Source organism: Eufriesea mexicana, unplaced genomic scaffold (genome assembly GCF_001483705.2).
Source record: "Eufriesea mexicana isolate 0111107269 unplaced genomic scaffold, ASM148370v2 scaffold474474897, whole genome shotgun sequence".
NCBI lineage: Eukaryota > Metazoa > Arthropoda > Insecta > Hymenoptera > Apidae > Eufriesea > Eufriesea mexicana.
In genome coordinates this window covers 1-70,067 of record NW_016907931.1, presented here as the reverse complement: position 1 = coordinate 70,067, position 70,067 = coordinate 1, and the positions used below count along the sequence as shown (strand labels likewise).

The following is a 70,067-nucleotide window of genomic DNA, read 5'->3' as shown; positions in this document are numbered from 1 at the left end:
AGTATTAAGAATTAAATTGTGTACTTCAAAATTTGATCTCCAATTCGCAACATCGCGTGTTGTATTTTATTATTTGCTAAGTTACGATCTTTAGTCTAATTATTCGAGTTAGAATCTTTTTAAATTAAATTTCGACTCGATTTAAATAATTTAAGAAATAAATCTTAACGTAATCCCAAGATGTAATTACTCGAGCTTTCGAATTAATCACGTTTCAGGTACACGATGTCGGTGCAGTGGGACCATGTGGTACCGGGATTTCCATACATATCGGAAACAGGCACCCTGTCTCCGGAATCCTGTATATTTGCCCAATTCCTTAATATAGCCGCGTTGCTCCGTAAATTTCGATCAGCATTACGTTGAAAAGTACCCGTTTATTCGTCGAATCCCGTTTAACGTCAGCGTACGTGTGTATTTTAGTCGCCTGTTGCGTGTACATCAGACATCGACAAGTTTCCCAATGGCAATTGGAAAGGGGTAACGATCTCGTTAGCAAGAAAGTCGTTGTTATGACGGCATGGTGCGGCGCCTTAGCCTGTTTCGGACTAGACATTTTGGCGAATTTTCAAGAAGCCCGGGTAGTCGCGGCTCACATGATCGGGGCAATGACGTGCTTCACAGCTGGAACCATTTACTTTTGCCTTCAGGTGCGGTATATATTTAATACCCGTTTATCCTTAGAATTACCAAATCAGTCGAGGTGGTTCTGACTGGTTACAGACTCTCGTTTCTCTAATTACCAATCACGCGTAATTGCTTTCGGTCGAGACTTCTGACTATTAAATATATTAACTCCTGCTATTAATTAAAAAGCAAAATACGTTTTAAAAAATTAGTTACGCCACTGAAGATAAGGAAACAGCTATTCGCATATATTATAATTAATATTCAACATTTTCAGACGTATCTGAGTCAGAAAATGGTGCCAGCAGTGAACGGAAGGATAGTGGTATACATTCGCGCAATTCTCTCGGTTCTGACGTTAATTCTAACCATCACCACGATCTTGCCCGGCTACATTTCAATGTTAGAGTTCCAAGGTAATGTTCCGACGTGGAATAAAAATTTCGAGACAGGAGTAAAAGGACGATGGAATAACGAGGCTCGCATGAGTTACAGGCAACGATTACAAGAAATGGCTGCCAACGGACGGTGGCTGGGGCTGGCACGTCGCTAGCGCCATTTCCGAATGGGTCCTCGCGATTGTTTATTGCATTTTCCTCCTCACCTTCGTGCCGGAGTTCCGATTAATCAACTTCGAGGATCCTGTGGTTACGGTACTTCTTCCTCGTTACATTAATTTTGCAATGAGTACAGGTATTTCGTCACGTCGTAGGTACGAGCAATTAACAGCGTATCCCGATTCATACTTTACAATGTCACGCCTCTCCTACGTGTTTACAGCCTCAAAGTGGCTACCCGATAATCGACGCGCGATTAATCTTATCGCGACGGAGTTGAATTAAAATACGAAGAAATTTACTTCTTAATAATCCCCGGTCTTCTGTTTTCAGCTGATATACCTAGACAAGAATCAAGATTTGAAATTGCCGCACAAGCTGAGCCCGCAGGTTCAAGATACTTAAAAATTCCACGAATGTTTACGCTGCTATTGAGTATTAAATTATGTTTCCTCTTTAATGTGCGCGATGCAAAATAATTTTAATTAATGCTACTTTCTATGTGCATCTTCCTTTTGCCTTTACCTCCCACGATTATCCCGACTGCTTAGCGCGTTACCCTGATTCGCAACCCTATTTGCCAACAGATGCCGACGTTTCGTTGTTCTGGTGGTCGATAAAGTCCGTCGCTTGAAGTAGCAAATCGCCTGATCGATCCAACAGACGAAGAATCTCGAATTTTTTGAAAAAAAAAAAGGATAGAATATCATACGAGATCGATCTCGAAAATTACAACGACAAATAATTGTCAACGTCTAATATTAAACCGAAATTTCTCTCGACTCTTCGTACATTCTCGTGAAAAGTGCGCTTCGTCGACGAACGTGATTTATCTCTCTTCCTATTCACTCGATCGAACCTGCTTCTGGTGATGCAGAAATTTTCCAGAAATCTTAACCTCGAGTGCTACCCGGGATCGAAGTACAGGAATGCTGTCCGCAGAAACATTTCCTACGCTTTAACCGAATTTAGAAGTCCTTGAGAATTAAGAGATTATTAAAGCAAGAAATATGTAAAAGGGATATATCGAAAATCCGTCACCCGGAAATTCCACGAAATACCCACGGGTCACCTAACCAAATCGACTTTCATCGAGAAACGAAGCCTGCAGCTGACAGACCAGGCTAGAGTTCAAGAAGTCCCGACTCGATAGTTTGGATTTTCCACGAATATCCGCGACTACAGAGAACCCGGGGTACATCTAAGTTGGTGGAAAAAGTAGAGACCCGGCAGAGACGTAAATTCGTTAGGAGAAATTCATTTGAGCAACGGTCGTAAAGCGAAACAGCGATTATCCGAGTAGGGTGCGCCGGCATCGATAAGCGGCACACGTATATACATTATCGAGACACGATCGCGGGTAGAACCAGGATAAACGTTTGTTGGAGAACGTCTGCCAGTAACGACGTCGGCGTCAGTCTCGTGGCGCAGCTGCTGAGAGCGCCGTACTCGCTGGCACAACATCGATCGCGCACAGTCGGCCATAACCTCTGCGATTCTGCTCGCTCTTCACCCTGGCCTCTCAAACAAAGGCTCGAGACTCGCGTGGGTGCAAGGAATCGGAAGAGAAAGAAGAACCGAGTGGGATTTCGCGTATATCTCTTCGTACACTATCAACGTGACAGTGAGGAGAGTGTCGGGTGCTGTTAGGTGCCGTCGAGTGCTATTGGGTGCTGTTGGGTGCGCTGAGAAGACCTTCAGCCGTGTGCAGCCCCTATCGAAAGAGTTTCCAGTTTCGGTGCAACGCGACGAATCGTGGACAGCTCGTGTCGAGGGGAAGAGGAAGACGGTGTGGAAGGTAGAGACGACGTTTTCGCGTCCACGTCGGTCAGAAGAGTCGACTGTTTTCGAGTGTCGTTGCTACGCGGTAAGGCTTCCCCTGGCATTTCGCAGCGAGGGTCCCCATCCCTGTGTGTCCCTAGACAACGCCCGCGTGAGAATATTTGCAACGAGCTGTCTCGTGCACGCGTTTCGAGGCGTGTCGTTCTTCAGTTGTCGACAAACTGTCGCGGTGATGTGTGCTACGGCCACTTGCTGCAACTTTCCTGCTTTGATATCACGCACGATATTTCTGGCGCGCAGTTCGTCGACTAGAGTCAATAGCGCACATGTGTCATTTGCATCGTTCTAATAGTCTCGCGTTCACACGAGTTATCGTATCGAGTTATCAAAAATAATTATTCCGGAGTTGTCCTGAATTCTCAAATATCCCCTGAGTGTATATACGTATACATAGGTGTATATGCCACGATAGAATCGAGATATTTATAATACCAAGTGTGAATCGAGCTATACTTACAGCTGGTTACTGGAGAAACAACGACGTCGAAAACAGAACGAGTTTATTTCCCACCGTGTAGGCTACCACGTGACACTTTGTTGCTTTTTTTTTTTTTTTAGTCAAGGGTACATAGATCGTGGGAGGAGGTGGATGGCAGTGGAACTGCAGTGCGGTGGCTCCATGCATCGTAGCGGCTGATTCCTACGGGGAAGCAAGTGGTATAAGAGGTCCAGCCTCTTGGAACAGACGAGCATGAGTGCTCGTGGCTCGTGGACGCGTGCAACGACGCGTGTGTCTCCTCGATAGCGACGTCGTTCGCTGACGTCGTCGCCTGACGTCATTGGTTCCGGCGGGAAAATCGACGATAACCGCAAACGCCCACTGGAAACATGGACAGAGAGGACTTCTTGGTCAACCTCCACTACCTGCCGATCATCCTGTTCATTTCGTTGCCTTCCGTTTTCATTTTGACGTAAGAGAATTATCACGAGTTACCACCATGATTCGTGTTACTCGACTATCATGCTGGCAATTCCTTTCATGCTTTCCTTTCTAATTGGCTCGGAGATATTTCTTTCCGGCAAAAATTCACCTACGCACATGCAGTAGCTGCTTGCGTTGATCAAGTCGGCTACCGAGTCCGAGCGCTTTCTTCTTTTAGTTTCGACAAAGAAACGAAACTTTGGGCGTCTGATTGTATGCAAAGTGCAACGGGAAGCATTCCTCGATTGAAAATTTGGATTGCAAATTGCACGAACCTCCATGACCAACCGCGAATGCTAGCTTGCGCGATTATTTTTCTTGGTAATGTTATGAGAAACGTATCGATATGGACGAAAGAAAATAGCCATTGCAAGGACAATAAAATTATACGTCTGATAACCCGAAGAAATATTAGATGGACCATATCTGATTCATACAACGTAAGCAGATAAAACGTCGAATTAGCATCTGCTGACGCATAATTCTCGCTAACGTGCATTACTTTGCATCCATTGAATATGCATATCACTTTCTAAAACTCCCGATTAACGCTTTGCTATATCTTCCTGCTAAAGAAAAGCGCACCGTCTATGGCTCATCTTCATTTTTCACCGTGCCATCGACGAAAAGTTTGTTGAAGCTTTACGAAGATTTATGACTCGATCAAAGACACCGGTTTATTTGGATTTTGCAGTTACGTAATAGCAGTGCTGTTGGGCCACGTGGAGGCGACTTTTCCTTACATCTCGGATACGGCTGCCTACGCACCGGAAAGCTGCATATTCGCCCAGTTTATCAACATGATCGCTATGTTCAGTGAGTGCACCGAGTCGACGACGAGTAGATTTGAAATTTTCGATACAGTCGGGGCAAGGAAATCGATTGACACCTCGCACATGGTACAGTGACCTCGATTCTCGTTCGCTAGGGAACAAGCGAGAGTTTCGTAGAACAGAAATAGCATTTGATTTCGAGGACGAACGTCGTCAAACTTGTTTCCATAAATTTCAAAAAATGGAAAAAGAGAGGTACACCGAAACTGGTGCGAATACCGGGTATGTGTCGACCGATGAAAATTTGTCATGCATTTTATCGATAAGAGACGATAAAAGGATCGTTGATATGATTTTGAATTATAATCGCGTTATGTAATTAAGGTGATATATTAATACCAGATAGTAGTAATTCCTGTTTCGTTTAATTATTGCAGTGTCATTCGTGATCTACATACGGTATTCCATAGTGAAGGAATGCTCTGATACCTACAATCTGCAAGCTTCTCTACCAAAATGGAATTACTGGGCTTTAATATTTGGCCTAACGTCAACCTTCGGCCTCACCGTGGTCGCGAATTTTCAAGAGACTTCCATGCTCGTAGTGCACTTTGTCGGTGCTCTTCTCTGCTTCGGTGGTGGCACCCTATACTTTTGGTCACAGGTACGTACCCTCTGTGGTAAGACTTATTTACGCAAAATTCTAAATCGACTTCTATTTACGCGAAAGCCGACATTCCGACGAGACCAACATAAAATCGACAATTCCTCTCTATAATTATCCCTCAGCTCCTGAGCTTCTTTCGTTGCTCAGCTTAATAACTACAAGCTTCCGCTCTGCTCGAGTAAAAATTCAATAATGCACATCCTTGGAAATTTTCCATTTCCCTTTAACAAAGAGTCGAACGCAGCTTCCACCTGTCTCGATGAAACAACGATAATTGAAACTTGTTAAAAGACCGTGGATGAACCGCTTAATGTCTCGTAATTGGATCTCGCTAAATGAAGTCTGATACGTGACTTGCGTAATTTGCTGGAAAGCTGATTTATCCACGGTCGCCATTGTCTTCGGTTAGCCAGTTCTTTCATGGCTCTCATTCTTCGCGCGTTTTGTTTCCAGGCTGTGTGTTCGTTCTACATGCATCCACTTGGATGTTCGTTGAGACTGGCGCATCTACGGACGGCATTGTCCACCTTTTGCACCGTTTGTTACACCGTGACCATCGTCACCGCAATACTGTCAAACTTTGCCTATGAGGGTTGGTTCGTTGCGTTTCCCTCGCCGATCTTCGCGCTCCTCTCTCGCGTATTAACACCCACGACCTTTGTTTTCAGGTAAGAACCCTCGAAAATGGCACAAGGAAGACGGTGGTTGGGAACTGCACGTGGCTAGTACGATCGCGGAGTGGATGTGCGCGACGGCATTCTGCGTGTACATTTTGACGTTCAGCAACGAATTTCGAAACATCAAACTGAGCCATCCGAAGGTAGATAAGGATAAATATTACGATAATTAGTCAAAGAGGATGAGAATTCCACGTGAACGTTCGCATCGAGTCAATGTACCCTGGAATGTTAGGGATGCGAGTTTTAGGATAGGGTGCGAGAGAAGGGTGAAGCCCCAGGTTTTGGATGGACTTTGAATGTCAGGGTAGACTGAACGTATTTAATGGAAGTACACTGTGTGCAAGATGCGTGCATGAGTCATTCAATGGAGGAGTGGCCATATAGAACAGACAAAGAGTGAGAGTCTCGCGTTATGAGTTTTAGTGCTGTGGCAGACAGTATAATTGAACCACTTACAAGCCAAATTGCACCTTATGAATCAATTAAAATTTAGTGCCATATCTTAGTGCGAATAAATTTCTACTCTTCCGTGCTTTCTAGCGCAATTTACACTTTGATTCGTAACTATTTTAATATAATTATTTATATTCTCACTCGGTTATAGATAGTAGCTGACGGATAACATTTCCTAGATATAATTAAGTTATTTTAGAAATTGTTCTATTTCTCTGATAGCAAGTTTAACGTATTCTTTTCGCACCCAGGTGATATACACCCTGAATCGAACAAGCCTGAGCACCGAGGCAATAAGTGAGAGCCAGGACTCCGTTGTAGGTCACAGTCGAGACCCAACAACGATTACTTGATCGCTCATAGGCAGAGGCGCCGGTGGTTACGTCAATCTCCTCTCTCACTCTCCAGTGAACACCCCGTGTCCCGGTTACAGGTACCGTGAATCTCGAGAAGCCCTTTTGGACGAAGTCGCGCCGCTTGTACCGACGACACCACCCGCGACCTGTGAGATCGAGGGGAGAACCGACGTCCTCTGCCCGGTGCAAATACACGTGCATGACCCGATGATACGCGAGCGCCGACGACAAACAAGCGAACAGGACGACGTGGAACAGACGCAGAAACGGGGTGAGGATCGTTCGAAGAATTGGATCGACCTGGATGAGAACGTCTTAGACGGCTACATACTGATAGACGATTCCTGTCTCGAATCCGGTATCGTACCCGACGAATCGCAGGAACTACCTTACCCAGAAGGGGCCATAGACATAGACGACGAGAACGACGACGCTAACAGCCACGGTAAAGACGAGTCTTCGATTTACAGCAGAGCGAGACGAGAAGGGTCGAGGATACTCAGAGAAGAATTCGATCAAAGCTCCACCTATCCACTGGCGAACAGCCACGAGAACGCTTACAAGGAATCCAGCAGTCACACCAGGTACACCGAGCTATACTCGGAATTGGCTATCAGGAATTATCTGGAGGCTAATCGCGACGAAGTCGGTAATTATTCCGTGGCCAACAGTCATGGCGATCACAGCATGTCATCGGAGAACAGAGAACGAAGCCTCAGGGAGAACGTAGAGACTGATCAGCTAGCCTGGGACACTAGACAAAATACCAACTACGAGGTAGCTAATAGTCACAGCAATTACAGGGTGTTTTACGATAGCCAAACGCAGCAGAGGGAGCTGTTGCAGGCGGTCGGTTGGCCGATAGAGTCCTGGAGAGAACATCTGATCGCTAATAACTACGTATTGGAAGACCAAAAGCAGCAGTCGGAGAATCCCGAGCACGTGGCTACCGACGAGTCCACGAAAACCAGGGTGCCGGAAGCGAGAAGTAATCCTAGCTCTGAACCAGCCTGCGATATCGAACAGTGTCTCGTCCAGATAGAGGAGAGTCTCTTGAACATCGAGCAGAATTTGCTACACGTGCAGGACCTCGATATACCGGAATTGAGGAATCTTTTGTACAAAAGTCCAAGCATCGAGAAAAGTCTTTACGACGTTCAGGACCTTCTCTATTCCGACGGTATCGTTCCTGTAATAAACAAGAGGAGGTCCTCGAACCACGCGTCTGACGACAAAGACGAGAACGAGGAAGAGGAGGAAGAGGAAGAGGAGGAAGAAGAAGTTTGGGAAGCTCGCAAGATAACCGTGAAAGACAACGACAACGAGGACGACGACGCTGGTGCTGGCGTTTTCGACGCCTCGAACGAAGAATCGTCAGACACGGCCAACATAGACGACAACAATCAATCGGGATCGATGGAAGATCGCTCGAACAACGACTGCGTGGACAACTCGACGATTTTTCGAGAAGAGGTCGCTGAAGATCCGAATTGCAACGAGAAGGCCATGAATTTCATTCCGAACAGCCTAAACAAAACTCTGCCTAGGAGAATCGTCCTCGACGAGACCAAGGAGAACATCAGGCTCTGTTCCTCGGGACCCGAGGAAACGACGTTGATCGACTACAACCTGAACACCACGTGCGCCGAGAAGAAGCTGTTCTGTCTCGACAAGTGTCACAGTAGGACGAACTCTTTGGACGAGAATTCGACGTTCTCGAATTTGGATTCCACTGACAAACGCGAGCCCGGGAAGAGCTCTCTGCAGAACTTGCTGTTCGAGTCGACGAACGGCAACTTCTTGGACTTTCCCGGGAAAGCGAGGTCGGAAGAAATGCTGCAGGCATCTCAGAACAGATATCCGAAAATGAACAAGAGGTCAGACGACAACCGTCGATCGATCTTGCAGACGAAACCGGAGGATTTTCGTAGGAAACTCGAGTCCATTGGTTCCAATCGACGATTCACCGAGCAGAAAAGCGTGAACGAGCAGAAGAGAGGAAAGATTGCGAAAGAATCGAGCGTAAACCTGCCGAATGCAAGCGAAAAGTCACCCAACAGAACCAGGCGTAGCACGGTCTCCGGCGACAAGGTTCAGGACAAGGACAGAGACTCGAATGGCGGTAAAAGTTCCGACAAGAGAAAGAGAAAGAAGATATCGAGCAGAAGTCAAAGTTCCTCGGAGAACGCGTTAGTGCCTAGCAAACTGATCTCTCTTTCGCTATCTCTTCTCCTCGCGGCTCTATTGCAAGCAGTCAGGTGTCTGACGGACCTCGTGGAGGACGCGTTCAGGTCCGTCAGCTGCGACAGAAGCGGCCTATTGCAATAACGCTATTCGCGAACGGTTGTCGTCCGGCACGAGAACCATTCATAGCATTAGTGGCATCCGCGAGATATCGCGTAAGAATGGTAACGTTAGATGGCACTAACTACCTTTATTTTTCGTCGCACTTCCACACGGATACTTCCTATCGAATACTTCCCGTCCAAGACCAGGTTTCTGTCAAGGTGACCGTCGTCCTGTTCTACCAGTAAGACCGACAGTAAGAATGTTCTTTCATCGGTGTTTAGGAATTTTTAGACTTTTCGCTCAGCCTTCTGAATGTGATTAGCGTTGCAGTGTCGAGTAAACCCGATGTGTATAAAACTACCGACCCGTTCGAACTCCGAAACGTACGTAGACATTAGCGATAGCCGAGAAGCATAGCAGACGTTCTACTTTATCGAACAACATTCACGAGATACGCGGAAATACCGTCAATAACGAAAAGCTGGATATTAATCGTAATCCGTGTCACCTATAATACTCACCTCGAACTTGCGACGTTTGCCATAGGTGTTTCCCTCGCAGAGTTCCATTGTAATTACCGATGACAACCAAAGCAACCGTCGCACGCGATCAATTCCGATTCCGTACAATTGATACAGACGACACGATTTTTCGAACGAATCGGACGCATGGTCCGTGCAATGTCATATCGTTATTAGAAATCCAACCATCACTCATGTCGGTATCACGCACGTGTGAACGTCGCTCTTCGGTTCTACCATCGATTCCACGAAATCACCGAACGGATCAAAGAATCGTATCGTCTGAACTAGCATCTAGCCAGGTCACCTTAGCAGACTACCCAGTGAAACTGGTCTTGGATCTCGCGGAGGGAGAAGGTCATCCTAATCCAGTGACTTCCGACCACGATGAACCTATGATTTGCAACCATAAACGTCCAGAAGCTGCAGCTGATGTCTGTGATAAACGCTATGCTTACGACCCACGATTATGTTTTTACACGATACGCTTGCAATACGAGAAAAATTTTAATCGTAGGTAAAGATACGACTCGTTCGTTGATATACACGCTCGTTCAATAAGAATCCGCAGCCTTCAGGCGGAGAAGGAAGACAGACATTTTCCCTATTTTTTCTTCGTTTTAACCTGTTCTTATCTTCTTTCCTTTATTCGTATCATCGAGAATCCGATGGAATGGTGCTATCGCGTGCAACCGCCGAGACGCGAAAAGTTCGCGCAGAAACGAAAGCGAGGATAGCGTCCCATTGGGACGCGATCAGAACTTTCTACGAGCTTCCAGAGAAGGTGTTTACGGATCGCTAGACGGGTATGTGCCAGAAACGATGACACGGCGTGAAACGATAGTGCACGATAATAGAAAGAAGAATGCCGCAGATAAGTCTTATCGATGGAGCAAAGTACGGGCTAAGCATGTTACGGTATTTAGCACCGCGTACGTAACGTTCTAAAGTGCCTAAAACTCGTCGCGTATCGCGGGTACGCGAGGTGCAGTACATATTTGTCTAATTGATTAAACTTTAATCTAACGATTTAACGCTACTTATGTCTACCTATCGTAAGCCTCTTTTTTCAAGGTGTAACACGTTGCTGAGAGGACGAGGAAAAAAGTAATATATATGATAAGAAAAGGAGAGAAAAAAAAAACAGAAAATAAAGAAAAGCGGAGCAAGCTTGCGAGAACGCTTACAAACGCGTTTGTAATCGCTTCTGTGTGTGAATCACTTTCATCCCATCCCCGAGTACTCGTCCTTCCCTGTCGTTCCGCGCGGCCATAAGCACAAAGGTCGAAGTTTAGACCCCAGAGATGGGCAAATTAATTTCACCGTGCCAGAGATGATCGGGTTCCAATAAGAAACTTTCCGACCAAACTCGCGAATCCATTTTGGCAAAGTTCATCCACGCTTATGATATTCGCGAACCTCCAACATCGTCGGGGCATACCTATTCTTGAAAGTGAAAAATCTCCCGACTCGGTTTCGTTTGTTTATATGCACTCGGGTAAAGAGATCATCCTTCTTTCAGGTAAACTGATGTAAGAGGATTAAAGTCAGTTTCGTTCCACACAGGTACACGCAACATAGAGATTTAACATCTGACTCTCCAAGCTGGGTCTTTCGAATTTTATTTTCATAAATCTCCTTTCTTCCTTACAACTCTTCCCTTTTATTCGTGCATCCTATTCATTCACCCCTTCACTCGTTTTCTTTATTCCACACACTCTACAGTTTCAAATAGTTAGCCTTAGAAGTCTCAAATCTCAAGTCTCTCTAAATAAAATTTCCCGACAAATTCATTTTTATCTCCAAGGAATACAGTCGCTCCTACGATTGTTCGATGAATTAAGAAAAATCGCCAAAGATCGATGAATCTGTAAAAGATAGCATCCCCGAGCTGCAATTACATCGCGCGACAGTTGCTCTTGACGGAGAATCGCGTTAGCCCCGCGACTTTTTTCATCCCGACAGCATCCCCTCGGATCACCGAGCTTCACCATGAGATCACGAGGAAAACTCGCGTTACTGCACAGTTCACAATTCGCATCCACGAAGAGACGCACGGGGCGAGAGCAGTGTCGATCGATACCCGCTCATCGCGTATGACAACGGAGGTCGAGGCTATAGGAGCAGAACTCTAACTTCCGAACGTTTCCACGGTCCATACACGACCTCGTGCACCGGGACACGCGTGCAGCCTGATTAACGCGAGATTCCCCCATGTTCTCGACCCTTATCCACTAGATCGTTAATTTCAATTAACACCTGACCATCGGTGACCGGCTGCAACGATCACCGATACCGAGAACCAACTCTCGAACAGCGGCTACCCTAAATATAACGAGAGAACGATCGATCGTAGTTGCCTTTGCTACTTCGCCACTCCCGCCCCTCGTTCTTTGATTTAATTGACACGACAGATTAACTCGATTCCCACGTTGACTCATTCAACGGCTGACAATCACTCGCGACGTACTATCAGCGATTTCAGTCGCTGGACAAAATAAAATCTGCCATTGATTCCCGCGTTTGACAGAACTCGGAACAGCTGCGGTGGAATTGCTCCATCGGGACGTGATCGGCCATTCCCGAACAAGGCCGCCGTGCCGAAAGGGTTGATCAATCCCATGGACCCTCGTTAGAAGTCTGCGAAACTTTCAGCACGAAAGAGTTCGATGCGATCAGGCTGACAATCCGATCACGTTTGATTCGTCCGGCAAAGACGCCGCTTCATATTCATGCGGACCTGTCTCCGCTAGAATTTTCAATTAAGATCCACGGATCCAGTCCGCGAACGCGGAACACACTCGGAATACATTAAAACGCTGCGACAACGGGGCCAACGAGCGGCAGCTTTCGTACAGAGCTTTACGGCCGTTCTCGAACGGTTTACGAAGTTCTCGAGCCCCGTCTCATCCTACCGTGAGCGGATATTGGCCACGGCAAGGGCCGTCCATAACCGCGGCGATATTGCCATTTCGTCGGATATTTACTGCCCGCCGCTATATCAGGACAAATAATATTCTTAGGGCTCGTCTCCCCGCGGAATATCAATCGTTTAGAAAGCCATCGCGATCCTACTCGCTCTTGCGCACCCGTGATAGCGACGTAAAGAGCGCATTTATAGGAGACCAGTCTCCAGATGTTCCTCGCCTAATGCTGAAATATACCACCGGTGACAATAAAATCGAACTTCTCGTTGGATAAATCACTGCCGGAATCGGTGGAATCGCCGGAAGGCCTCCGACGCAGCGACCGAACGCCTGGCTCACAGCTATCCGTGAGAGATCCATGAGGGATCCATAAGGGAACCGTGGAGGCTGCGCGAGTACCATTCTACGGTTCTCGATTTTCAGCGATACGTTGGGATTACGGCGAATCGTGGAGCAAGATGGCGGCAAAAACGGGTATCCCGTGGCAGAAGGGCAGAGCTATAACGAAATTCGGTGGATGGTGGGAGCGTGTGATCGTGTGCTGATGCAGTCGCAGCTTGAGGTCGTCATTTGCATGACTCTGTGTTGCACGAACTGAGATATCGTTCTTAAATTGCCGTCGTTACCATTTGACTTGGAACTGATTGCGCCAATTCAGCGACCGTCTCGGTAATAGAGCCGCTGCAAGTTTGTATCTAGATTTTGGCTATCGCGAAAATGGAGTCGGGAGACGTTGCCTAAGCGTTTATGCACCATGCGTCCTCGAGTTTGCAGCTGGTTGCGCTTCCTATGAAAAGCGTTTTCTAATTTCCTACATGCACGTGTTATCTCGCATTTTTCTTCTCTTTTTCTGCCACGAAAATAAGCGTTATTAATTATAGCAGATAAGCGATTTTAAGCTGAAGTTCCGAGCTTATCGCACGAACATTTAGAATGACATGCACGATCTCGTAAGTATATCTCGATGGCAATTAGAGCTCGATTTAAGCACTTACCGTCGAAACGATGACGTCAAATGTAATTTGAAATATTATTTCGCAATTTATTAAATCATCGAAATTGAACGGAAAGGTATAATTCTCGTGTAATTACTTCTTTCTAAATAATTTTTCGCATTTTCTCTTATTATCGATCCTCCGTGTATATTCAAACGAGTCGTTGGTAATAAATCATCGCACGCGTCTAATTTTTCAGAAATTAATCCGACAACTGGTCGTAATACCAAACTTACAGTCTACTTTTTATTCAAATCGACTTATCAAGTTCCCTCTAACCCCGCATTATAATCCGTACCGTCGCGAGATTAGTTGACGCTGGATTTCGCTGCGTAATGCAAAATTCTGTCGTGGTTTCGCCGCATTACCTGACAACACTCCACTTTGCAGTCCATAAATTTCAAGCAGATGATTAAAGCAGAATCGCGACGCGCACCTTTTTGATACCGGGATTAATGTACAACACGCGCGATTGTTATTAGGGAACCTCGCGGTAGAAACGGATTGTAGGAACGGATTGTAGAAACGGATTGTAGAAACGGATTGTAGAAACGGATTCACGGGTGGAAATGTAATAAAACGGGAAGCGTTGCTGTTGCGGTTAAAGGAACGTAGGGAAGCCATTCGCTTTACGTGGCTAGAATCAACATCGCCAGACCGCTATCTTCATAATCGCGGTTTAAAAAATATTTTTCCAGCTGGAAAGTAGGTCCTCCCGTTTTCGAAGATAATACGCTCGATTTACGCGTGGCGGTTCACTCGAGCGAAAATACGTCGCGGTACTTTTTGAGAGCAGAAACGCGGAGGCACTTGCAAGTATTCGGAATTGATAACTCACCATGTGGAACGAGTGATTCGTCGACGTTAAATGAAACTAAAACACGGCGTAATTTTATAGGAAGTAGCCGAATTTAATATTCATCAAAGCGTTCGAGTGCAGCGTCGAATGTCTAAAAAGGAACAGAGGGGAACTCGTTAATTTTAGCGTCCCAATTACCAATTAGGGAACAGAATCTGCTTGAAACCCGGTACAAGAAGATACGCAATTTATGAGTCACTCGGAGGCTTTTTCGAACCTAAAGTTAAAGACCGAATTTAAATACTTGAGCAAAGGCTTTTTAGCTACCTGTCGACGTCCGTGAAAAAAGACCAGCAGACGTTCCGTTCCATTAACGAGCATCGAACGAAACGTCGATTTTCAGTCGATATTAATGAAAAGAAAGGAGGCGGGCTTAAAGGGGTTGGAGAAGAACGTCGATCGAATCTCGTGGATACCAGGTCCAACGGGGGTTGATTCCGCTTTCGACGCCGCCGTCGAAGAAATTCTTTACCAGTGACATTCGCGACATGTCCACGACACTCGGCAGCTCGTAACGCGAGCAATATGCGAGAACTCGACAGCGAATTGCAGAGCATCTCTGCGTTAAGTTTCTAGGAGATAGTTCCAGCTAGTACCAAAAGTCCAATGGGACACGTGCAGAAAATGGAACCAACTTTCAGCTGAATTCGACGATTTTAGAAGAACATTGCTAGAATTCTTTTCTCGTCTCGAGGATATTCAACTTGGACGATACGCTTCTCCTGTAGTCATCAACGAGCAATTTCATTCACCACCTATGTTCCACGTCGGTGAAAAAATGTGAGTCTAGAAAGTAAGAAGCGAAGCAAGATTTGCGAATTTTTGCATCCTATATTCTTCATCTTTCGAAGTACCTGGATTGTTAATTTTTAATTTTGATATACCTGTGTTTGGAAAGAAGTTGTTTCTTAATGTTCCTCGACAAATAAACAACGAATTTACACGTTGCGAAAAAGGGAATTGGAATGATTTTGCTGGTAGAAAGCAGGGAAAAGGGGAAATAAAGTAGGTGTAGAGACGAGGCTTTTGGATTTGATAAACAGGAGAGATTGAAGAGGGAAAAATATGCGAGTCGAACGCTTTGACGATCCGCATAGGTGCTGTTTAAAGGAGTAATTGAGATAATATTCTCTTTTTCACCTCTTTCAGCGGCCTGCGCGTAAAGCATGCAAATGTTTACTTGTTTAGTGGGTAACACCTTTAGTAACAGGTTTATGCGATGGAATTGGTTATCGAAAGTTTCTGAGAGAGCAATTTCAAGTTTTGAAAACTGTTCGCTTGTGTTCCATCGTCGGTTCTGAATATAATGTGCGATGCAAAGAACGAAGCTGTTATTCCACCGTTAGACATCTCGAAGGTGACAATCCATGATTTTAACGGACCATTTCAATTGCGCGAAATTCCGATATTAGACATCTCGGGTGAATGAAAATTCCGATTAAAATCTTTTGTCGCGTTCCCGTTCCGTGGCGCTCGGAAACCTGTTTTCGTTAAAGATCGACACACAGAGAAACCGAGAGTGTCTCGAAAAGGGGAACGATTTACGATTTTCCTGCCTGCTGTCAAAGGGTACAAAAAGCTCGCGATCAAAGTCTGCCTGCCTTTCGTACCTCGTTGTTCGTCCTGTTTACAAATAAATAGAAGAACCGTTCAAAGCCTTTCAGGAATCGCCACGTCTTTGAGCTAAAGAGATCTCGACGTCAGAGTCGGCAGAAGTGAGACTCGAGCCGTATAATCCAGAAACCAGATGCGAACTAAAAGATATTATTTCCCGGAGGCTTTTTAAGCCGACCAAGAAACAAACTAGAGCTCTCGCGACGATTCGAAACGCGATGTGACGAGGCTCAGTGGGCCACGGATCTTAGGACATCGTATATACAAAGACTTATTACAAATTCGCAGAGACGGCCGGAACACAATGAACGTCTTAATGGGACAATCTTCGTAATGACCGGTGCCCTAGAAACGAAGGTTGACGAAAAATAAATTAAAATGTCGGGATGGTAATCGAGAAGGGTAAATTAAACGAGTCGTCATCAAGGTACTTCGCGTCTCGCTAAATTTTTCAAAGCGTCACGGGATGCTCCAAGTATAATACGCGTCGTCGTACCTACGCTTGGAAACCGGTGTACGTTTCTATGTTCCGCTTTTTCGAGCCGCGTGAAAAATTGAATTTTCCTAGCAACCAGTGTCGTCTCTTTCGTTAAAAATTTCCCTCGTATTCTTACAAATCCGCCGAGTTGGCCCAATTCCGCGTTATTCGTCATCCGAATCGTGATTTTCGTCTCGTTGTCCAGTTGTTGCCGATGACACGTACGAACGAATGAAATAACGAGCATAGCTCGACATCCGTCCGAAATATTTTGCAAAAGGGAATGCGAGTGTCCCAGGCCAGCCTCAGCCTGCATCCCAGAAGCTTTGTGCAGCCGCTGTGCAATGCATGCAGCGAACGTGCATCGGTATGCTGGAAATCTTGCGGAATTAAAGCTACGCTGACGAGCTTGCATTATCACGCTAGCCAGTATTCTCTTCGATGAATGAGCGTTTGCAACTGTTTGGCCATGTTCAAACCATTGTCGTCCTCGAGTTTAATCGCCTTGGATGCTTGGACGACGTTGGGTTACTTTCGCCGTAGGTGAAGTTTCTCTGTACCCGCGAGCAAGTCGCCTAACAATCGGTGCAACGACGCGTGACACGATTAATTATTCGTGAATGGCTACGTGGCTGGCTCTCTCTGCCGGCACGGTCGTTTCTCGGTTCTACTAATTAATTTTCGAATACGCCTGGCTAATTATTCGTGACTCGTTTCGTACTTTGGCAATCTTCGATGCACGTGGTACTAAAACCGTGCATACACGTACCATGACACGGTACGTAGTCACCGTAAATGCCGAAAGTGTGCTCCATCGGAATCGTTTCGGGTAGCATTAGCCGCTTTTGATGGCCATTTTATCGTAGTTCGCTGAAGTTGTTACAGGGGAATACATAATTCATGATTCTCCAAAGTCGACGATTTGTTATCCGGTTACCTTGTCCGCGTTAAAGCGCAGCATTGTTACGCGAAAAATCTAAAAGCATCCGAAAGAATCAAAGCCTTTCGCGTCAGCTTTCTTTTCATCGTACTTTCGTCGACTTTCGTCGACTTTCGTCCTGTCTTTTTCTCCCCTTTTCATGCTCTTCCCTCTATCTCGCTTCCTCGATATTTTTTTCCATTTTTTTCTTTCCCTTTTTCTTTTTTTTTTTTTTTGCTATTTGAATCTCTCGTTTACGTGGGCTGCTTTCTTTCTTTTAGCACGCGAAAACTGTCGCTTCAGCGTCGTGGCTAATGACAAAAAAACCGACGAAAAGTTCTCGTTAGCGTCCAGGATGAAATCGATACACACTTTCGTCTCGACATTTCGATGGAAACTGCTGCAAGGACAGGGAGAGCCGGATCGCGGAAAAAGCGCGGCTTCGCAGGAATATCCGAGAATTTCATTAAATGCTCGTAATAGAGCCGCGAATACCTTATTTCTTCCCGATACCACTTTCCATCGATTTCCAGACTATTTTCAGTCCGTCTTTCCCTCCGCGGATGCATTTCTGCGTTGAAATATGCGCCGCCATTGACGGAAGACTAATTTAAAAATGGCCGACGGGGAAGAGCTTCGAAATCTTTTGAATAATGTTCATAGCTCTTTTCACGTGACGCTATCACCGCGATATAGACATATTGTGATAAAGCCAGCCAAGCGAACCGAATTATCTGCACGTTGTTCCAGCCATATTGGATACTGCGAATTAAAACAGGCAAAATAAACATATTTCCATTTCACGTATCGATGGAATAAAAATTCAATTCCCTTGGCATTCGTTTCAGCGAATTTCCCTTTTTCTTCTTCTCGCATTCATAATTTAATCATTCCACGATAACGTTTACTCCGATTCTTTTAATTTTCCGTCTGAATTACTGTTTCACGTAATTTCGTTGTAATTTTCCTCGCTTTGTCAACGATAAATTGAAGATTAATACGAATATTACATATATTTCTCGAAAATATATAAATGCTGCGTAGGAGTATGGGACGTTTAAGTTATTTAACGTCGATGAATTCAAAGATGAAACTTTATCGGTAATAAAACGGAATCGATTATATCTTTGAAATAAAAATACTCGCACGCTGTGACACAAAGGAAAGCAAACTGAAATATTTTCCAATCGACGGGTACCGAACACGCACGATATTTAAAGCGAGATGTTCGATAAGCAGTCGATCCTTTTCATCGTTGTGACGGACGCGGTACTCTCGTTTAAAACTTCGAATAAATGTTCAATGCCTTTTATCGGGCACCTTTGCACAATACCAGCTGAAATTGTTGCTCAATACGATTGTAATTCGGTGAAATTACTCGAAGAACGAGCTGGCTGTGTTCTGTACATTCTCATACGTTTCACAATCGCGTCGATGCGCGAATACTCCGTGCAAGTGTACACTGTCATGTGACAACCATATGTCTAATTGAAAATTGATAACTTTTATACGATAGTGGTTTCCAATACAGATTATTGGCATGTAGCAGTTCGCGTTATATCAGTGTTAAATTCACTTACGTTCGTTAGAATTAAGCTGCTCACTCGCCATTTGAATCTCCCGTCTTCCATAGCAGGATATTTTACGCGGAAAATAAAAATCGGAATTTCCACGTATTTTTCGAGCACGAACTGCGACATATTTTTTAGAATTTATATGGAATAATTCGATTCGAGATAGAAAGCAATTCGAATGGAACGAAATAAAAATTGATAAAACTCGACGTTATTTCGGATAACGACTAGAGTCGTATAAGTTACGATCAATGCGAATTACGATTCTTTATGAGTTCCGTAATAAGCAGTTAGCCGCAGACGTTTTAACCCTAAATCCTTCTCTACCGAGTCTAAGAAGCTGTCCAACCGACGAGAACCCTCGTAGCATCCATCCAGGGAGAGGCTCGAGTGTTTACGACGCATATTTTCGAGCCTACTTTATGCTCCGGCACGAAGTACACCTAAAATCGTTCGCCTGTCTTGAAGCCGACGCTCGCCAAACAACGTGCACAAATTTCTGGCCTGCTATCATGACGGAACTTTAACAAAGACCACCCAAAGTTAGAAAACTGTTCGAACGGCCGGCCCTCCAGCAGCGTTACCGTTAAGGAAAATCCACGGAGATTGTTACCGGGCTACGTGGAAATTGTTCCCGGGCACGAAGCGGAAAGAAATTTCAAAGTGGAAATCGTATCGAAAACAAAACGAGCACGCTTCGAATATAAGTTCCGTAAAGGCCGACTTAGAAGAGAGCCCGCGTACCTTCTGATATTTTCATCCGATGAAAACTTTGCCGGCAAGAAATATTACAGATGTAAAACGGGGTGAAACTGCTGCACGGACGCGAGAACGTATCCAAGATCGATCCCGTATTGTTCCACCCTCCGCTCCAATCGACGTAGTTTAATTAGGATAATAGAACAGGCCACGGGAGTCGATTCTAATTTCATTTAAAGTTCCACCCACCTCTTAATTACCTGCCGATTCCGCCCGTCGAGAGTAGCGTCGATTAAAAGCAAACAGGAGAGAGAAACGGCGAGAAATCGGAATGACAGCGAACGAGTGGTGCTGTGCCACACTGCGACCACCGGGATTTAGCGAAACGGAGAACCGGATGGATCGTCGAAGGGGTCAGATAGAGTTTCAGGGTGTCGCGTTGCGACGCCAATAATCTCGGGACAAGTTCATCGAAAACGAAGCTTCCTCGTCGACGGCGGAACGGAGGCGGATGATAATGGAAGCCGAGGGAGCGGAGACACCGGAGAAGCTGGGACGGAAAGGACGAGGGTGGAAAAGAGGACGAGGGACGCCGGAAGCGACGATTCGTCGCTGTCGAGAACAGGAGCGCGATGGAGGCCAGCCTACGACGCTACACCGAGGTGAAGAAACGCGAAGAACGCGTGGAACTCGTCCTCGTAGCCCTGGTCCGCGAATCCTCGAGAACGTATGCGCGTTTCGAGGTACGTCGTACGTTTGCGTTCCTTAAAATACGTCACCTTGCTCCGGCAATTAGCGCGAGGCACGCAAATGGCCCTTGCTAAGCTGCTGAACGACGTGGAACGCAAAGTTCAAGGATACGAGGTCTGCGCGATACGCCGTCGAGCTCATTGTTTAGAACTGAAGTGTAAGAGATAATCAGCGGGACTAGGGCAAACGAGCACACCGTGGAACGCGTTAACGTTTCGACGCTGATGGCTAACGATAGGGGTCGCTTCCGCTGGATTTATTCGACGCTCGTGGATAGAGCGTAGATCGGATGTTAATTAACGACGTGCTAGGCAGACGCGTTTTTTCGCCGGTGCAGTGGTCGAATTAATTAGAGGAACACGCGAGAGTGGAAAATAATCCGGCTGATAAGGATGAGGATCGGATGACCCAATTCCAGAATCGGGTATCCGGCTAATCTCGAAATCCCTTCATTATTAAATACCTATTCTCAGCGCGATGGTATTCTCCTACGATTATACATAATGAGATAGAACAAGGCTGCGATCATCCTGGACGATTCTTCAGAACTATCGGATAAAATTCAGCCTCGATCCCGTCGCATAACCTTCGAGTCGTCTGTGCGATTTGCGGCCTGGACATGAATCGTATTACGACCCAGTGGTCTAATTACCCGAAGGAACACTTCGGACCTGTGATTTTTTAAAAAGCTGCAGTTCGAGTGCTCAATTTAATTAAACCCGATATATACATTGAACTACGTAAATATGTCTGGTTGACAAGCGAGTTTTCCAGATGGATCGTTAAAATGAGAAAGGAAAAACAAGGCGAAATTAGAGTTATACAAGGTAAATATGATCGTTCGAGGGATGAAACCGAATCGTTGAGGAAATTAAGCCGAGGTTATTCCCGAATCGTGACTTTCGTATCCCCGCAATCGAGCCCCGCTCGTTAACTCGTTCCCAATTCTATCGATCCACGTAAAAATGGGTGTTCTTACTTTGCGACTCCTGTCACACAGCCATTCATTTCTTAGCCTCTCGGGTGCAACGCGGCCGATGCACGAGGACGGTGCCTGCAGGTGGCCCGTGTTCACCCATGTAAAATGTAAAGAAAGCCGCCTTTTGCATTATTTCACGTAACACTTGCTCCCGGCTCCCGTGCCACGGAAACCAGGTTTCCCTGTTACCCCTTTCTCTGTCTTTCCCTTGTTCATCGTGTAATCGGCTACGGCTACGTGGCTCAACGCGGAAATACCTATTGCACGGTGACTTCGTGGTCGAACCAGTTGACCACGTTGTGTCCAGTAGCTAAATTGCGCCACTGTCTGCAAAACGTACCGAGAAATTTCCTGGCTATTCCGTAAACACGAAACGGGACATGGGCAAATAAAACTGGTGGACCGGGAATCGCGTGAGACAACTTGCTTAGTTAGGCTAACTCGTACGATGATTTTAGAGATGCTACGTGGTCTCGAATTGGACTAACGAATTGGTGACAATGGGTGCACAGAAATCTGGGATCTGGTGACGTTCTGTCTCTTTTTCATGGGAACCGGATCAAGGATGAGGTGTGCGTGGTTCATGCGGGTTTGCGGTTTGAATCTCTCGTCGTCCTAGGTTTCTTTTCATACCAAAACTATCAGAAGTGGTAGTTTCAAAATTTTTATTTTTCTAGTCGACGAAAACACGTACTTCTTGTTTATCTTCTTGATATTAGAGAACTACTTAACGCGGTATCTGATGCAATTAGTACACATAGTATATAGAGGACAAAATCCATGATCAATAGAGAACTGTATCATCAGACATAATTGTACACTTTATCAGAAAATAATCGACTCGAGTGTTAAAGATAACAAGAAGCACTTATCGGGTGCTATTTCAGGAAAAACATCGTTCAACGATATTTACTGAAAGCTGACTTGCCACTGACATTTTTCACGAGGGATTCTAATTCCTGGACCTTCGATGCTTACGGGTGGAGCGGTCGAATCTACTCTGTAATACCCAACTACCTTTCGGTTGCCTAGCTGCCGTGAACATCGTCCAGTCTGTGGTCAGTCAGTGGTCACTGGTGGTCACAGGGTGGTCACTTTCTCCAAAATTGTTCCAGGCAATTGCCTTACCTATGATGGACGATTTCGAGGCTTTGCTTTCCGTTCCAACGACCTTGGGTCGCCAATGGTCATGGCGAACCGATAACGGGAAATAATCAACCCGTAGGCTTTTCGCGACAGTTCACTGGGATACTACTCTGTCCCGATGAAATTGGATCTTAGAAAAATTTCCACATTCGGGGTCGCAATCCCATCACGAGGACTATGCGAGGGGAATAATTCTATCAGCGGCAGAATCGATCTTCCGTGTAAGGTGGAATTCGAGTGATACAAGAAAGAGCACGAAGACATCGAGGAACGAGTTCTGGTGATAGAAAAATGGCAGTAAAAAGGAAATTCTCGCGATGAAAAAAGGAATTCGAGCGACATAAAAGGAAGAGATATAAACTGAAGGTATAAGAAGAGATAACTAAATAACTGGAGAACTCTCGAGCGATTCGAGTAGCAGTCGTGTTTGCTAATTTGAAGGATATTACGTAGACTGCCGCTGCGATAAGATTGAGATATTTCTGTAACAGCGGTAACGGAAAGTGATGAGTCGTAAAATTTCCTGTTATATGTCTTCGGTTCTAGGGCAACCTTGACCTATTCGCATTCTTCAATCAAACGTTATCCTTTCAGCGACTGACCTTTTCCTTATCTCTCACGTTCAAATTCAGACTATCGATCTATTACCAGCCACGCCTATTTTCTTCTTTCAAGGATTTACCACCGCCAGCAACGATTTTCTGCTTCGCCGCTATCGCTCACTGTTATCTACATTACCGTCGTTACATACGCGAAACGTCACAAACATATTTTTCAAAACTGCCGAAGGAAGGAGTAGCTCCCGTTCTCGACAATTTGTACGGCTTACTCCACTCAAGATTTATAACGAAACTCCATCCGACCATCTCGAACCGCCAAGAAAACTTTCCCATGCACGCCTGATGCAATATTAATCTTGCCGTTTCATCGTGGGACCATCCGGATACCAGACGTCGCGAAGTATTCACGACCCTCTGTCCTCCACAATGCGTCTTCCGCTTTGCGTACAGCCTCTGGATGCACGTAATCGTCGGAACGTCTGGTTCCACAAGCTCGACTTCCATAAATCCCATGGAATTTATCGAATCGTATAACCGTGCCATGTTACGTTCGACGTGAACGTCACGGCTCCTACGTGACCGACAGAAATTCGTCGGTATTCTGTATTATTCATACGCAGCTTCCGCGTTTCGAATCCTCGAAATTTGACTTTAATATTGACGGTTCATTAATGGCGGCTCGTAATGTCATCCGAATTTTCATCGTCCCGCATCAAGTATGACCGTTTCGGAGGTCCACGTATAAAAGCGTTCTCGGAATATTATTTCTTGAAATAATCGTAAAAAATTATCGAAAATTTGATAGACGGAAATATTTCTCTTGCGAACGGAGTAAACATGTTCAGTTTCCAACGATTCATAGATGAATAACGCTTATCGGCTGTAATCGTCGAATGCGTCAACGCGAGAGGACGTAATGAAGGGTAAGCACGAATGAGATAAATGTGCGATCGCGTATAAGACGAAACGGGACGTGAAATTGCGAAGAATGAAATTAGATGAATCATCTTGAACGATGAAAAAGAAGGCCGGGGAAAAGAAAACGAGCTTCACGTGACTCGTCGGAATGAACAAAGAGGAAGTTAACAATCGAGAATGATCATTAATTAACCGAGCAACGAGCATGCGCGGCTCGTCACATTCGAGAGATAAGTATGAGAAACTTCCGAAGAGATATTCGTAGTCGATAAAATTGGTTATCGCGCAGTTTCTATAATTTTTATCTAGCAGCTAGATTAATATCGTGGGCAAGCCACGTTGGAATTACGGGGCCCCTGTGCTTGACAGCTGATGTGAAAATTAGAGATTGATGGAACGATTAAAGATTTAATCGTCGGAAATTATCCTCGCCTGTTTTGATACAAACTATCGCGACCGAGATATCGATTATGGACTAAACACACAAGCCAATTAGTCAAATTTCGTATTAAATTCCATCGGACTGTCCGGCGAACCGAATTATCCAAAATTTTACAGATTTCGCGGTCTCGCGGACGAAATTTCGACTGTACGGTCCGAACGGCCAGGAGAGGACGAGATTCGATTAATAATTCGCAAGCGTGAAATTACTCGAAGCGAGTAAAATGGAATGTATCGCGGATAAATAATAAATACTTGTCAAAATCGTCGGAAAGCATTAAAACGAGAGTAAATGGTCACGGCTGAATCTTTGAAGAAACGCGCGCGGTTTTTCGCTCATTTCACGGTAAAATGCACTTTTGGGCGATTGTCCAAGGATTAATTATACGTCTGTATAATTCACGATTAATCTTGGTCGCGGTGATGGATACGAGCACGCGACGCAGTGTCAATTTGCTTTTCGGGGAAATATAAGTGGCAGGAAAAACGATGGAACGATGATTAAAAGCGGGCGGGTAAAAAGCGAATAGGCAAAAGGATCATTAAACGGGAAACGGTGCATCAGTTTTACATGAGCTCGTTCACGAGAAATGAATTTTATCGCCGGCTCGTGTACATGTACGCGATAAATTCTCAACCTCCTGTCCGGCGTGAAATAATAATTGTTGTTCCGCCGTGGATTCGTGTTCTCGCACAATCCGGCTCGCGATAATACGAAAACTGGTATCTCGAACGAAGATTACCCGGCGTAATATCGAAGAGTGGAAACGGAAAGGAAAAATGAGGCAGGGTGGGAAGTTTAATGCAAAATACGAAGTACGGTTTCCTCTGTGCAACCACGATCGACTTAACCGGGAAACGCTCGGGTATTCCAGAAGCACGGTGCTTATATTAATTCAACCCCATAAATCACACCGATACGCCTGTATCCTCTCCGAGCTTCCCACTCGAGTTTTCCCTACTTTTCTACCCATTACACTCTTGACAGAGTGTATTAGATCTTGTCTATTGACTCGAAGTGAAAGAAGGAAGGAAAAGGGAAACACCGAGACGAGGGTACGATTTAGCTGTAAACAGTTACGAAAGGACGAAGAGCAGAGTAACTCGAAAATTAATACTTGCGGCGAAAGGGAGGGTAAAGTAAACTTCGTGTCCGATAGAAATTACGAATGCAGCATAGATTTAAGCGCTTTATCAAACAATTAACGAAGGGAACTGCACGGAGATGAATTTTAACGAGCGAACGTCGACAATTTCGATTAACACGGAACCCTTAATAACGTGTTCCAACGTCAATTAAAATTGGAAGAAGCACAACGATATGGAGGACGCATATACCTTGCCTGTAAGTCCCTGAACCGCGCAGCGAGTCTTTGAACTTCTCCATGGCAGGATCAGTTTCTTATACGTTCGTCTTTATGCAAATTACCGTCCCCGTGTTTCAAAAGAAGGCACATTCGCGATGCACGAAGAACCGACGGAGGACTTGGCAAAAACCCGGTCTCCCTTTGGTAAACATCGGGATATCGACGTCTGCGAGCAAACCATGGAAGAATGGTACCGGAGTTAACGAGATCGGTGATTTATAAAAGAGCCGGTTCGAGAATATCGCGGACGAATGAAACGGGACCGTGATCGATCTTCGTCTCGTCCGCAACAGATGCACGTACGGATTCCTTTCGGCGAACGATAAATAATAACCGAGCTGAACGGTAGGTAGAGAGGTTCTCTACCGAAAATGGCGAAAATGGTACGGAACGGGGGATAATTAAAGGCAGAAATCCCGGCGCAGAAAATGGGCCGTGGCTATCGGAATCGGTGAAAAAATAAATTGCTCCCGGCTAGCAGATTCGAAGTGGCGCTGATTAGCCAAAAGACGATCAAACGGATTCAGCGGCGGGGTGGAGGGAATATATTAAGTAGACAGAGTCAGTATGAGCGTCGACGACGACCGAACGGGGGTGGATCGGCTGAAACGAAAGGGATGTCGATGAAACTGTGGCCCCATTACGAGATTGCCCTTCGCCTCGTCGCTGCTAGAGACGAAGGCCGATATTTCTGATATCTCCATGGATCCACTCGATCTCCGTTGATCGGAAATCGATGAGCATTCAATCTCTCCTACCATCCACTTCAACTTCGCTCGAGTTCTACACGCATTCGTATACTTTCGACGATGCGTTTTACGGGGAATTGCCTCGCAACGGGCAGCCACACCCCCGCGTACCCCTACAAGGAATTATGACGCATTATCGGAAATGCTGGACAAAGAGGGATGGAAAAGGAGAGGGAGTAATCCATCATCGGGACGCGTTTTCCGAAATAGGATCGGGCAACTCCTCAAAGCCGAGGAATTATTGCGCCACAGTTTAATTTCGCGTTTCGAGCGGCCGATTTATGACCGAAGGGGACGTGGGCGTCGTACGGGTTTTAAAACACTTTACTCCGAGTAGATGCGGACTCCCTGAAGCGCGGCGGGAAGCGAAATGAATACTCCGCGAGGATGATTGGAGTTTAAACGAGGATATGTACTCGTGCACGGAAGTATTCCGAGGTTTACAAACGAAATGCTAGGTTCAGCGAATGAAATACATGAAATTTTACGGGGAGAAACTTAATATATGGCGTAACGAATTTCACGTAATATAAGGAAACATCTAGTTAATGCAGCGATAATCTCCGCGAGAAATCAGAACCTCGATGGTTCTTCCTCCCAGCCTGCAATCTCATCGAAACACCGAAATTAGCTACTGCGAAATTAGGGAAGCCCATTGGAAGATTATTTAGATCGTTCTGACGCTTAACGCGCAACGAGATCTAGATTAATGAACGACAAGCATTTTCCAAACGTTCTGCCCCCGATCTAAGGGTGATTCAGACGTTCCTCGACACGCGAAACTTCTAACGACAGGCTTCTACCCGTGACTATGGCCGTATAACGATCCTCCTGAATTACTCTCGATAATGAAACTCGAGGCTATCATTATTTTCCGAATGGCCGTACGTCGGGCACCTGTAACTTCTTTCTGGGCCGTTCCCCAACGTGCAATTCACTTTAATAACGCTCTTTTTCGTTTAACGCGCTCCGTTTCTCGCCGTTTACGTTCCCCCGCGAAAGCGAACCCGAACCATGTTGCCGGGCCTTTTCGTTCCGACTTTATCCGGCGATCCGGAGGCGCAATCCACCTTTTAATTGTAGAGCATTGGCATTCCGGGCGGCTGAATCCGCCTGGACGTAAATAGCGGCAAAGAAAAACCCGCGTTCAACCGTAACAATGAAATCCCAGATCGATCGGGACCGATCGACCGTGTCTTATTCGAATGAGAACCGACTTTTTTGAGGGTAAAATCGTGGTCTAATCTCCCCTTTTCCCTCTGCGCAACGAACCTTCCTCTGCGTGGACATTTTCGATGAATTATTGCCTACGTCACGGTGTCCTGTAATCCACGCGGCAGAGTCTAAAACGAAATCCGTCGAACGTGGAATTTTTACGAAGAAATTTATCACCGCTTGACCGTCATGGACCACTTTACGTTGGCCAGAAAGAAGGATATACCCGGAACGATACCGAAGATAGCGCGGCGTTTACGACCCCCTTCGTATCAAATAATGTAGGTCGACACGAACAACTTCTTAATGGTCATAAAGCCGTGCGTTGTTTCGGTTTTATTCCTTTCTGTCATGCAACAGACGAAACAGGATGCGCGTAGAAACCGTAAATCATCGCCACCGGTATATAAAACTACCCCTGCCGAGCGAGCTCGTATTATCTTTTTTTCGTATTATCTTCTCTCTTCTACCTTTCCCTCTCTCTCCCTCTCTCTCTCTCTCTCTCTAGCCACCACTTTTCAGCCCTCTCTCTCTCTCTCTCTCTCTCTCTCTTCCTCTTTCTCTCTCTCGTCGCTTTTTCTTCTTTTTACGTGTGCAACGAACAACAGAGGCCAACGACGAGGACGCAAATAACGCAAGGTTAGTCGGTTCTCTACATACGTTTCAAGGATTCCGCTGGGCAACTCTCGCGAGCTTAACACGTGGTTTTGTAACGTTCGCTTAAAGTCGACGAACACAGCCACAGTTAGGAAACGTTAAAAGTTGCGCCTCGCCGACGATGGCGACGACACTTTCCTGCTCGTTTTAAAGGGACCCACCGTTTTTCCTACCCCGCGCTACCATCCACCTGGGCGTTAAGAGGAATCGAAAGTGGCGTGGTATCGCTTGGAAAAATTCCAAGGAGAATATCCAACGATTGGATATCGTCCTTACGACGACATTACGCCGAACGAGTATCGTTTCGTCCTTCCGAGCCTCCTGGGGATGGAATTGAACAACCCCAGCGACTAATTAAATCCCCAAACGGGGAACAACATGGATATTCCATTCGCGATTAAACTCGGCTAATCCCTAGTCTCGAGAATCACGTTATTTTTATTTCTCGCCGAAATCCTTACTCTAGGTACTCCGGAGTTATTTAAATAAAACATACACTAACTATGAATATTCTTCACAACCCCTAAAGTATAAATACGTAAAATAATATATACGTAAGGCATAAAAGAAAATGAAAATTTCAAGTATAATTCAATTTTCTCGAGAGAAAGTTTCTGTATCTGTTTATTTTTACATGTGGAATCACCCCTTTTCAATCCTGTCATGCATCCTGTCACACTACCTGTAGTTCATAGTAACATTTAAACGAAAACTGTACTTTTGAACACCATCGGGATCCAAAGGGTTAAGAAAAGATAACCCTCTACCCTTTCTTTCTTCCTTACACCGACCTTCGCTGCCGTTAAATATAGGCTGACATTCACCATGAAATACTTGATGCAACAACCGCGAGTCGTTTGTTTAACGTGTTTGCCCAGTGGTGCGTCAACGAGAAAGAAGCTCAGGCACACCCCACGGTCCCAGGCTTACCACGAAGACAAATGAATTAATTTTCTTGATTGTCGGTCTAAAGTATACGTCAGGATGTTGTAACCTCGCCGAAGAGCCTTGCTCCTGGGTCACGCCACGTTAACCGACGCCCAAATAATTAAACAGTCCCATACAACGTATATGGTCGGGACTAATCACGCTACGCAGTGCATCATTGAACTCTGGCGAGAGATAGCCAGGATTGTTGTAGCTCTGGCTCGCTGGCTTATCTCGCGAAATGTTATGCAACGAACACCACGACGCGTTGACGGTTCATTTCAAGGTAATCGAGTTTCGCAGCGTCGCGACGTGTGCATCGACGTTTTATTAATCGACGTTGCACGAAACAAAACGACGACGTTTGATCAGAAACATGAAAGGGATTAAGGTAGAGCGCGCCGTGTTTGCCATAGCAATGAAGAGCTCGAGGCACGTTAATCTCGCATCGACATCCCGCATTTATATCCCCCGAAGACATCGAGCAACTCTATGAAAAAGCGGAAATGCAGTTTACACTGCGAATACATATATTTCGGTAGATCGCCGGCTGCACGATGATGAGGAACTGCGGCCGAGTTAAAAGTGTATCTCGCGTCAATTTTGCTCGGACGCTTCTTTACTTATTCCGACTTTTCCGCCACGAAGGCATTAAAATACGAAGAAAATGACACACGAGAAAACGAAGAAAGTGGTATGCAGCAGGGACAAACACCGCTGGGGATGCATCTCGGGCGGAGCGTGACACAACGGGGGGATTAAAAATGGATTTCGCCCGGACGTTCCTTTTTCCTTTCGAATTAATCCGAGCGAAAATACTGGAGGACATTTTTAAACACGACGAAAATAATTTGTACGGGGAACGGTCGTTTTTAGCTCAGTCAGCGTGGAAATCGCGATCTCGTCCCACTCGCGAAGCTACCTCCACTCCGTTCCCTTCCATCGATTCCCCATTACTTTAATCGACTTAATTAATCTTACTTTTCTTTGCGTTCACCCCAATCGAGATAGACCATCGTCGGGAACCATTCATCAGGAGAAACTTCCTTCATCTTTGTTCGATGCCTTATCGCGTTGTTCCACTAACGTTGGTCCCGCGGAGAGCGATTAGATCGTGTTATTAAAGAAAACTCAAAGGAAGAAGAACCTTATTTCCATGAAAAAACCACCCCTCGCGTGAGGCATCGGTAGAAAGGTCGATTCGTGGAGTGCGAATAGCTCGCGAGCCTCTCCTATCCTATCAAATATAGATCAAGGATCCGGTCTACGCGCAAATGGATAAAAAGCGGGTCAGAGTTCGGAGTGAAACGTCGAAGCACATCTAAATGGGATAACGGTGTGAGGATCGATCAAACGAAGTCACGAGGCTCGCTCATTCTATCACTGCACTTTTCTCTAGACTCGGTTACACTGGAAACGTTTTCACGCTAAATAGCCTAGGCACGGAAGATTTGCGACAACGGGACGTGGAACGTTTATTATTCATTTAACGGATCCACCCATCTGCACGCCCACCACGTGCTTCGAGAGGCAAACCGAACATCCACCGACTGATCGGAGCGATTCGACGCGCTCCGTTAAATTCGACGCAAAATTCGGTACTCTGCTGGCAGGGTTTAACTGCTAGCTATTTACTACCTGCTGATTTGCAGACCACGCTCTAGGATACCGTTACAGAGAACTACTATTTCCTACTAATTTCGTAATTTACTGAAACCAAAACTAAGGAGATCGAGAGATACGTCAAGTAGATCGATATCCGAAATCAGCCAAGCGTCCTCGTCTTACTCATGACTGCTGCTGAGTCAGACCGATCGTGAGGTAAACTACGGAAATACTAACGTGTGACTAATAAGTGCAAGAAAACAAACGAGTATAAAATAACAAGTGGATTTAGGATCAACAAACAATGACGAGTCAATAAAGAGAAACGAATGCACGTGACTGACGCGTGAATAAGACAAGACCGTACTATCTGTCTTCTTCTATCGCACGAATTTTTCGCAAACATCTGTTAGATATACGGACTCGTTTCATTCAACCAGAATCAGTTACTCGTTAAATCCACTCTTGACCCCGGCCAAGATAGCCACAATACACAAAAATTGATCTCTAAACTCGGACTAAATAAATCTCGCGACACAGCGTAACACGTGCTAAAGGAAAACATTAGCCAGAGTAGTTGTATATAACTCACCAGAGGGGTGACCCTTCCCGGATGTCGCTGATTATTTCTCTCGCCTCGATCCTCCGAATGTCATCCGTGCGACCCCGGTCGAACAGTCGGTGGTGACAGTGTGATTTCACAGCGCGACGGAGGGCGAAAATTTTTTTAATAAAAGTTGGATACTCGAGGTAGGCAGAGGGCCTTTATTTCCCGGACTCGGGAAGTGGCGCGCACGACGTACGCGCGATCGAACGGAACGCGGTCGTCTCCTTCCTATCCCGGGCACGACAGAACGCAGGACTACGGGAAAAAGTCAACACACCGAGCAAAGGTAAATAACGCGAGATTGAGCCGTGCGATCGAGCACTGGCCGAAGAGAGACGACCGCGTTCGAATCGTGTCGTCGAAAACACGTTTATCCAGAGCAGCGGGAAGATAGATCGCGCGCGTTTTGTTGTCCCATTGTGTTAGCCCGGTCATCGTTGCGCCACCATTACCCATATCGCGTTGCGTACCTTTCCCGACCGATCGTATCTCGCGGCCGCCATAAAACGTTACGTAACCGCTATAAAATAAATTACCAGCCATTGCGACGCTCGCACCTTTTGGCTGCCCCGGGCAGTGACGAAATCCTTCGAATAAATTCCACCAACGCGCTAATTCCGACCCCCATTCCCGGCATCGAGCTACGCAAAATTAATTAATTTCCACCAAGCTGCTGAAAATAATTAAAGGATTATCTACTTCGGATGACTTTATCGCGGCCGGCAGTCGGTGTGACCAATTTTATTGAGGGTTTATTAAAGGTTCGCTGAGAACCACGCTGGCATATATTTTAATTTCTACCAAACGGGTAATATCCATTTACAACCCCGGTATTTACCTCGCTCGTTTCCTTTTTCAGCCGGTTTACGCTGCAGCAGCGTTAATCTTTTATCTTTCCCTTTTTCACCGCGTAACATTTTTATGGTCCCTCTTTTGTACACGGCATGGCGGCACGGCATGTCTGAACGACTCCTATTTTGCTCTAGGATAACGGCGCTAGATGTACAGTTTTAATGGTTTCGGAACCCGCGACTGCGAAGGGTGCAGTGGTTACAGAAAGCCGAAAGAACGGGAAATAGGACGTTGTAAAATTGGAATCCGCCAGGGCGACCGACGACAGACAAAATTGCAATTCTGCAGCACGATTTGACGTTCTAAATACCGTTACAGCGAGACGGAATTTATCAAGTATGCCGTGGAACAGTCGAGACTTCTCCGGCAAGTGGAGTTCGTTACGAATTTCGCGACCGACGTGCACGTTGCAACGAGCAATTTTATTAGCATCCGTGACAAAAAGATGAAAGCGATGGAACAAAGGGAAGACGATCGACTTAGACGTAGCGAAAACAAATGGAAGGAATTTTGAAAGCGTTTTCAGTGATAAATTCATTTGCAGCAGCTCACCAGGTTGTCAGAATATAATGGTTATAGCCAGAAATATTTTTCGCTCGAATTTTCGTGGACTTGGACTTTGGGCAATAGAGGAAGACCCTACACGTCGTTGAGAAAAATGAAAATGTCTGGTGATCGTTGAACGATTTGCTCGCCAATGGGAAACAAAAGCCGCGACGGATCATTCCACGCGTAACGAGAAAACGAGAAAATTAAATTCCCATTACGAAAACGAATGAAAACCCTGCACGATATTGTTGGCTGTGAAATCGTGGCGTTGTTAATTGCGCGATTGTAAACGGAAAAGGTGATGGTGTAAGAGAGGTTGGCGTGAAAATGAAATGTCTTCAACGCGATGAAGCGAACCACTTCTTTCGTGCAGCTGGAGAGAACGATAGACTCGCCTAGGAAAAAGAAGATAAAGAAAAAGGAAGAGCAACGAGGGGGTCAAAGAAATAAGAAGACCGAAGACAAAAGGGTCATAGGCATTGATCACGTGGCATCAAGGAACCTTCCTCTACACGGCCTCACCGAAAGACCTCACGATAGATTCACACGGTCCTCTTCTTCCTTTCTGCTTCGAGCATCACCACTGTACATCATCCCTCGCGATCCACCCTCTTCTTTATCATCTATCCGTTCCTGATCAGACACAGATACAGGGGCAAGGACTCGCAGGCTTTTACGTACCAGCCGACGAGGACGCCTGCGCGCTACTTTTATTGATCAAACTGAACGAACATTCAGTCTGATTCGAACCATCGAACCAGACGGATCCAGCAAACCGAAACACAATTACCTCTGCGACAATACGCGTCAACCACTGTTCACCGTTCTTTTCTCTAGATTCGTGCACGCTCCGTTCCCTACGGCCTTCTCGTTTCCAAACGAACACCTTTGTCCGGTTTTTACCTGTCAAACGACGTTAAAACCAGAGGCGATTTCTACCCCAGGACGGAAAAAAGAAAAAAAAAAGGACGGTAAAGAAACCTAACCCGTCTGCCACGAGATAACCCAGCGACTCTCCTAATTTTTTAGTCGCGCTCGTTAACGAAGTTCTTCGCTGATGAAGACTAGGTGTAATTATTGTAAAAGTAATTTAACACCTTCCATTTGCAGTTCAACGATCAATTCGTCTACGATATTATTCAAGAATACCGACTCGCGAAGTACACGATTTTCGAGCAACTTCAGTCGCACACCGGACAAGTTAAATTCTAATTACATGCCAGCTGGAATTTAACGTCTCCCTTAAATATCGACAAACTGATTCGTTTTATCCTCCTTTGGAAAATGAATGCCGACTAATGTTCAACTCTTCCTTCGGCAAACACGAATCGATACTAAACGCAAAGAACAACGCTATCAGCTCTCGCGTGTGGACAAAGCCTCGTATCTCTTTAATCGGGTGAAACAAAGAACTTCGTGAACAAATGGAAACTGCACCCTGACGAATGCCACTTATGAATGAACGAAACTGTTCGCGATCGGACACTCCACGTGTTACGAGGCAGCAATTAACACACGATGGGATCGATCGGTTGATTCAGACGCGTCGGAGTTGCCTCACGCACGTGTGCTTGCTTGAAGGACGACGGCCATCGATGCGATTACACGCGACCACGGCTATTTGGTGTACAGCTGTATCCACGGCATGGAAATTCTCACTCGCGTAATCGTCGTTCAAACCGCAGAGTCGGTAACCACGCCGTTATAATTATCCAATTCGATCGATGCACAGCTGGAGAAATGGCGTAGGACGGCATTGGAGATGCCAAGGGGATAATATCGTGTCGACCGAGGAAATTCGAGGTAATGAATCGGGAGGGATGGCCGCAGAGATGGAATTTCGAATATTTCACTTCCACCCGAGGTCGAGCATCCGACGATTTGCGTAGCAGCTGCGAGGGTAAACCATCCCCTTTACACCCTCGGCGCGGATCGATGTTGATAAAATATCGGCTTAATCGGTGGTTAATAAAATATTGTCCGATCGTGTTATGCGACAAATATAACATTTACGCGACCTTTAGCGATCCTGTCGTTCGGCCGCCTGCGGCGAACCCTGATTCTTTTTTTATAGCGATTTATGTACAGTAGCCAGACGATGCACGGTAACACCGCTTTTCATCAAATTGGTAATTTCGGCTGCGCGTTATATCGGTATAAAATCTTGTTTGCCCTGGACATGGAAAATATTGCACCTATAAATTTTATGGATCCGTGGTAGTCCGGGATCGCGGGCCTATCCGTTCCGTATAAAATTCCTCGCGAGTATATCGAGTATCCAGCACCCAAATATTTTCCTTCCTCCGTTCTAAATTAATCCGAACGAATTCCAGGGAATCGGGCACGCGAGCAGCCCTTTCGACTATTTCCGCGAATTAATTCGCGCGATCCGAATTTCCACGGAGTCGATGTTCCGTGCAATTTGGTTAATTGTTCGCGCGTAACATTCATTATTTCGCTCGTCAAAGGGTTTCATCCGATTACGCGTAAACAGACACAGAGCAGACAAACTGCTAAACCGGGAAAACAATTGGTTGAAGCATCCGCAAAGAACAACGCAGCCTTATTAACCGGTTTAACGCGCGCGCGCGATGGCGGACTCGCTTTTGTTTAACGCAACCGGTTGCGATCTTCAACGGCTCAATTATAAAACGGAAATATGCCGATCCGGACTGTGTACACGCACAATACGGCGTTAATGATCGTTGTAAAGGATCCCGTTGTCAATTATGTCGATGATATTTATCCCTCTACCGCTGACGCGAGTCGTGAATGGAAACTAAGCAACAGATTGCTTTTCTCGTACTTCGGAGCAACGGTTTCAGAAAGTCTATCCGTGGCTGCCGCGTTTCATTCACACGGCCAATCGAGTTTACATCCGACATCTTCAGGTGACGTTCGTTAACGTGCAATCTCCTCTTTCACGACGAACTTGCCCTAGCCACGAGCAAGTATTTTAGCCTGGCAACCCCTTGGAGAGCGCAAGGATACGTGTCACTGTTATACCACACCGTGGTATCCGTTGCTTCCAAGACAAATTACCACCCCGGGGTGCTGCTTGATCGCCACGAAAGTGTCAGTTGATGAAAGACGAATCGATTTCGTCGAAGAATTATTTTTATCTTACTTATCTCCTTGGAATTTTTATCCTCAATTTCAATCTCGTTTAGTTTAATTTCGAATTTAGTTTAATCTCGTTTAAGTTGAGTAATTGACGCTTACATAATAATTTAAACGATACAGAAATTGCGTCAAATTAATCATTTTTGCGCAGGGTTATCAACTGTGTGTTTGATAAAACTATAGTATAATAAAATTAATGGGACTGTGTATCGTAAGAGGTTCCCATGATTAATTAGGATTGTAAAAGGAAACGAACGTGGAAAGGTAATGAACGAAACGTGGTTTCCCGTAGCAAGGCAAAAAACGATCTGCTTCATTTGCTCGTTAATACCACGAATGGGGTTCGTGTATGGTGCTAGCGTGGAAGCAAATACACGCTCCACAGTTTAACACCTGTGAACCACGAATTGCGAACTATCCTAATTAAATTTGAACACGTGGCATTCGATGCAGCGAGCAACGAGCAATTACTACCGCGCGAGAATTTTTGAAAAAAAATTCGCAGCCGGAGTGAACGATTAGTCAAGGCAAAGTTTAGGAATTAGTAACTTAACGTACAGGCTAATAACGAAAGATTAGGATAACAGAGGAGGTGGATAATATGAAGAAAGTTCTGAGAAATTCCTGGGTCTCCTGACGGTTGCAGGATTCAAGAATTTGCAATTATAATAGAAGCTGCTACACGGAAGCTGGATCCTTTTAGAGATTAATTTCAACGTTTCCTTGTATTGGAATTGTCTTCGTTACGATCGTGGAACATATCGTTCGGTATTAACTCGATCGTTGTTTAATTAAATTATATCGGGATGCTCGTTTCGTGCTTCCACGGCAATTCAGAAAGCGTGACTACGAAATTAAAACGTGACTCTGTGTTCTTCGTTTCTGTAAACATGCACGACGAAGCAAAGCTATTGTAATGAAGAATTCAATCAATCGCAGCTGGGACGGAATCCCATTTGATCGAAAAAGCGATTAATTCTAGACCTTTTAATATGCAGATTCTGCTAAAAGAAATATATTTATGCAAAGCAAATTGACTACCTAATCTATCGCGTTTCTCTCATAATTAAATTTAAATTTAAACTTCACGAAATATTATCCGAATAACATACGTAGATTGCGGATGAAAATTATAATGAAATTTCCAACTGAAAAAATCACAGAAATAAAAGCATATCGAAGGAAATGATGGAAAGTGGGTCCTCATCATCCGCTTCCAAATTGCTTCGCGGTATATACGGAAGTAATACAAGTATTCCAGCGTTATCATCCACCCTATTTCACAATACGGCTTACATTCAATCCTCGGAAAACAAAAAAGGGAAAACAAATGAGAGGGGAGACAGATCCCGAGGAAAAGTAATTCCACTCGCTGTCGTATCATCCCTTTATTTTTCCTCTCTCGATTTATGTATATACATGTACAATGATTCGGTATCGCCACAGTGTAGCATCGTCTTACACGCTACCTAACACCATTAAAAAGCCGCGTGTACGTGTGTTCGACGAACAAACGCGAGCGAAAGTGAACTCTCGCGTCGGCAAACACGTAGGCGGAAATAAGTGGGAAGCACGAACTTCAGCCTTCTGTGCCGTTAAATCCGAAACCGTGTACGGCTTTTTAATTCTCGATACTACTGCGCGTAAACACGTCGACGGGATGGAATGAGAAGATCAATGAGTGGCTGGATGGAAACGTACGAGGGCGTTTTTCAATTTCGAGACCCTTGACCCTTCATATCCCACGGAATCGCCGTTTTTATTTCACAAACCATAAATCTAACGCGTTACAAGCATTCCAGGGGTCGAAGGAACCGCGTGACGCGATGTAACGACCAGAGATTCCTCACTCGAAATACCACCTAAAGAAGCTTGATCGGTGACTTCTCCCAAAGAGAATCCGCGAATGATACGATTTGCTTCGCCACATTCGAAGGGCTCGAATAAAATTCTGGCCCTCTGCCCGACCCGAACGTTCACGTTTTAACGCGTTTGTTCGTCAAAAGTGCACTCGACTTATCGTTCTCTATTCGCCGAATCCATTCCGATCAGAAGGAAAAGAGATTCCCGGATGAGACGTTCGAATGAACACGCGCCAGGAATCGTGCCTGCCGCGTAGTCTGCTAAACCAGTTATACGTTCGATCGGTTTGCCAGATTTGCTCGTTCGGGTCTCATTTCCTTTCACGGCAAACGGAACCGCGGCACTCCGCTTCTAATCTACGAATTAGGACCCACCTATCACGCGGGTACTCTTATCGATTCGATATCCTCGATCGTTCATCGCGTCGAGTCACGAAGCGTTGTCAGATATCCGAAGGAGATATCCAAAGTAGCCGATACTCCATCGAGATACTCCGGGAATCGAGGATCCCTTCGAGCCTACGTGGACACGACACGCCAGGTACACCGAGATTAGGAATGTGGCCGATTGCGTTCGTGATTCGTGAAATTCCCTGCCAAGTATCCGACTACAGACCTACTTAGAGTTCCATCCCGTAATCTCTTTCAGATTCTACGTCCAACGATCCCGAGTTGCCCCAAAGTTAGCTCAAACATAGGTAAGTCGTCTAGAAATCTCTACCAGAAAAACAGCGTTACGATGGATAACCAATGCAATTAGTCGTAATGTATGATCAGGAAAATCGAGTATTCTCGGAAACTTCACGCGCTAAAAATTCAGTCCATCTCGCTAGGTCCTAATTTAATCGCTATGTTTAAAGCACCTAACTCTATGATAAGTCTGACAGAAGATCGACAGTGATATGTCAAATTTCGAACATAGTTCCCTCTACTCGATTCAATGCCACATTCGTTTCTCTCGATGCACCTGGATGTACCTGTGACGCGAACGTTTCTCATCTATCAGGATCATGATACAAAATACACGAATTCGAAGGTTCGAAAGGCGATCCTGGGAAGACCAACCCCGTGACGTTTGAAACAATCTTTGATGCACGCGTATCATTTCATCGATCACCATAGATGCTCGTGAGGCTAGACAGTGTGCAACTGACATTTTACATTCGCGCAAAGTGACCGGCTAACTGCTTTCGCGATCTAGCGAACCGTGCCTTACATCGGCGGTTGCTTGTCGAATTCCAGCTATTCCTGGCACCGATCGTCCGTGGCTCTGCGCCCTTTGACACGTCGGCCATGTTATCAGTGAACCGTACAATTGTCAGAGCACAAAAGATCGACTTTGCTCCCGCCGAATTTCAATATTCCGGATGAAAAGCTCGCGTCTTGAACCAAATGGCTCAACGACCACCGCGCTATTTTATAAATAGAGCCGGACTGGCGGTATCAGGAATACCGTGTAAAGTCGAAGAAAGTCGAGGCAGAAGAAAATTGTCCAAGATCGAACGACTGGCATTTCCATAAACGTGTCATTGAAATGAAAACGAATCGCGAAATTCGCCCGTGGATACGTCCATTTCGATGGAGGTATCTATGGACGCATTTGCTGCTCAGCTACATATGCGCTGCACCCGATTATCCGAATTGTGCTTCCAACGCGACTTTTGCGATTTGACAAAAAGGAACGATTAGGAAGGATGAGAAATATTAGAAATATTATAGAACTAGACAGTTTTAATGAGAAAGAGTACGCAGGGTTTGGGCTTATTTCGCGAATACGTTAATGACAGATCAACAGGCAACCGCGTGGATCGCTATTTTCTTCTCCTTTTTCTCCTCGACGATATTTGACTTGGAGATATACGAATTCGCGACACCACACTGCTGCGTTACGCTTTTACGTTATAGCCTGCTATTTTGCAAGTCCATTCGAGATGTCTGTACGAACGTACGTCGATACTCGCATCCGTGGTCGCGACCGGTCGATTTGGAGCAAACGCAACACGACGTCGTAAATATTTCTATTCGGAATCTAATAAGAACTAGTGTGCCGGAAGAAAGGAATCTATGTTCGCGTGAGTCGACGATAAGATTGTCTCGCTACGGGAAAAACGGTCGTGTAGAAACCGTATCAACTCGAACTGTGCGCCTTCAGTTTGATATAGAAAACAGAAAAACACGCGAGATAGTCGGATAGGGAGAATTCTTTCCCTCTCCTCTCCTTCACTTCTCTCCCTTTTTTCCGCACATCCCCGCTAAGACTGGATATTTGAATTTTCTCGAGCGGAACCGTTTACTTAATCTTGACACGATCGCGGTCGTTTATCCTGAAAGATTGCCGAGGCTCCGGAAGAATCTGGCGGAAAAATCTGTACACTGACAACTCTGCGATCCGATGGATCTATCGTGAATTATTTTCATCGGCCAACTTGCTAGTCGCTAGCATCGCTATCTCTATTAATTATCTAAATCGTCCGAAGGGGAAGAATTTTTAACTCTGAATTTTTACCGGAATGTCGAGATACCAAAAGCTAATTATAACCGTCTCCGGATAAAATGGCAAGTAAAATTAGAGAATTTGGTCGTCTGTCTAGTCTGCTTTAACTAGAAGTTGTTTCCACGAACGAGAAAGGAAAACTCGTGAGAGAATTCAAATCTCGTCTGTCCGTCGCATCGTCGCCGACGGCAGTTTCATCCTACTCGTTTTCCCACCAGTAAACAATCGAACCGCAGCTTATTCCATAGAAAAACTTTGTCGTTGCCCGGTCTATACGCGAATTAATCGAACCGTTTAAGACGACCAGCGGTTTCCAGCCGAATTGAGGAGAATTCGATCGGTTTTGACTTATACGCGGTGAAAGACACGAGAATACCTAGATTATTCACTGTGACGAGTGAAATTGCAACTATTTCCGCCTAACGTGTTGCAAGAGATGCGCCAGACATACTACACGCGACACGACAACGTCGAAAGCTTTGTGTGTTCCTGTGTTACTTACACCGTACAGCTTTATGCACGCGAAAACGAAGACCAGTCGCATATTATCTTTAATAAGAATCTAACAAAGAATCGTTTAAGAGAGGCGTTCAACATACGCGTTATTCGAGCCGCTTAAACACGTGTTTAACACCGTTGTTGGCTTGTACGTACACATAATCTACGTTGCACGATACGTACACTCGAGGCCCGGTCCAGTGCGACACAAGCAAACTGTCCATTATCAAGTTCAACTTCGAACAGTCGACCAGCGTTGTTTGAAGCTGAATCTTGAATCCATCATTCCCGTTTTCCTTTCAGCTCGTCGAGATGACAATAGTATGCATCGATAGAGATGAACGAGAGTTGCGTTATCGTGATACTTTGGAAGAGAAATGTCGGGTCTACACCCTGTTAATCCTTAAATCTTAGATTCTTCGACAGCTTCGTTTACCCCTTTTGAAAATAATTTCAATGTCAGACACATCGGGTTATCGATTGGTTTACGCTACTTGGTCTCGTTAATGTTTCTCCCTGGAGATCCCTCTTCGGGGTGTATCGATGATATGATATCGAGCGAAAATCGGAAGAAACGCGTGGAACGCAGTTCGCATCTCGTTCTGCCCCTTCGAGACGTCCCGCCGGTTCTTCTCAAACAATACCGAAAGCGGAGAATATTTTCAAAGAGTCTCTGATCGTCAATGCCGAACTTCTAGATCATATTTCCCGAAGCGAAACTTTTTCGATTCAAACTGGAATAATATAGTATTCAGCGGACGAACGGTTACGCGCGAAGAATGAACTGTAGATGCGTGGTGAATACATTTGAATCTCGAGAAAGAAACGGGGAAAAAAGATCGAAAGGGCTTTCGTTTAAAACTTTCTCTGAATTTGACGATCAAACATCGATTTTCTTCGTTATCCAACACGTTTTGCGTTCGACTCTTCGACTCTTACGATTTAAGCCTTTGTTTCTCGAGTCGATGAAATTTTCACGCTCCTCTTCGACTAGTCGAACCATGAAACAAACTTCTAAAAACCCGACGCTCCAGTGTTATAATACCCTCCGTCGTCTTCCAAGTTTCTTTGGTCTTTGTACTACTGCCAATTACCGCAGAATTAAGCAAGATGAACCCGGCCTTGTTTCATCTCCGAACTGCTTCGACCGACGTTCAACACCGCGTTGAAATACACGTGCTAGAGACAAGTCTGCTAATTTCAACAAAGATCCCCTCGTCGTTTGCAGACGAACTTCATTCAAATAGTGAGAACGTTACGTGCCTCTACCGTCAACATCCTTTCCAGGTCTATTCGTGGAAGAAATGAGCGAAGAACATTTGAAAAAGGAATTCCTGGCATTACCGTTCTATTATAGCTCAATGAATTTGAATAGTACATGCACAGTGGTGGCGCAACGACGAAAAAAGTTCATCTACTCTTTACCCTACCGGTTGCGATCTCAGTTCGAAAAGGAAAGTCTTCAGGAAGGCAATTCCTCTGTGTCGTCGACGTCGACGAAAAAATCGGAGAATTCCATTTGAAAGCTGGGACTGGATCTTCGTCGATCGCGTCAAAAGGACATCGACTATTCTCAACAGCCCACTCGTTTAGCTAATTCAGACCAAGGAAGACCGAAGTATGCTATTTATTCGCGAACAAAAACGAACTCGTTGTAATGATTCCAACGATTCTCTTCGGAATCCACTCCGGGTTTCAGTTGTTCCGAATTGCCGCCAGCTGTGCCAGAGCCGCAGCTACCGGCCAGTTTAAAACCTTGCTCTTGAAGCATGTCGAAAGCCTGCTCGATGGAGCTGTGCTTGAGGAAGAACCTGGAGGTGTAACGATTCGTGGTACCGTGGTCCGGATCCCGGCTTTCGTTTAGAGTCTCCCCAAACACGGCCCTGCAAAGAGCCACGCGGCCGCATACAAGAATCCTCGATAGCTTCCGGAATTTTACATCCGTGAGACCCTCGCGACCGAACGCAAAGCTTCCACGATAACCGACCGTTATGTATCCGGATGCTCTTTTCCCGGAAGAGGTCAAGGAACCGGAAGACTTGCCGTTCTCCACAATGGCACGTTCCAAGCCGGGCAAACCGTAAAAATTCGCTTCCTGTTTCAATCTTTCCTTCTCTCGAAACCCTTCCGGTAGAACCAGTGCCTGATTGCGCAAGAAATCGAGGACATAACGGAATAGTACCCCGTCACGGTCCAGGAAATATTTCCCCTTCGCATCTTTCTCTACCGGCGTTTTCCCCGAAAACAAAGCGGCCAGATGAGAATCGCCTTCTCGGGTGAGGGTGGTGAGAGCGGTGGTGTAAAATACACCGCCCACGTTCAACTCCACCACGCTTGGCACGGCTTCCTGTTGCTGGTCCGTCTGCTGTTGATCCACCATGCTTCTGACGCTTCTCTGATAGACTCGTCTCGTGTACAGCCGCGCGGTGCGACTCGAATCAGCGGCGAGCGAATGCGTGAAAACAATGAAGTACGGAGAGGGAAGGGAGAGGGGGGAGGAGATGCGATATATAACGAGATGACAATGACCAGTGGAAAAAGGGGAAACAACGTATATGCGCACGAAATCCCTGTGTTTATTCTCGCCTGTGCGACGATACCGAGTGCACCCCGCAAAGAACACTTCTCGAGACCACACTGCACACAGCACCCCGTGAGAGATCGCGTGAACAGCGAGAACGGGCCGATGTATCGGGTCAATGACCGAGGACAGCTGAGGGTTGAGACGAGGTTGACACACTCCAAGACAGATCTGACCCCGAAAGCGTGCTCTCTCGAAGCTGAAGACGAGAAAGACTGACGATGAGAGACTGCGCCTACGGTCGGTCGAGGAAAGCCGAGCTTAGCTCGGCTCCGTCGCTGCGCTTCCTCTCCTTGGCACTTGGCGCGCGCGGCAGGACGCACCACTCGTGTGTGTTGCGAAACCTGATACGCTGGCGCAGAAGGTGCACCGACAACGCGCGCCGATCCGCGAATGGCGAAACGCGCGCACCACCCCCTTGTCATTCGATCACTGCACGCGGAGCATCCGCGTGCTATCGTGACAACGAAATACCCTTTTTCCACTCGTGTTCTGGTAATTGATCACGTTATATTCCATCGGCCGATCACGCTTTGAGATCCCGCTTCGTTTGCTTCGAATTTTGCTCAGCGACATATCGTGGTTCATTTTACTCGCGAACAGCGAGTAACATAGAAAAAGAAAAAAATGCCGTTGTCCACTTACCTTTGAATATCGCGTGATTCCTTTTCCCCGTATAATTGTACTCTTGTTTCCTCGGCGTTTGATAATTGATTGCGTCGACTCGGTTTCTCACGTTTACAAGTTCCGCCATTGTTACAAACCGACCTAAGACGCGGGAAAGTGCCTGCTGGGTAAGAAAGTGCTGCTGGGTAATTTCTTGTCAAGCTACATTAAACATAAATACCAATTACCGTTAGACTTTTACTATGCGAACTACTGCTTTCCTATTATATACATGTATGTATTTATGTATAAAGAGAGAGGTATGATACGAAAGTAAAATCAAATCTTTACGTTTGATTAATTATATAGGTTCTGGATAATATATACGATAGATCGGGCTAAATTTTTCGACGTAGTCGAAAGAAATGATCGGTGAACATTTACCAACCTTGCAAGCATTTTGTTTATCCGCTTTTTATCACTTCCATGTTATTTCACTTTTATACGCGATAAAGTTATACACTCTTATAAAAGTATAAAAAACGTGACGTCGAAAATTTGCGATCAACACTTTTATTTCGTCATCGAACAATTAGCGCTCTCCCAATCACTTATCCCCACTCTCTGATCAACTAGTTTCACAAATGGCCGAAGTAGCGCGCCAATCAGTCAAGCTGAGTGCGTGAATTGGATGGCCAACGATGGCCGTTGTTAACGATGTGAAATCATTGCAATCGCCTTTTATTGCGTATTACAAATCAGTACGTTACAAGCATTGCTTTTCTTACATTACGCTAAATATGATCCCGCGGCGGAAACTAATGTCACGTTATAATTTTACTTGTGTTGTTACGCAGATCAACATATGTGAACAGCTTGCCCTTTCTTCGTCCATCGGAAACTGGGACGACAATTCCGCGGGATAAACCATCTTTGATCAATAGTTTGAATCTGACTGTCGTTCCAAAAAAACGAGATCCGAACGAGAAATGTCAGAGTCACGAAAAAGAAATGTCAGGGAAGAATCCAGAGGTAACATACTTAGAAATCATTCCTGGAGTAATGGACTTGACAGCGGAGATGAACAAGCTGGTGAAAATCAACGACTTAAAGAACATACAATCAGTCCAAGGTTCGTAAACTTATCGCACTATTTGTAGATACATTCGTGACAGTAATCGCAATTTCATTTTTATTTATAATTTCTCATCATTCGTGGAATATTATACTTGACATCATATTTCTCAAATACGGTAATATCATCATTCAAGTACTTTTCCGAAAATATTTTTAATTCGCTAAATTCAGTTAGTGGTAATAAAATCTATACTTTTTTTTAAATCTTGTACTCAATGTCACGAAGAAGATAAAACGTCCTTCAGATAAAACAAGGTATAAAACATTTTAAAAACTATTTACTTTCAAATAATCTATATTGAGCGAATAATCAAGCACTTAATATGATAGAGTAATGAATGTATTTCTTTAAATTTTCTGTATATAAGCAAAAAATACTGTTGTCGTTAATTCCATGGTCTGAAGGAGTCGGTTGTACCGAATCCATTAAATATAGAAGTGCTACCATAACATTTTGGTATATTTTACTTAAATTACAAAATAGCCTATATTTTTTGCTTATAGTCATCGCCGATCAACTATAACAGACGAGCCAGTTTGTAATATGACATTATTTGCTGAAGAAAAAATGCGTAGAAAACTTAAATTCTTTTTTATGAACCCTATTGAAAAATGGCAAGCAAAACGTCGTTTTCCATATAAATTCATTGTACAACTCATTAAAATTTTATTGGTGACGATACAACTATGCCTATTTGCGCATAACAACTACATACATGTAAATTATACTTGGGATAATCGAATAGCTTTCTCGCATCTGTTTCTCAGAGGATGGGACTCCAGTCTAGAGGTAACCTGTTACTTAGCAGTTATTTCTTTAAATAATGCCGATATAACTATTGACATTGAAATACATTAATTAATAAATATAAAATTTCTTTATATTATATATTTAATAATTTTTACTTTCAGGTACCAGCTTATCCACCTGTAACAGGTCCTTTGGCAATTTATAAACGAGATGATTTCTATAGGACAATTGATTATGCTTTAGATGGCTATTATAATCTTAGTAATGCAATTGGATCTTATTCATATACTGCCGAAAACAACTCGATTAGTCCAGCTGTTTTATGTTTGTATCAATATAAAGAAGGTATTATATTTGGTTTTAATGAAAGTTATGTTTTTGATAAAGAAATCATAGAAACTTGCATAAATATAACCCACCAGTTTCATAATGAATTTGGTACCATAGAGCTGTTATTATCAGAACAAAACATTAATGTAAATTTCTCGGCACTTGTTAGAGCTCATTTAATGTTTGCTTTAAAAACAGTCAATTTGAAGGCTGCAGGATCTATGACACCACCCGATTGCTATAAGTTTATTGTAAAAATCCATTTTGATAATCGTGATTTTGATGGTCAAATGTTACTTTCATTAGATACTGAACCAAAAAGGCTGCAATGTAAAGGTGATACACGTTATATAACAGATAGTCGTATTGAATCGACCTTAAGAACATTGTTAAATGTATTTGTAATATTTATTTGTTCTACATCTCTCGCTTTATGCTCAAGAGCTATATACAGAGCACAATTATTAAAATTTGAAACCATGAAGTTTTTTAAAAATGCCTATGGTAAGACATTGAGCCTTGAAGGAAGATTAGAATTTTTAAATTTATGGTACGTCATGATTATCGTTAATGATCTTTTAATTATCATTGGCTCAGCTGTAAAAGAACGAATTGAACGAAAACAATTTGGTAGTGATCATTGGAATATCTGCAGCATATTTCTCGGTACGGGAAATTTACTCGTTTGGTTCGGTGTATTAAGATACCTTGGTTTCTTTAAGACGTACAACGTCGTAATTCTAACTTTGAAAAAAGCTGCTCCTAAGGTAGCACGATTTTTAATATGTGCAATTCTTATTTATGCTGGCTTCACATTCTGTGGCTGGTTAATTTTAGGCCCGTATCATATGAAATTTAGATCACTCGCCACCACTTCCGAATGTCTCTTTGCTCTCATTAATGGGGATGACATGTTTGCCACATTTTCGTCAACATCATTTATGTCACCAATGCTATGGTGGTATTTTAGAATATACTTATATACATTTATTTCATTGTTTATATATGTGATTTTAAGTTTATTTATTTCTGTGATAATGGACGCTTATGATACAATCAAAATCTATTATCGCGATGGTTTCCCAAAAAATGATTTGCAAACTTTTATTGCGACATGTACAGATGAAGCGTCTAGTGGCCTTTATAGAGACAACTCTGAAAGCAGCGATTTATCAGAACTTTTAGATCGTTTTTGTTGTTGTCGAAAAAAGTTCTTTTACGGGTCATTCCCAACATCAGGTTCGGAATATTCAACACAATCAGAACAAACATGTGGAGGAGCAATCTGTATATAGTGCACTAAAGAATAATGATATGTTAAATAAATATTATGGCTCCATGGCAGATATTCGGTATTATAATGACAATTTTGTTGAATGAAGTATTTTTTGTAAAATTTACTATGTTGCATTTCTTTTCTTAAACGCTGCAATTGTGTGCCATTTTTATATTTTATATAAATATTAATAAGGATAAATAATTCGTTTTATCTTTGTTAGTGCATAATAAAACATTTCGGCATATAGGAACGAAACATAAATAATAATAAAAATAACTGAGTTGTTATTATTTATGTATGTAAAGTATTAGTGTATCCAAAATAATTCTAGAAAAATCGTTTCTGCCGAAAACTATTTTAGTGCAATGTATGAACATACATTAATACAAACATGATCTCTTCTTATGAAGAAACATTCACATGTATAAACAAAACTGTAATATGCCAAAGTAAATAATGCAAATAATACACAGTTTTATATATACATGAATTTTTAATAATTGTTTTTTAAAAAGTTAAGCAAAATTACTTAAATATATAACTAAGTATATATAAGAAAAAGTTATTTCTGCTAATAATATGATAAAATTTAGAGTTACAATAAGAAACAAAAAAAAATGTAGAGTATTGTTAGGTTTTATTAGGTATGAGTTGAAATTTGTAACTTAGGCATATTTGTACATTTATGGAATTTTATATATTGTATTTTATACAATGTGTATTGTATATGATACCTTGATACTCATATACTATTAACGAAATGAAATATGTTTTTCTTAATAGAAATAAACAGTAAAAAAAAATGTGTTATATAATGAAATATATTTATAATATAATATAGAATAAATAAAATTATAATTTTTTGACCACTTAATATTTTTTCTTTATTTTCCTCTACGTTATATTATATTGGAATGAAGCATGTAAAACCATTTATATTTTCGTTGAGTCATATAATCGCAATACATACTTTTAAATATTATTTAGCATACGATAAAATATTGAAATAATATAACCTAAAAAATATACTTAAGAGTTGTATATATGAATCACTTACAAGCTCTAAATTTGCCACTACAATAATATCAGTAAGTTCAGATATTAATAAATTTTTTAATTTATGTACAAATCTGTTGACATTTCTTTTCAATGTATTTTTTATTATGAAATAGATACTCTCACTTTCATTCTATCCTTGTTCAAGGAAAGAGAAAATGTAACTTTATTTGTTCGCAAGAAACATAAATGTACAATTTTATTATAACTTTAAATATAAATTGGGTCATTTATTACGATTTCAAATATATTATTAGTCTTTTTTATTCGAATTCATCTCATACAGAACACTGGTAAACAGAGTGCACTGACCCAAGAAACGAACAGAGCTGGTCACTGACCGTACCTAAACGCGATTTACTGTTTACATCCAATTTTACATCTTGAACTGCCAAGGTGAAGCGTGGCGTCAACACTCTGTTATTGTCAAACTTGAGTGTACGGCAGTGTCGATCACATGAAAATTAAATTACTTTTACGAAATAAAGTGCCTTAGGGAAATTAAACGTGGTATTCTCACAAAAATAATTATCAAAACCATTTTGCGCAAAAATGTCGAGAATAAGCCATACCGGAGCAGGATCAAACAAAGCCGAGCATGAATTCCTGTTTTCAAACAAAGAAGCGTCTGCCAGTGAACATAGTATCTCGAGTATGGTATCCAGTATTTCTGTTTCACAAGATGAAAATTTTCGTATGTCAAAGCATGCGGAAAATAGTCTTAGAATTATGGAAAAATATTTACACGAGAAACAATTGACAGATGTCATATTAATTGCAGGTAAATAATGGATTCCTTTGTCTTTAAATGATATTTATTACTAAACAATAAATCATACAATTTTAAATCAATGCAAGAGACCTATAATTATTTAAATAATATACGAAATACTGTTTTATTTTTTATTTAGGTAAAAGGCGTTTTCCTGCACATCGTTTAGTACTTAGTGCAAGTTCAGAATATTTTGCTGCCATGTTTACTAGTTCGTTGAGAGAATCTGCTCAAAATGAAGTCGAATTAATGGGTGTAGATGGAGATGCATTATGGACTTTGGTTTGTTATTGTTACACAGGTATAATTTTATAAAAAGCAATGTGATTATTTTAAACACTTATGAATATGGAAAAACTGAATTTTATATTTTTAAACATAGGTTGCATAGAATTAAGAGAAGATAGTGTAGAAACTCTTTTAGCAACAGCATGTTTACTACAATTAAATCCAGTTGTTAAGGCTTGTTGTCAATTTCTTAGAAAACAACTTCATCCAAGTAATTGCTTAGGAATAAGGATGTTTGCAGATACACAAGGTTGCTCAGATCTGTTAGAACATGCTCATGCATACACAACAAAACATTTTATGGAAGTTACAAAAAATCAAGAATTTTTATTATTATCTGCCAATGATGTTGCCAAACTTTTAGAGTCTGAAGATCTCAATGTTCCGTCAGAAGAAACTATTTTTCATGTATGATTTTCCATTATGTACATGTAAATAAAATATTAATATAACTAAAGAATTTAATTTTTAAAAATTATGTCCGATTAATGTATGTAACTATAAACATTGCTGCTATTATCTTCAGGCACTTATGACATGGTTGGAATATGATCCAGAAAATAGATGTAAAGATGCAAGCAAGTTATTGAGCCTTGTAAAGTTACCCCTATTATCACCTGCAGTAAGCTAAACATTTTTATGCATGTGTAGAAGCTATATAATAATTCAAATAAACTTTATCATATTATTTATAACTTTATTACATAGTTTATTGCAGATAATATTGAAAGCAATGAAATATTCAAAGATCAAAGAGTAGCACAGGAGTTGGTTATGGAGGCACTTAAGTATCATCTTTTACCTGAACGTAGACCATTACTTCAATCTGGACGTACAAAAGCTAGGAAAGCCACTGTGGGTCATATGTTAGCTATTGGTGGAATGGATGCTAATAAGGGTAAATGCATTTAGAATAAATGGTAAAATATGCATTTAATTGGTTTATTATTATTTTTGTTAGGTGCTACTTCTATAGATGCATTTTTTTTACGTGATAATGCTTGGAAATTTATGGCTACTATGAGTGGTAAAAGACTTCAATTTGGTGCTGCTGTTGTTGATAAAAAGTTAATAATTGCTGGTGGACGAGATGGGTTAAAAACATTAAATACAGTAGAATGTTTTGACTTTTCAACTTTCACTTGGAGTACACTACCAGCCATGAATATTCATAGGCATGGATTAGGAGTAGCTGTGTTAGGAGGACCTTTATATGCAGTTGGTGGTCATGATGGTTGGAGCTTCCTTGATACTGTTGAAAGGTGGGACCCAGCTACACGTCAATGGAGTTCAGTCTCTGCTATGTCTATACAAAGATCCACAGTTGGTGTTGCTGTTTTAAATGATAAGTAAGTTTTTAAATAATGTAGTATGTGTGTAGTTGCTATATTATATACCCTATATGCATATGTTCAGACTGTATGCTGTAGGTGGAAGAGATATAAGTTCATGTTTAAATACTGTGGAATGTTATGATCCACATACAAATAAATGGACACCATGTGCACCAATGTCAAAGCGACGAGGTGGTGTGGGTGTAGGAGTAGTAAATGGATGTCTTTATGCATTGGGTGGTCATGATGCACCTTCCAATAATCCTAATGCTAGCAGATTTGATTGTGTCGAAAGGTTATACATTTAATAAATCTATAATAGGTTGATTATATTACGGACACTGACGTACATATAAAGTCAGAGATTAATATATACATATTACAATTATTAGGTATGATCCTAAAACAGATACGTGGACTATGGTAGCCCCAATGAGTGTGCCGCGAGATGCAGTTGGTGTGTGTGTGCTTGGTGATAGACTTATGGCAGTAGGGGGTTATGATGGTCAACAATATCTCACACTTGTCGAAGCATATGTTCCACACCTTAATGAATGGGAACCGGTAAGAATCAATTTACATAAATATTTAACAGTAAAATATTTAAGAAAACTTTACTAATATTTTTGCATTACAAAATAATATATTTTAAGGTTGCACCCTTACATGCTGGTCGTGCAGGAGCTCCGTGTGTTGTTGTAAAAAACTTAAGTGGTTTTACATTTGATTAGTGGCAAAGTCCTACATATGCTCAAATATGGAATTTCAAAACTAAGCTGAAGTATTTTAACTGAAAATCTCAAAAAAAAAAAATTTATTAATGTTACTATATTATAAAAGTAGCGTTATTTTTGTCAATAAATTTATATTTAAGGACATAGTGTTTCAACACAGCAAACTGATATTTGTACTCTATTTGATACGTTGCGTGTACTACCGTAATTTTTACATACATACATACACACATATATATATATATATATATGTGTGTGTGTGTGTGTGTATATGTATGCATGTATATATACATACCTACATCTTTTGTATAAACATATTCAAATTTATTTTTAATAAATACATTTTTTATGTCGAACAAATTTATTTTTCTTGTCAAGAAAATGTTTTTATTTACACATGTAGTTATATATATTTTGTGAACATATCCTTTTTAAATAAATAAAACGCTCATTTTAACTAATTCATTGAATGTTTTGTAATTATGTTACTTAACAAGGTACCTTTTTATATAATCCTAACAAGCAGGAAATGTTCTGAAACGAATACAGAAAATGATAGATCCATGTGAGAATACACATCATATTACACAAAATATTTACTTTAATTAATTATAATTGTTCATAAATTAAATTTACCGTGGGAAATCTGATGCTGATTCCGCAAATTTATGTCTAACCATAAAGGTAGCAATTGCTTCTGCTACTTTGTCTGGAACATCTTCATGTACCGCATGTCCACATGCTGGTAGTACTTGCATTTGAAATTTACCTAATAAAAAAGAGATATGATCTTAACAAAATTTATAAATGTTTATTATAACATTTAACATTAATTGTAAATAATACCTTGCATTTGTCCAACAGTTAGTTCGCGGTCTAATCTATCGACGCCGGCTAACAATAGTACTTTCGGAGCTGGCACATTTAAGAATGCCGTTGACAAACCCTTAAACCATCCAAACCAATGCTGTTCAGTCTTGGATAGATCTATCCTCCAAACATATTTTTTAGTAGCAGTAGTATTTGTTGGAATAGGTGGTGGTGGCATATTTATTGGTTCCTCTTCTTGAATAATATCTTCTCGTGGAATCGTAGTCTCTGAGTTACATTCGCATGACGATTGTGATAACAAATCGATATCATGAGTGGCTAGTTTATTAGTTTCGATGCTATAGCAATATAAAATGTAACATATTAGAATAAGAAAAGAGCGTCAACGATGTATGAACCTGATATGTGTATACTGTACTAACTTTTTAATTTGTCCAGGAACTGACACCTTAGCTGATTGTATGTTACGGATTTGGCCACTTCGTACACTAAAATGTGGATAATTAGAGATATTCTTCTACAATCTCGGTTTTGATTATACAAAACAAATATGTAATATATTAAAGAAGTAAATAACATTTTAGTTTGTACAGAATCATCCAAAAATGTGCCTTCCTTCTGAAAAATGTGCTTAGAATAGCATATTTTGTTAACTGACAAAAACTACATGAAAGACACGAGAGAGATATAATTACTTTATGGTTTGTAAAAATCAAATGGTACTAACCACCACTCCACAGCTTGAGAAATAGAAATAAAACTAGATGGTCGAGATCTTAGAAAACTTTGCATAGATGCCAATGCATCCATTGCTGTTCCTTCGACAACATCAATAACTCCTAATCCACATAAATTTGTAATTAATGATGCGGCTCTAACAGCTACTGCACCACCCATACTATGTCCCACTAGGATCACAGGATTATTTTCTGTTGTAGCTTTTATAATAGCTGCAACGTCCCTGGTAACCAAATCAATTGATTAAAATACGGTATATGTAATTTATGTTTGTAATTATTTAAAAAATTTTCTTACTCTGCTAAGGTATCAGCGGATAAATCTTCTTCGTTCGATGTTTGAGTATCTCCATGACCTCTAAGATCAACTGCCATAACTTTACATACTACCATAGTCATAATTGATTTCTGAAACATACATGATATGCAAATTATTTTGCACTTTGTATATTTAATAATTAATACCTACAGTAAATTCTGCCCATGTTAATGCACTGTAACCACCCCCATGTAACAATACTAACGTCGGACCCTCTGTACCCTTAGTGTAAATATGAAACGTGTCATCTCCTATTTTTACATCCTGTGAATGATCAAAATAAGGAATCCATTGCACTGGATCGTAATCTCTTTTACGTTGAAATCCCTTTGATTTGCTAATCCTGTTGATTAGAAAAAATTAAACTATTTGGCAATAATAGCTTTTAAAATTTTCTATTAAATTTACATTAGAACATTGTTATCATTAAATTACTTGTACGAAAATATTAATTTCTAATAAAATTTCATTCAACATCTCCAATTTAGAGAAAGTATAAGAAACTAACCTAGAGCCGATTCCAAAATTGACACCCGACGGTGGTAATTTTGATTTCAAAATCGACTTTTGGAGGGAAGACATGTTAATATTTAGCAAGCTTCTCTATTTTTGTAATAATACTGTTCGTAATCACAATTATGTTTACAAGTTCTAAAGACACATCACAAACTTTATTGACGCTGTTTTAGTCACAATTAACGGAATGCCAAAACTTCTCTAACACCTTTAGCTTGTTACTACCTGAAATCAGTATTTCTATCTACGATATGGAGCGCCTCGGTGAATTTATTACAGCGTCTTTCTATTTTACCGATATCTTTAGATAAAGTTATCTTCTGCCGATATGAATAATCAATTACGACATTATAATCTTTAATCTTTTATAATTTTTCATAGTATGATTCTAAACATTTATTTCTTTTAATTATAGTATTCATGTTATTGATATATAACCGTATCAGGGTATCTTTACCTTTTTAAAATGATAATAATTATTCTTATTTAGATTTAATTAAAATTATGAACATAAATTTTTAATAATAAATATTTCATTTTACATAATGTAAGGCTTGTTTCATTAAATGATCTAATAAAAAGAAACGTACTTGTCTGTTTTATCGATTACCTTGATTAAAATTTATGAACTACCAGCTGAAAATCATAGATGGCAAGGCAAAACATTAAATTTCTTTTGCTTGGTCGATACATCGGAATACGGTACATGAAATCTCTTAAAACAGTAGTACTAATCTAATAGTAACAATTATATATTACTATACAACATATTTCATAATTAATTTAATAATTAATTTTATTAATTTATAATCTTTCTCAAGTGGAAATTAAATACTTTTTAACTTGTTCTTTTCATAACAGAAACATATTTGTATTTGAATCATTGTTATTAATAAATATAAGACATCGTTTGATATTCTATATCGATACTCATGGCTATCTCTAACAAAAAGCATCTTCCCGCGAAAACGAGGCATAGAATCGCAGAACATTTCTAGTCGACGCGAATCCAACATGCTGGTAACACATGGTAAAATATTTACGCACGTTAAAGTGAAACTTTCAGTCTCTGAACAAAACGTTTGGTAAAGTGGTATTATCATTGACCAGTGTTTTAATTATAGCAACTGGAGAAATAAATATTCAATAACAATAATATGCAATATCAGTTATTATTTCGGAACATGGAACAACTTTTGCAATATCTTCGTGATATTTAAGAAAGGACCACAACTAGCATAACTAACAGTGAACATTTGTTTTCAGTGGTAATATACCACAGAATGTGGAAAAAAGTGAAGTTATATAAAGAAAATCGTCTAATGAAACATGTGAGAAATGAACTGATGTGAGTGCGAAGCATATGATACAACAGTATAGTCACGTATCATCGATTGTACATTCCAGAATTCGATCGTCCACTGGTATATGGATTAACATTGAATGCAGCAGAGAGTTTCTTAATACTTTCCTCAATCTTTCGACGATTTCGACAATGTATATGTGAAATAAAGTGATGCCAAGTGTAACTATGTGTCATATCGTGCTGTGCCGTTACGTGTTGTTTAGATATTTGAAATTTCAATCTTGCATTGGCATATTTCGATATTACTAGAGAGAATAGACTGTTTCCTAATGAGTAGGCTAATTTTCTCCAATTTCGATGGTTCATTCTTGACGTATAGCGATGGAAGTGTGAGTGCGTGAGAAATCGTATTACCTTATTACCTTCCTTCGATTAGATAGATGAAATTCCTGCTCCGGTTAGAATATTTCATTATCACTCGTTAGAGTAAACCCTTCTCAAATCAGCAGACCGAACTTTTTTCGATTCTTTCCGTTTTTTTTCCAAATGCAGTGCCGAAAGTGAAAGGATATGGAAGGTCGTACTGCGTAGTTATCTCTCGTGGCTTATCTCTCTCATAATCCGGTTTCGGATTAAGATTTCTTTATATCAATCGATAGATCCTTCCCTCCTCTAACAGAATCAGTGGTTCTCTTTAGATTTTCGCGATTTTTTTTCAAGCTACAGTGCCGAATGTTGGAGTTTGTGACAGGTTGTACTGCGTAGTTATCTCTTGTGGCTTATCTCTATCATAATCTGTCTCTGGATTAGGACTTTTTTATATCAATTAATAGATCCTTCTCTCCTCTAATAGAATCAGTGGTTCTTTCTCGATTTTCGTGATTTTTTTTCCAAATACAGTGCCGAATGTGGGAGTGTGTGACAGGTCGTACTGCGTCATTGTCTCTCGTGGCTTATCTCTCTCATAATCCGATTTCGAATTAGGATTTTCTTATATCACTCGATAGATCCTTCCCTCCTCTAATAGAATCAGTTGTTCTTTTTCGATTTCCGCGATTTTTTTTCCATCTACAGTGCCGGATGTGTGAGTGTGTGGCAGGTCGTACTGCGTCGTTATCTTTCATGGCTTAACTCTTTGGAAATACAATTTTTGATTTGGAGTTTTTTACATCACTCGATAGATCCTTCTCTCCCCTAATAGAATCAGTGGTTCTTTCTCGATTTTCGTGATTTTTTTTCCAAATACAGTGCCGAATGTGGGAGTGTGTGACAGGTCGTACTGCGTAGTTATCTCTCGTGACTTATCTCTCTCATAATACGGTTTTGGATTCCGATTTTTTTATATCAATCGATAGATCCTTCGCTCCTCTAATAGAATCAGTGGTCTTTTTTCGATTTTAGTGATTTTTTCTCGAACTGCAGTGCCTTATGTGGGAGTGTGTGGCAAGTCGTACTGCGTAGTTATCTCTCGTGGCTTATCTCTCTCATAATCCGGTTTTGGATTCCGATTTTCTTATATCACTCGATAGATCCTTCCTTTCCCTAATAGAATCAGTGGTTCTTTTTCGAGTTTAGTGATTTTTTTTCGAACTACAGTGCCGAATGTGGGAGTGTGTGACAGGTCGTACTGCGTCATTGTCTCTCGTGGCTTATCTCTCTCATAATCCGATTTCGAATTAGGATTTTCTTATATCACTCGATAGATCCTTCCCTCCTCTAATAGAATCAGTTGTTCTTTTTCGATTTCCGCGATTTTTTTTCCATCTACAGTGCCGGATGTGTGAGTGTGTGGCAGGTCGTACTGCGTCGTTATCTTTCATGGCTTAACTCTTTGGAAATACAATTTTTGATTTGGAGTTTTTTACATCACTCGATAGATCCTTCTCTCGCCTAATAGAATCAGTGGTTCTTTCTCGATTTTCGTGATTTTTTTTCCAAATACAGTGCCGAATGTGGGAGTGTGTGACAGGTCGTACTGCGTAGTTATCTCTCGTGACTTATCTCTCTCATAATACGGTTTTGGATTCCGATTTTTTTATATCAATCGATAGATCCTTCGCTCCTCTAATAGAATCAGTGGTCTTTTTTCGATTTTAGTGATTTTTTCTCGAACTGCAGTGCCTTATGTGGGAGTGTGTGGCAGGTCGTACTGCGTAGTTATCTCTCGTGGCTTATCTCTCTCATAATCCGGTTTCGGATTAGGATTTTCCTATATCACTCGATAGATCCTTCCCTCCTCTAATAGAATCAGTGGTTCTCTTTAGATTTTCGCGATTTTTTTTCGAACTACAGAGCCGAAAGTGGGAGTGTGTGACAGGTCGTACTGCGTCGTTATCTCTCGTGATTTAGCTTTTGGAAATTTCTATTTGCATTTGTATTTTATGTGGAGCCATTAGAAGTCTATATTTATTTTTGATAGTGGGAAAAAATTGAAGCAGCATTAGAAATATGTAAAGTTCGATATGTACTTGTTTCTATGTTGGATAACCATATGACATACAAGATAGAGATATTTGATGGCCAAATAAATATTCAATACCTGAAGATGATTTAGGCGCACAATAGGGAATAAAATTAATTTAGACGATGTCCTCTTATAACAACATGATATAGAGACTACAGTGAGATAGAAAGGTATGTTGTATTCCTGACTTGAATAAATATTAATATCAATGGTCAATGTCGCTGATCATCGCTAATGTGTTTAGTTTCAGAATGATGGAGCTGAGGTTATAAAGGAAAGAGAAAAGTTTGAGTAATAGTATTGAGAAGAGGAAATGCATGTTATGTGGAGTCAAGCAACAGGAAAGAGACGCCATATGTATCAACAGAGAAAGATGTCTGGCATCAAAATGCTAATATGAGGATCATTGAAGAGATAGAGAATGAACAATTGATAATAGCTGTGAAAGGTAATGATAAATTGAATATAGAGTGTAAATGTTGCTTACAGTAATAATCTGTAGAAATATGCATAGGAACTTGGAAACTATAAAAGCAGTAGGAATAATGGGACTGTAGCACATGGCGAAAGTGGACATGATATTTTAACCCACCGTTGCATATCTAAAGGGTAAGTTTTCAAATTGTATGCATTGGGAAGTAAGATAAAAGAAACAATACTTTGCAACTAAAATCTTGACTATGTTGCTGGGCAAGTATCATTTATTTGCAACTGCCTGGGAAAGTTATTACAGGAAGAAGAAAAGACAATAGATTATTTCACTGCTTGACTGAGAGCTGAGGACATGAGGGTAAAAGCAAATCAATATGAAAATGTGGCCTTCAAAGCTGAGGAAAAAGAATGTTTCAAATGCAACTCAATTAAACATCTTGCACATGCATGTTGGAACGACAACAAAGGTAACAAAGAAATAAAATGTTTTAGTTGTGGCAGATTGGCATAAAATTCCAAAATATTTTCAAGATCAGGTTGAAAAGAAGAGGCATCCTCCATGTGAGACATGTAAGTAGTCTAATCATTTGGAAAAAATCATTTGGATTGTTTTTTTAAGAATATGAAGGAAATAAAGGAGATAAATGTAAAAGCAGAGAGTATGTTTCTTGGACTCAGGAACAAAGAATCATGTGGTTAGTAAAGTAAAGTATTTTAAAGAATAGGAAGAAATAATTATGGAAATTGGATCAGTGGAAAGAAATAATATTTGTGTGTTCTACTTTTTAGACAGAAATTATTGTCATTAGATCTGATAACTAGGAATGATGGTGAGATCATATTCAAGGAAAATGAAGTAATAGTTTATGAGAATGAAGTAAAAATATTAGTAAGAAAGAGATGTAATAATGGACTTTATAGTGTAGAAGAATCCAAAGAAAAAATACAGGCTAGAGCATTACTAGTAGAGAGGAATAAGAAGTTGGTGGAGTGCTACAGAAAATTGAACCACCTAAGTATTGTATTCATGAGAGAGTTGTCCAAAAAAGCATTGGGTATGAAATTAACGAAAAGAGAACTAAGGGCAAGAATTGGAGAATGCAGGATGTGTGTTGAAGTAAAGCAATCGAAGCCTCCATTTGTAGAGACAAGAAGAAAGGCGAAAAGGCCTCTAGAAATAATACATTCTGATATATGTGGGTCTGTAGAGCCAGAAACATGGGACAGAGATAGGTAGGTGATGACAATCTTAGATTTTATTAATTTTGTGATGATATATCTTACAGAATCAAATATTGAAGCACTACAGAAATTGTAAAAGTATCTTGCAGCAGCAGAAACAGAGTGGAATAACACACAGACTTTGATACGATAATGTAGAAGAACATACCATTGGAGAGATGAGAGAAAATAGAAGTCCTACAAAAGCAATAAATACAACTGCATATGAAAAGTGGACGGGAAAAAGATCTCACTTAAAAATCATGCGTTTTTAGAAAAACTTGTATTTTTCGAAATTTGAGAGTGGTAGGACAATTTTGTTTGTGGATTTCTTTTCAGAAAGGTAGACTCTACAAGAATAACCCAACGAATATTACAGATTAAGATTTGTATTGACAATGTAATTAAATAAGTGATGTAGCATAATTTCTGTACTACTGAAGAATATGGTTCAGTTTAACACTAGAATTACTAAATAAGTCAAAAGCTTAAAATAAATAAATATGTATTACTACCTTCCTACCTGAATAAAATGTATACTAATCATTGTCAAGAGCAAATATATATTTACAATAACTTATGCGTTTATTAATTTTTCCTTAATTAATTAATTATTAATAATTATTGCTAAGATGATGCTATTTTTCTCCATTAGTTACTAACTTCTATGCGATTAATTCATGAATTACATGCACACATTATAGAAACAATATCCTTGGGCATTTTAATATATCATTTTTGTTCATATTTTACTTCTAGTTTTGTTCAGAATTAAATATTTCAATGAGCTATCAGTCCGATCGTTCTTATGTAGTCACGTACGCCATCAAATAATTATTAATAACAAACTAGTTACCATCAAATTATGTACGAAAATTATATAAGAATGTTGCCTGTAGTTCCAGCTTTGCGATTCAATTATAAAAGTTCACGAATTAATTACAGAAACTTGATAATTCGTGATTTTTCACTACCGAATGTACCCTATCCTTTTCTAATTACACTCCTTTTTATGTAATACTTCATTTTAGCCAAATATCGTGCGTTTTTTAGAAAAATTCACGATGTTTTTAAACTAAAGTTCATAGAGTAATTTGTATTATGGATTAATTTTCAGGAAAGTAAACCCTACAAGGTTTACGCAATGGATGTTACAGATTAAAATTTATGTTAAACAATGTAATTAAGTTATTATAGCTAATATCTTAAAGAATTCTATGTATACATAATATCAAATATAGAATTTCTACTTATATAATAAATATCTCTTTTATTGAAATTTAAGTTTTTATCAAAAAATAATAATTAATTTTTATTATTACTAATTTATTTGTTTTAAAAAAGTATTTAAAAAATACTAATTAAAAATACAATACTAAAAAAAGTTTATAACATTAATATCATAACAAAAGTAGGTTTTCCTTGATGAGAAAAGGAACTTCTAAAAAGGTAGTCATCTTTGCCCTCTGTTACTACTGGCATATTGATTAGTTTTTATTACCAGGAGTAGGGAGAGAATACAAAAAGTATAGACGGAAAAGTGCCAATCGTATATAAGTTAAGAAATAAAGATAGCCCCAGAAAGTTTATGTCATCTAATTGATCAAGAACTTGCCCACCATGAACGTCGAAAGGATCTAATATGAAAATGTGTTCTGTTTTGTGTAGAAATGTAAAATCAACACAACTAAAACAATTACTTCTTAATACGAAGATTGGAAATTAGAGGTGAGTGATATGAGATATTAATAAAAAATAATTGTTTAATATGTATTTTTCCGTTATAGATATATTTCTATTGTTATTATTTGAATAAATTATTTATGAAAGTATGAATAAAAATACATACATTGATTGAAATTAAGTAAATATGTAAAATTCATCAATTATATTTCCTATTAACTCAAAAAAGAATATAATTAATGTAAAATTATTTAATTACATGCACTATAAAATTTAAGAAATTTTACTTATTATTCATCTACAATCTATTGTTAATAAGATTTATTCTAATTTATTGTCGATAGTTAATTTGCAATTTTTTAAGTGTAATATGCAGTATTTATCTTGATATTTGATCCCAACAAAAATAAAAGAAGTGCTTAATACTTCTATCATCTCGTTAAAGTAATTTGAATTGATAAAAATTAAAACTGAAATTTGCTCGCGATATTGATTAATTTGAAGTATGTTTATGATTATATGGCATATTGTATAATATGCAAACTAGGCGGAGTTAGGTTTATATTTAGAAAGCTATTTTTATTTTTGCGACTAGAACAATATAATAAATAACATATTTAGTAATATATAAATCTTTATATGATTAATCACATATTTTTTTACTTACATATGGTATATAACTAAGCATTTAACAAAATATATTATAGGCTTTAAACCAGTATGATAAATCATCGCAAAGTGAAATCGCAAATGAAACATTTTGCTTTAATAGAAAAAAAATTATTAGTGAACGAAGCAATGGTTCACGTAAAAAATGGAAATTACTATAAAGCCATGTACCTATATAATAAAGTAAGTTTATTAAATTACGAAATATTTTTTATTGCATATTTACAGTCGTACAAAAATGTAAAATGATCCTTTTTCATGTTTGACAAATATATCATTAAAAATATCATTAGTTAAAAATGAATAATTAATTATGAATGTTAAGATCAGATATAATACATAAAATACTAAATTGTATCAAAGAAAAATAATAATGCAATAGTATAATTATTTAAAAATTGGATTGGATTACGAAGAATAGTTTTATTTATCAATGTTTATATAATTGCTAATTTTTACAAGATTTAAATAAATATTAAAAATGCATTTATAGAAAGAATTATTTATTCTTATCTTATGTGTAGAATTGTGAAGTGTCAATATTCTAGTAAATTGAAATATTACATATTATATCATAATAATTATAAACTAGTAATTATGCGTCAAGTGTCATCTTAATATTTCGACTATTTCATCGTCGTTATGTAATATAATGTACTGTAATGAAAAATATATATTTATATATATAATACTAATGAAATCTACAACGAATGTTGTTATATCATTAATTTTCTCGAACCTTATTAAAACAATAACTTTCGACCTGGTTTTTTGATTACTTTTCTACTTTTACTGATTTTTGTAAATAATTTTAATAAATAAATGTAATATTTATAACAAAAGAAATCATTTACTTTATAAGAAAAGTATTCCTTGAATTATTATAGCGTCAAACAGTATGATCACATTGTTGTATGTTATACCTTTATAAGATAAATACAGTACCAGTAAAAATACGACATTTATTGCAATAGCTCATTCTTTAAATTTTACACTGAGTCATTCTATTAAGATAAGCATTTCCCAATATTTTAATAACAGCTGAAGAACTATTACAAAATTATGAAAATAATAAAAGAACTTTTTAATTATAAAAAAACAAATATTAAAAGTGTTACTGATCAAATTTATAATGAAGAGCGAATTAAAACTTAACAGATGTGTATTATAATGCACTGAATAGTGCTTTCAAAAATGAAAAAAATATATTTTGATTTACAAAATAATACTTACAAGTTGTGAAATGTATCAATAAAATTAAGTTAAACAATTTATCATTCCCAAATAATGTAATTAATAATTTACGAAAAACTTGTTCTTGAAATAAAAGATGTATTCCATTTTAAATAAATAATAATATTCACAAAGGTTTTATCAGCATTTTATCCACATTCATAAAAAAATATATTCTACTTTTTATAAATTAATAAAAATTCTTTATATAAGTAATAAAAGACATATTAACATAATTTCTAAAAGGATAAATCATTTTTTTTCTTCCTTTTTTGGGAAAGGGAATAAAAATTTTCAAAAAAAGATTTTCTAAAATACCTTTAATCTTCAGATTCTGCAATTTCAAACTAAGGCTCAAATTCTATTAGAGAAATGTATCACATACTACGTATTTCGTTGAAATAGACTACCAATCACTAGACTAAATGCTTCCTGGCAAGTACTAAGGGAACTTCAAATTCCTTTGTTCATATATGATCTGAGATTTTCGTACGCCGAATTTACCCGCATTGTTGACTGTTTCTAAGGAAACAAGCTATCTGGAAAAGGTGTCGATAACCACACGTCTATTCGACACGCAAAGCACACGAAAGCACCTTACATTCTAAGTTGTCTCGTGAATGAAACGCGCCAAGTGTATCCGTTCCACCGATTTTTATTTACAAGAAAAAAATTGAAAATATTAGTGATTTTTCAGATATTTTGTTAGTAAAATTAAAATGTTTCACTACTAAAATTATAAAGTAAAGGAATATAAATTATATAAATTAATAACAAAATAGGTATGAAAATACTATTAACATAAAGAAATTTTCTCCCCCTTTCTTATTCACTGCTATTAGTTCTTAATTTTAAAAAATATTAATTGTGTTAATAAAAAAATATTTAAAACGTCTATTCAAAATCAGATGTAAAAAAAAAAAAAATGGGTGAAGTAACTGCATCAGTGTCTACAAGCGCGCAGAATCTTATTGATTCAAAAATTATGTGTATCCTGAATCCAACAATGCATCATCATGATTTGTTGCAAAGCTATGTCCGAGTGCCCGTAGAAAGTACTTCAAATTCAAAACAGTTCGAAGATGTGGAAAATTTCAATAAAGCGCCATCCTCTTTGGGAACTTGTCTCGACACAGAATCTGTTGATGACATTGATAAAGAAAGCCGAATTGATGAGGACATCAGGAAGAAAAAAAATAATAAGAAGCAACAGAAAAACAAATCTAGTAAATTATTATCAGTTGAACCAGAAATGAGTATTCGAAAGAGAAAGAAATGACGTCGACAGAATAATGGTGTTCGTCGCCAGGAAGAAGTATACACTGATAAGGATCGCGCTGCCGCAGTAAATATGGGAACTAGAGATATTAAACAATCGTTAAAAATGAAACAGAAACAAGATCGCAATTTACAATTGCCCGAAGATACTGAACCAACCACTATGTTGGCATTAGGATTGCGAGAAATGCGAATTGGTGATGTCAAAGTCGCAATGAATTGTATTAATAAGGTTCTTTTTGACTTTTTCTTGAATCGAATATATTTTTATTCTTTAATGTTGTATGTTTTTCTTTTCTTCATAAGTATATATGTATTTATATGAAATTAATAATTTATTTAGTTTATGTTACATATATCTTATAAAAATTGATTTTACAGTAATTTGAGACATCTGTTTTAAATCATTTAATTAGCTTTGAATAGTATCTTCTTCTAACAATTTTCCCACAGGGGTTTTGAATAATCTTTCGAAAAGTAAACAAAAATTTCTTTTTATAATTGAATTGAAACAAGATAAGAGAATAAATTTTATATTTTTGCACTATTTATTTTGAACGCCACGTCTTATTTTTTTTATATATTATGTATTTCTAATTTTAATAAATACTATCATCATTAAATATCGCTAAAAACAAGTACAATAGTTTAATTAAAGAATTATAGGAATTGTAAAATTGAAAGTAATATTATATCGTATAGTTTCAAAAATTTTGTTGCATATAATCAATTAGGAAATTACTTCTATTAAATAAATTGATAAAGATGATTCATATTGTTAAATTGTATGAAGTAACAATAAATAACTAACAAAATGGTATTAAGATTTATACATTTTTTTATTAAATATTTTTAGAAATTAAAAATTTATGAACAGTTTATATTTTAGTTGTAATGTAATTAAATGATGTAATGAATACTATTATTTCCTGCCAGGCCCTGGATCTTGAACCAAATGATAATAATGCATTAATAGCACGAAGTAGATGTCATCTTTTACTAGGAGAGCCTCAAAAAGCATTACAAGATGCTGAAAATGCATTACAATGCAGAATGAAAAATACCAGTATGGCTAACGCAATGTATTGTAAAGCAGAAGCTTTATATCATCTTGGTGATTTTGAAATGAGTCTTGTATATTATTACCGTGGTATGAGAATTCGACCAGAATGCGGACACTTTCGTCTTGGTGTTCATAAAGCAAAAGATGCAATACAAAATATACTACGTAAAAATTAAATTCTTATATCATAAATATATAAAATACTTAAAATAACATTTTGAAATTTGTATAAAATATTAAATATATTACTACTTAATAATATATTATTTTAACAAACTATTGATGAAATATTGTAAAAATTTATAAATAAATATATTCATTTATGTATGAAAAATATATTAATTTTAAAATATTTGCTCATAAAATATAATATAAAAATCTTTTAAATTCTATATATATATATTTATATTTATTTGTTTATCAATTTCTAGAGAATATAATAGTAAACTATAGATTACGTAAAAAGTGTACATATTACTTTTTCATTTACTTATGAACACGCATAAAGCATTTGTTTTATTATAAATAAATTAATCTTTGATAATAAGTATCATAAACATTGTTAAATATTTTACGTCATTTTACAATGTACCTAAATAGTGTACACGATAGTATACAAACAGTGTACGTGTTTATTGCATTGAATTGTCGTTAATACAAAAGTTGCATCACTTACAGGTTAGGTAACTTTATTAATTATGTATCTATGATCAAATACGGGAAGATAAATACTACGTATGCGATTATTTGCTATTTTTTATTATTAATTGTTATTTTTTATTATTGAATTATTGACGTAAAATTAGATTTAAATTTATTTCAAATACTTAAACATAAAGCATTTTATAATGGCAGAAGTTGTTTTAAGTTCTGGTGAAAAAACTTTCATTCTTCATGGAATAGATGTAAGTTGATATAAGTTTTTATGTAAATTTATTTATACACTAAAAGTTATTGTAATTTATATAATTTTGTTACTGTGTAATTTATTTGATTTTATAATTGTAAGGCAGACTTTAGAAATGATGGTAGACGACGTTGTGAATACAGACCAATGGAAATTGAAACCAAATTAATGCCACAAACTCATGGATCAGCAAGATTGCACATAGGAAACACAGATATACTCGTTGGTATTAAAGTAGAACTTGACATACCTTATGCTGATACACCAAATGAAGGGAAATTAGAATTTTTTGTTGACTGGTATGTTATGTTACATAATTACTGGATATATAAGATCAAAAATTCAAGAAATTAAAATATATTAATAATTTAATGAATAAGTAAAAATGAATAATTTTGTATTAATTAAAAAAAAAGGAATATATGCATTAGCTAGTTATTTCACATAGTTCATTATGTTTTAGTTCTGCCACTGCAACTCCAGCATTTGAAGGTAAAGGTGGTGATGATTTAGCAACTGAAATAAGTAATACTTTAACAGTTGCTTATCAAACGCGTAATGCTTTTGATTTAAGAACATTATGTATTTTACCCAACAAAAAATGTTGGAAAATATATGTTGATGTATTGGTAAATAAAATAATGCTTACATATTTAAATCATTTACATAAAAACAATAATTTCAAAAACATAATATACATATATAGATTCTTCAGTGTGGTGGCAATCTTTTTGATGCAGTAGGAATTGCAGTTAAAGCTGCATTAAATAGTACTGAAATACCAAAAATTACAGCTGCAGCTCTTGATGGTGGAGAACCAGATATTGAGTTATCAGATGATTCTTATGACTGCATTCAATTAGACACAAGCAATTATCCAATCATTGTAACATTGTGTAAAGTATGTTTTTATCAATTTATATTATTTTGTAACTTTTATATTACAAATATTACAAAACAAGAAAAATTTGATATTATATTCGAAATATGAAAATGATGTTTAAATAGATGTTTTCAATCATTATTGAAATTTTTTTTACAGATTGGTGATAATTATATTGTGGATCCAACTTCAGAAGAAGAAGTCTGTAGTGCAAGTAGTATAGCCGTGTCTACATTACCAAATGGTAAAATTTCATCAATCATTAAATTGGGTTATGGAAGCATTCAACCTAATACTTTGAACAAAATGTTACAAGTAATGATGATGTTATATTATATATAGAAGTTATATACAATAAAATACAGATCTAATTATATATTTTACTATGTATGACTACCTATTAATGGTAAAAAAAATTATATTTTAGATGGGTAAAGATATAGGATTGCAATTAAATAAAGGTCTTATGAAAGCATTGAAAGAAGAAAATCAACTTGGACGACAAAGACAGATATTAGGATTTCTTAAATGAATGTATATAATAATTACTAATTACAAATATACCTAAATTTTATACATAAGTGTTATGAATTTTCTATCATTTATGTTACTCTTTATCATATTACAATATTTTAAATAACTTCTCTTATTTAAGCCTATTTTATATGTATTACATTGGTTTAATTAAGTAAAAATAAATAATATGTAAGTAAACTGAAAAAGATATTTAATTTAAAAAAAATTTACCTTTTATAAGCATCTATTAAATAAAATGATAAATATACTCACAATATACACTCGAATCATTATTTTATTATATTTAAATACTACATAACCATAATTACAATAACTTTTATAGAACAGAATTTTCAAAACCTAATGTAGCAAACTGCTTTGGACGTACAAGACCATTATTATTTGTACATCCTGGACGTTCAAAAAAAGGTACTCTTATTGGTATCCAACATGCTTTCCTTACCCAAGTCTAAAATGAAAAAAATTTTTACATTTTACTTGTAGTTTTCATATTATATTTACAATATATATTGAAAAGTTTTTCTAACATACAGCTGTATTGTATCTATAATAATAGTATGCAATATGAAGTACACTGATAATAGCACACACTCCTACTATTGTGTTTCGTGTTACATATGCACATTTGCTACCCTATAATCAAACGTAATGAGAAACAAAGAGAATACTTTTTTATTTATAAATGTCTCATCTTACCATAAAAGGAGTTAATAGACCTTCAAATTTAAGTACAGGTGCCATGAAAAATCTACGTATTGGATTATTAAAATATTTATAATAATTCTTTGGAATTATTGGTTCTTCTGGTGAAAGAATTTGGCTTTTCACAAACTTTGCCCTCCATGCGCGTTCTTCAACCGTCATACCAATTAAACGTTCTCTTTCTCTAACTACACGGCCATAAATTGACATTGCTTTTACACCACCAGTCTCAGAAGATGCCATTGTGAATGAATTATCTAAAACTATAAAATTGTAATAACAAAATAATCAAATAATTATATAATATAAAGAAAAATATGAAGAGGTATTTGTCATTTATATGAATTTCAGATTCATATAAGATTCTTATAAAATATAAAACATTAAAAATAATTAACACTGGATAATACTGGAGTTACCACTGAATAGTTAAATTACACTGGATATTAACTATAGATAATATAGTAAACATGGCTATTTTAATACATATTAACTGTAATCTGTTTACCTGTATATAATAAATACGATGTATTTGTGATATATTGTATATATTTACAATAAAGTATAATATAAATAAAATAATAACATATATTAAAAATAAAACTTATTCTATTGAGGTTACCTGTACGTATTGCGTCACGATCACGTAAAGAATGAATATAACCTTCAATTTATTTCAGAAATATGCGCATGTCAGTAATACAAATATATTTTACTTAATAGCTTTTGAAATGTAAGCGTAATTTTTGAAGCTATATGCAGTAATATGGTTTGAAATATTGCTACACAATTTTAGAAAGAAACAGATAATATATAATGAATAAATCTTTTTCAGATAGTAAAACAATTATTAACAAAATGTTTGCTCATTAAACACGCATGATATTTTTGATGCAAGTTCGAAATAAGTTAATATATTTTAATTTCATAAAGAGTAATTGTTATTGTTTCTTATACTAACTAGCTTTTCCGATTATAATTTCTTTTTTTATTTTGGACTAACAAGGAGTGTGCAAATCCTTCGGGTCACCGATTTAGTTGAAACCTTGCAGGTTTGTAGATATTGTCATGCAGTTTAAGAAAATATATCATTATAGCGGCAACTACTCAATAGTTTTTGAGATATGTACGATTAAAGTTTCATTACTTTCGTAATTACAGATTTATATCCATCATTTTACAAGCGCAGTCGTGACCTAAAAGCGATAGATGAATATTCCTGTGATAATGGACCGTGGTTCGATTCTCGTCCCATAGTTGGTAGTTTTTTAAACTATTTTTGATTGTGTTCATTTTTCGTCTATGAAAAAATTGTAAATAAAATTTCTTAATAAAATAATTTATTTTTTACGCTTTCTTATGCTAGT

General features: G+C 39.6%; 10 protein-coding genes across 13 annotated transcripts in view; 7 read left to right on the top strand and 3 right to left on the bottom strand.

Annotated features, from left to right (window-relative positions):
• The window catches only part of LOC108545966 (DNA damage-regulated autophagy modulator protein 1), a 3,028-nt gene extending 1,343 nt beyond the window's left edge, over window positions 1-1,685 (top strand). Inside the window, exons 3-7 of the mRNA XM_017897844.1 lie at window positions 219-340; window positions 424-650; window positions 905-1,043; window positions 1,123-1,280; window positions 1,518-1,685. Coding sequence (XP_017753333.1) covers window positions 219-340; window positions 424-650; window positions 905-1,043; window positions 1,123-1,280; window positions 1,518-1,589 — 718 coding nt within the window. The 3' untranslated portion in view covers window positions 1,590-1,685. The remainder of the gene's footprint in view (window positions 1-218; window positions 341-423; window positions 651-904; window positions 1,044-1,122; window positions 1,281-1,517) is intronic.
• Window positions 1,686-2,982: 1,297 nt separating this feature from the next.
• Window positions 2,983-10,844, top strand: LOC108545950 (uncharacterized). The gene is given in 7 exon segments (XM_017897821.1): window positions 2,983-3,051; window positions 3,585-3,937; window positions 4,643-4,764; window positions 5,159-5,385; window positions 5,842-5,980; window positions 6,057-6,208; window positions 6,773-10,844. Coding segments are annotated over 6 exon segments (3,156 nt in total). The 5' UTR covers window positions 2,983-3,051; window positions 3,585-3,854; the 3' UTR covers window positions 9,206-10,844.
• Window positions 10,845-42,172: 31,328 nt separating this feature from the next.
• Ktl (BTB/POZ domain-containing protein Ktl) lies at window positions 42,173-43,947 on the bottom strand. Its single transcript, XM_017897726.1, has one exon. It carries the CDS (start codon window positions 43,429-43,431, stop codon window positions 42,679-42,681), a length of 753 nt encoding a protein of 250 aa, XP_017753215.1. The 5' UTR covers window positions 43,432-43,947; the 3' UTR covers window positions 42,173-42,678.
• Window positions 43,948-44,901: 954 nt separating this feature from the next.
• Window positions 44,902-47,887, top strand: LOC108545885 (mucolipin-3). The gene is made up of 4 exons (XM_017897703.1): window positions 44,902-44,999; window positions 45,096-45,370; window positions 45,880-46,165; window positions 46,288-47,887. Exons 2-4 carry the CDS (start codon window positions 45,228-45,230, stop codon window positions 47,749-47,751), a joined length of 1,893 nt encoding a protein of 630 aa, XP_017753192.1. The 5' UTR covers window positions 44,902-44,999; window positions 45,096-45,227; the 3' UTR covers window positions 47,752-47,887.
• A 1,862-nt stretch (window positions 47,888-49,749) lies between these two features.
• LOC108545894 (kelch-like protein 5) lies at window positions 49,750-51,916 on the top strand. The gene is made up of 8 exons (XM_017897715.1): window positions 49,750-49,864; window positions 49,946-50,259; window positions 50,378-50,473; window positions 50,560-50,749; window positions 50,813-51,200; window positions 51,268-51,480; window positions 51,578-51,749; window positions 51,839-51,916. Exons 1-8 carry the CDS (start codon window positions 49,765-49,767, stop codon window positions 51,914-51,916), a joined length of 1,551 nt encoding a protein of 516 aa, XP_017753204.1. The 5' UTR covers window positions 49,750-49,764.
• A 477-nt stretch (window positions 51,917-52,393) lies between these two features.
• LOC108545971 (protein phosphatase methylesterase 1) lies at window positions 52,394-54,551 on the bottom strand. Its single transcript, XM_017897857.1, has 8 exons — window positions 54,315-54,551; window positions 53,957-54,149; window positions 53,786-53,895; window positions 53,478-53,711; window positions 53,173-53,238; window positions 52,766-53,088; window positions 52,556-52,688; window positions 52,394-52,453 (listed from the first exon to the last, which is right to left on the bottom strand). The coding sequence occupies exons 1-8, from the start codon at window positions 54,386-54,388 to the stop codon at window positions 52,435-52,437; spliced, it is 1,152 nt and encodes a 383-aa protein (XP_017753346.1). The 5' UTR covers window positions 54,389-54,551; the 3' UTR covers window positions 52,394-52,434.
• Window positions 54,552-64,255: 9,704 nt separating this feature from the next.
• LOC108545863 (uncharacterized) lies at window positions 64,256-64,609 on the top strand. Its single transcript, XM_017897666.1, has one exon. The coding sequence runs from the start codon at window positions 64,256-64,258 to the stop codon at window positions 64,607-64,609; it is 354 nt and encodes a 117-aa protein (XP_017753155.1).
• Window positions 64,610-64,654: 45 nt separating this feature from the next.
• LOC108545993 (tetratricopeptide repeat protein 25) lies at window positions 64,655-65,847 on the top strand. Its single transcript, XM_017897901.1, has 2 exons — window positions 64,655-64,840; window positions 65,545-65,847. The coding sequence occupies exons 1-2, from the start codon at window positions 64,682-64,684 to the stop codon at window positions 65,845-65,847; spliced, it is 462 nt and encodes a 153-aa protein (XP_017753390.1). The 5' UTR covers window positions 64,655-64,681.
• Window positions 65,848-66,190: 343 nt separating this feature from the next.
• On the top strand, window positions 66,191-67,993 carry Rrp42 (exosome complex component Rrp42). Of its 3 annotated transcripts, none has more exons than XM_017897888.1 (7): window positions 66,191-66,349; window positions 66,575-66,576; window positions 66,685-66,877; window positions 67,042-67,207; window positions 67,285-67,479; window positions 67,621-67,776; window positions 67,889-67,993. In XM_017897888.1, the coding sequence occupies exons 3-7, from the start codon at window positions 66,726-66,728 to the stop codon at window positions 67,991-67,993; spliced, it is 774 nt and encodes a 257-aa protein (XP_017753377.1). In that variant the 5' UTR covers window positions 66,191-66,349; window positions 66,575-66,576; window positions 66,685-66,725. The 3 variants fall into 3 exon arrangements, with proteins under 3 accessions (XP_017753377.1, XP_017753369.1, XP_017753359.1); XM_017897880.1 differs by having other exon boundaries at window positions 66,681-66,877; XM_017897870.1 differs by lacking the exon at window positions 66,191-66,349 and having other exon boundaries at window positions 66,440-66,576; window positions 66,681-66,877.
• Window positions 67,994-68,254: 261 nt separating this feature from the next.
• ND-B17 (NADH dehydrogenase (ubiquinone) B17 subunit) lies at window positions 68,255-69,400 on the bottom strand. 2 transcript variants are annotated; one of them, XM_017897737.1, is made up of 4 exons: window positions 69,323-69,400; window positions 68,695-68,963; window positions 68,530-68,631; window positions 68,255-68,446 (listed from the first exon to the last, which is right to left on the bottom strand). In XM_017897737.1, the coding sequence occupies exons 2-4, from the start codon at window positions 68,941-68,943 to the stop codon at window positions 68,315-68,317; spliced, it is 483 nt and encodes a 160-aa protein (XP_017753226.1). In that variant the 5' UTR covers window positions 68,944-68,963; window positions 69,323-69,400; the 3' UTR covers window positions 68,255-68,314. The 2 variants fall into 2 exon arrangements, with proteins under 2 accessions (XP_017753226.1, XP_017753234.1); XM_017897745.1 differs by lacking the exon at window positions 69,323-69,400 and adding an exon at window positions 69,209-69,242.
• Window positions 69,401-70,067: the final 667 nt, after the last annotated feature.

Bases quoted from the DNA above. Each gene is read 5' to 3' on its own strand.
- Rrp42 (XM_017897870.1), top strand. From the start codon at position 66,520: ATGGCAGAAGTTGTTTTAAGTTCTGGTGAAAAAACTTTCATTCTTCAT. The intron at 67,208-67,284 runs GTAAATAAAATA...ATACATATATAG, and splicing joins AAATATATGTTGATGTATTG to ATTCTTCAGTGTGGTGGCAA. The intron at 67,777-67,888 runs GTAATGATGATG...ATTATATTTTAG, and splicing joins CTTTGAACAAAATGTTACAA to ATGGGTAAAGATATAGGATT.
- LOC108545971 (XM_017897857.1), bottom strand. From the start codon at position 54,388: ATGTCTTCCCTCCAAAAGTCGATTTTGAAATCAAAATTACCACCGTCG. The intron at 54,150-54,314 runs GTTAGTTTCTTA...TCTAATCAACAG, and splicing joins AATTTTGGAATCGGCTCTAG to GATTAGCAAATCAAAGGGAT. The intron at 53,239-53,477 runs GTTAGTACCATT...TCCACATTTTAG, and splicing joins TCTCAAGCTGTGGAGTGGTG to TGTACGAAGTGGCCAAATCC.
- LOC108545885 (XM_017897703.1), top strand. From the start codon at position 45,228: ATGTCAGAGTCACGAAAAAGAAATGTCAGGGAAGAATCCAGAGGTAAC. The intron at 45,371-45,879 runs GTTCGTAAACTT...TTTTGCTTATAG, and splicing joins GAACATACAATCAGTCCAAG to TCATCGCCGATCAACTATAA. The intron at 46,166-46,287 runs GTAACCTGTTAC...TTTTACTTTCAG, and splicing joins GATGGGACTCCAGTCTAGAG to GTACCAGCTTATCCACCTGT.
- ND-B17 (XM_017897737.1), bottom strand. From the start codon at position 68,943: ATGGCATCTTCTGAGACTGGTGGTGTAAAAGCAATGTCAATTTATGGC. The intron at 68,632-68,694 runs GTAAGATGAGAC...GTTTGATTATAG, and splicing joins GTCTATTAACTCCTTTTATG to GGTAGCAAATGTGCATATGT. The intron at 68,447-68,529 runs GTATGTTAGAAA...TTTTCATTTTAG, and splicing joins ATTATAGATACAATACAGCT to ACTTGGGTAAGGAAAGCATG.
- Ktl (XM_017897726.1), bottom strand. From the start codon at position 43,431: ATGGTGGATCAACAGCAGACGGACCAGCAACAGGAAGCCGTGCCAAGC.
- LOC108545894 (XM_017897715.1), top strand. From the start codon at position 49,765: ATGTTTACTAGTTCGTTGAGAGAATCTGCTCAAAATGAAGTCGAATTA. The intron at 50,260-50,377 runs GTATGATTTTCC...TATTATCTTCAG, and splicing joins CAGAAGAAACTATTTTTCAT to GCACTTATGACATGGTTGGA. The intron at 51,750-51,838 runs GTAAGAATCAAT...ATATATTTTAAG, and splicing joins ACCTTAATGAATGGGAACCG to GTTGCACCCTTACATGCTGG.
- LOC108545993 (XM_017897901.1), top strand. From the start codon at position 64,682: ATGGGAACTAGAGATATTAAACAATCGTTAAAAATGAAACAGAAACAA. The intron at 64,841-65,544 runs GTTCTTTTTGAC...ATTTCCTGCCAG, and splicing joins CAATGAATTGTATTAATAAG to GCCCTGGATCTTGAACCAAA.
- LOC108545863 (XM_017897666.1), top strand. From the start codon at position 64,256: ATGGGTGAAGTAACTGCATCAGTGTCTACAAGCGCGCAGAATCTTATT.